This window comes from Salvia splendens, chromosome 8 (genome assembly GCF_004379255.2).
Source record: "Salvia splendens isolate huo1 chromosome 8, SspV2, whole genome shotgun sequence".
NCBI classification, from domain to species: domain Eukaryota; kingdom Viridiplantae; phylum Streptophyta; class Magnoliopsida; order Lamiales; family Lamiaceae; genus Salvia; species Salvia splendens.
Window position 1 is genome coordinate 30227906 of NC_056039.1, and position 70522 is coordinate 30298427.

Sequence of the window (70522 nt, forward strand, 5' to 3'; positions counted from 1 at the left end):
CCATCTCTTTGAGATCCTTAAGAACCATTAAAAGTCATAGACTTAGCCTTTACCACGAGGCAAGTTCTCCAACACTCTATTGCTCTCTAGGGAATAGATATAGTTTGAGTGTTTTTCCATGAACTCTCATAGCTTAGTTGTCCCTTTGAACCAAGTTCTTGGGATCTCCAGTCATCATGGTTGGGTTACCACTATGACAATTCTTTAGTTTGTGGATTTCAAACCCATTCCCTCTAGCAACTTATTCATTTGATCACGGTTTAACCCTTTGGTTAGCGGATCCGCTAGATTATCTATTGACTTCACATAGTCAATTGTAATCACCCCTGTTGTGATCAAATGTCTCACGGTGTTATGTCGTCGACGTATATGTCGAGACTTACCGTTATAGAAACCATTGTTTGCCCTTCCAATAGCCGCTTGGCTATCGCAGTGAATCAGCACTGGTGGCACTGGCTTAGACCAACATGGAATGTCTTCAAGGAAGTTCTTAAGCCACTCGGCTTCCTCACCAGCCTTATCCAAGGCAATGAACTCCGATTCCATTGTTGATCGGGCTATACAGGTCTGTTTTGTGGATTTCCACGATACAGCACCACCCCCAATAGTAAAGACATATCCACTTGTTGAAAGTGAGTCTCTATTATCGGATATCCAATTGGCATCACAGTACCCTTCAAGTACCGGGGGGTATCTCGAGAAGTGTAGCCCAAGATTTTGAGTGTGTTTTAAATATCTCAAAACCCTCACAAGAGCTCTCCAATGCTCTTTGCTTGGATTGCTCGTGTAACGACTTAACTTGTTCACGGCACAAGCAATGTCAGGTCGAGTGCAATTAGTCAAGTACATAATGCACCCGATGACCCGTGCATACTCTTCTTGTGTAACGGGCTCGCCTTTGTTTTTGCTCAAGTGAACGTCGAGTTCAATTGGAGTCTTAACCGGCGCGCCATCATAGGCTTTGAATTTATTCAATATCTTCTCAACATAATGTGATTGTGTTAAGATGATTCCATCATTCGTTCTTAGAATCTTCATTCCAAGAATTACATCGGCTAGACCCATGTCTTTCATGTCAAAGTTTCTCTTTAACATGGCCTTTGTATCGTTAATTACTTGAGTGTTGCTACCTAAGATTAACATATCATCAACGTAGAGACACACTATAACATGACCGTTATTAGTGCTCTTGATGTAGACACATTTATCGCACTCGTTGATTTTAAACCCATTTGATAACATCACATTATCAAACTTCAAGTGCCATTGCAATGGCGCTTGTTTCAATCCATATAGGGATTTCACGAGCTTGCATACCTTTTTCTCTTGTCCAGGTACTACAAACCCTTCGGGTTGTTCCATATAGATTTCATCTTCTAGTTCACCATTTAGAAACGCGGTCTTTACATCCATTTGATGAATCTCAAGATTGTGCAATGCAGCAATAGCGAGAAGCACTCGTATAGATGTAATCCTTGTTACAGGTGAATAGGTATCGAAGAAGTCATGTCCTTCTTTTTGTTTAACCCTTTACTACTAATCGGGCTTTATACTTATCAACTGTTCCATCGGCCTTAAACTTTCTTTTAAGAACCCATTTGCATCCTAAAGGTTTAGCACCTTCGGGCAAATCAACCAACACCCATGTGTGGTTTAGCAAAATTGAATCAATTTCGCTTTGAACAGCTTCTCTCCAATGCAGCCCGTCTGGGCCAGCAAAGGCTACTTTTATCGATGTTGGTTCTTCATCCAACATGAAAGCAATGTAGTCAGGACCAAAAGTTTTTGGTGTTCTGACTCTATTACCACGTCTTAGTACTGTATCTTTTGGATCGGGCCTTGCACGCTTGCGCGATTCAGGTTCCGCATCTGTTGATTTAGAACTAGTGGCTTCTTCTTCCACTTGTTTAGAACTAGTGGCTTCTTCAATTCTTGTCTCAGAATTGGTTGATACTTTTTCCTTATCTTTGCAAGGAAAGGTATTTTCGAGAAATACAGCATTCCTCGACTCAATTGTTGTTCCTACTGTGATAGTCGATATTTCAGACTTGTGAACAACAAATCGATATGCACTACTGTTAAGTGCATATCCAATGAAGATGCAATCAACCGTCTTAGGTCCGATTGTAACTTCTTTGGGCGGAGGAACCATCACCTTTGCCAAACACCCCCACACTTTGAGGTATTTGTAGGATGGCTTCCTTCCCTTCCACAACTCATATGGAGTAACATCTTTTCCTTTGAGAGGGATTTTATTCAAGATATAGTTTGCTGTCAAAACAGCTTCCCCCCACATGTTATGTGGTAATCCTGAACTGAGTAGCAGTGCATTCATCATCTCTTTTAGAGTTCGATTCTTGCGTTCTGCAACACCATTAGATTGTGGTGAATATGGAGCAGTTGTTTGATGAATTATACCACTTGCGTTGCATAACTCCTCAAACGGGGCTACATATTCGCCTCCTCTATCGCTTCGAATCATTTTGATTTTACAACCAAGTTGATTCTCAACTTCGTTCTTATAATTTTTGAACGCCTCTATTGCTTCATCTTTGCTTCTTAAAAGATAAATGTAGCAATATCTTGTGCAATCATCTATGAAAGTGATAAAGTACTTTTTACCACCTCTAGTTTGCAACATCTTTAAATCACATACATCCGTGTGAATTAATTCAAGGGGTTTTGTGCTTCGTTCAACCGAGTGAAACGGCAACTTAGTCATTTTTGCTTCAAGACAAATTTCACATTTATCTTGGATATCCAATTCATTAGCCTTTAGTAAATCTAAATTTACTAATCTTTTAATGGCTTTTGAATTTACATGTCCCAATCTACAATGCCACAAATTTGAAGACTCAATCAAATAAGAGGAAGTAGATGCTTTATTCTTATTGGCCAATGGCTTCGCAACACTTCGAGTTGCTACACTAAGCTTGAAAAGCCCATCGGTTACATAACCTTTTCCGATGGATTTTCCAAACTTATACAAGACAAACCTATCGGACTCAAATACAAGTTTAAACCCTTTATTAACTAGTATTGATCCTGACACTAGGTTCTTGCGGATGTCCGGGACATGCAGCACATCCTTCAAAGTGATAGTTAGGCCAGACGTCATCATGAGAATCACGTTGCCAACGCCGAGGACTTCGGACGATGCTTGATTCCCCATGTTGATCTTCCTCCCTTCAACAGCAGTGTAGGAGGCAAACTTGCTCCTGTCGGAGCAAACATGAGCAGTAGCGCCGGTGTCGATGTACCAGCCTCCCTTGTTATCAACAAGGTTAACCTCTTCAGTGACTACTGCAATGAGGTCGTTCTCATCCCAGTCCTTGAACTCCTTCTCAACGACGTGGGCTGCCGGCTTCTTCTTCTTGCTGCGGCAGTCTTTGGCAAAGTGGCCCGGTTTGCCACATTTGTAGCAGTCGCCTTCAAACTTCTTTGAAGGCTGCTTTCCCTTCCCTTTGTCGTTTGGACGGTTTGGGCGAGGGCGTTTGTTGGAGGGACCGGCCCGCTCCAATAGGTTGGCTTTGGCTTCATTTGGGGTGAAGCCCTTAGCCTTTTGATCACTTTTGCGCACGTCGGCTTCAATGCGCAACTTCACGATCAAGTCTTCAAGGGTCATCTGCTTTCGCTTGTGCTTGAGATAACTCTTGAAGTCCTTCCAACTTGGAGGGAGCTTGTCAATGATCGTGCACCTTAGGAATTTATCGGGCAAGGTCATCCCTTCAGCCACTAATGAGTGGATGATCATTTGGAGCTCTTGGACTTGCTCCATGACGGGTCGAGAGTCGACCATTTTGTAGTCCATAAACTTGGATGCTACAACTTGTTCCGTCCCAGCAGCATTATCTATGCTATACTTCTTTTCTAGGTTTTCCCACATTTGTTTAGATGTGGTTACATTGGAGTATACATTGTACAAACTATCATCTAAAGCACTTAGAATGAAATTTTTACAAAGGTAATCTCCTTTCCTCCAAGCTTCATAATCTGCCATGACTTCGAGCCTAGTCTCTTGGTCGCTTGGTGCGGGCGGCTCGTTCTCCGTGAGGAAGTTGGCGACGCCCAATGTTGTCAAGTAGAACAACATCTTCTGGTACCACCGCTTGAAGTCAGATCCTCCAAACTTTGGTGGCTTCTCGGCAGGTGGCATCATTCTTGGTGCCAAAGGTGCCGCGCTTGGTCCTTGGAAGGAACCAATTCCGTTGCCCCCGAAGGAGCCAACAACATGGTTGGGCATAGAGCCCCCACCATTCATGTTCGTGTTGGGCATAGTGCCCCCCACATTCGTGTTGGGCATAGTGCCCCCCACATTCGTGTTGATCCCGGAAGATCCAACACCAGTATTGAGCCCGAAGGCACCAACACTCGATCCATTAAAGGATCCGAAGGAACCACTAAAAGTGGAACCAACCGAACCACCAAAGGTGGAACCAGTGGACGCCCCGAAGGGGTTGTCCCAAACCCAAGGGACAGAGGATGAAGCGGCTGGGAAGCCGGGAGTTGGCATCATCGAGGGAATCGATGAAGTGTTGACCGATCCAGTGGTCGCCATGGTGGAGGGAATGGCGGCGGTGGAGTTGGCAGCAGCAGTGTTGGATTCCGTCGACATCTCCAGCAAAAGGTGTTAATGTTTCGGAAGTTTTAGTTCAGTTTAGAAGTTCAAATTCCTTCAAAGGCAAGTTATCTCGTCTTGCGATTGTTGGTTTCTGGGATTACAAGATAACAAAACCGGGCGTAATACAACCCAAAAGAAAGAAAAGGAGAAACTGAACTAAAGAAATTACAACGTATAATCGGAACTACTAAACCAGTGTGATTAGCCGAGTCGAGGAGGCCTCTTCCCGCAAGACGAGATACGCCCCGGTAGTGCTCTTCGGTTTGGCGTGTCGTCCCCAAAGGTAAAACGGCTACGTCTCTATTGATGCAGCACCGCAATCAGCAGAGCTCCGGCGAACTGGATGGAGGAGAGGGCAGAGCTTCGACAGAAAAACTATGCAGGGAGAGGGAGAGAGCTTATGATGCAGAATGCTTTTTGAATTGTGTAGTGATGCATGGAATGGCTGGCCTATTTATAGGCTCAGTCCACTGCAGGGGGTCAACAGCCATGATGGCTGTCATCATGGCAATTCGTAACCGACGTCGGTTACAGACGTGTGGCAGGAGTGTGCCATCCGTGTGTGGAGCGTGTGGATTTCTCACGTGGCACCCGTGACTGTGCCTCGCTTGACGACGTGTCAAGCCACTTGGATTGGTCCAAAAAGAATAGTTTGGGCCAAGCACCAAGCCCAAAGACCAATTGCCAAGATCCAAGTCCAAGTCCAAGTCCAAGTCCAAGATCGGGATCGGGCTCGGGCCCGGGCCCGCGAGCACGGGCTCGGGCGGGCGGCGGCGCGCGCGTGTGCGCGCGTGTGGGCTCTTTCACCCATCTTGGTCCACTATAATTATTAAGTAACATAAAGTCACTTAATTTATACACATTAAAGATGTGTTAATCCTCCAATGTGGGATAATTAACACTTAGTTAATTATTCCCTAAGCTCCAACTCTAAGCTTTAATTAAAAGCTAATTATGCCCAACTTTAATCCACTATTTCTCACTCACCGGAAATCGGATTTGAGAAAGTGAATATACTACATTTACCTACGTAAAATGTAGAACGACGCTATGTCATTTAATTTCACAAAATTAAATGTCTCGTCACATTTATTATTTGGTCAAAATCCATTGACCGGGCATATTTAATCCATGATTTTTACACATCATCTTGATCTTGATTCAGTGTTTGTCTGTCTTAGAATGTTGGCAGTTTTTGAGAAATCAGTTTCCAAGCCAGCCAAAGAGCTGAGCCTTCCAGTTGGTGGGGGGAACAGATCGGAAGAAATCATAGAAGTCTTCCGGTCATGGAGATCCGACGGCACCTTTTACCACCTCTCCAGCGGCAACTTCCTCGCTTTGTCCCATCAAGGTGAAAATCCAGCAATTCCAAGGTAACACACTCCATCACACTTATATACTACTTACACTTCTTTCTTTACATTGACGTGAGATATTTGTTTCTTTTTTTTTTATTTGGCTACTCGATCAGGTCTGTTGTAGTGATAGATGATATCTTCTGCATATTCTCGGGGGCATTGCACAACACTTGTGAGATGAGACGACACTACGGGCTGTCAAGGCAGGCCACGGAAGCCATGATCATAGTCGAGGCCTACAAAGTTCTACGTGATCGTGCACCCTACCCTCCCGACCAAGTCGTCAAGGACCTCCAAGGAAAATTTGCTTTCATACTCTTCGACTCCAAAGCCCCAACCCTTTTTCTAGCAAGGGTGCTTCCATCTTCACCCTCATCCTATCTCTCGAGTAAAATTTTAGTAGTCCGGACATATTGTCCAACCGATCATAATTGCAGAAAAGTCTGGACCACTGAAATTTTATTCCTAACATAACATGTAACTGTCTATTTAAATTTGCTGTCTAGGATCGTGATGGCGGCGTCCAACTATACTGGGGAACAGCCGGAGACGGCTCTCTGGTGTGCAGCGACGATCCAAATGTCATATCCGCGGCTTGTGACAAACACTACACACCCTTTCCTCCCGGTGAGTTTGAAACTAGAAGTGTTGGTTTTTTTCTTTATTTAGAGAGCAATGTTATGTTAATGTGTGTGTTAGCTATTAATTGCAGGGTGCATATTCATAAATAGGAGAGGTCTGATGAGTTTTGATCACCCTCTGAATAAGGTGAGAGGGTTTATGAAAGAGGATGATGGCAGAGTAATATTCAAAGTGGATCCATACACTAGAATTCCCACCATCCCTCGCACCGGCAGCGCCGTCAATTTGGCCAACGCCGTCTAGTTCAACCACCAACTTGAATACTTGATTTGCTCTGTCTTTTCCAAAAATAATTAAGTGGCAATCAACTTTATCTTTTGTGCTAAAACTCTTACAACTTTAGTGGATGAGATTGGAAATTTGTGTATTACTTCAAATATAATCCAACTCTGTCCAAGTGAATTTTTCTAATAGCACTAAAAATTGGCTAAGAATGACACCCACCCTTATAAATTGGCTAAATTGCTTCACCTAACCAAATTAATAGTACTTTTACTTTTGAAAGGGAAAATGTTGGATTATTTCTATGATCTGTATAATAGTTATTGATAATTAATTAATTATACTCATTGCGACCGACAGCCAGAAACTTTTATCCGTCTAATAATGTAGCTTGACTAATAACGTAGCATTTTAGTCTAATAATGTAGCTTATTACAACCATTCAATCTAAGGATCCAAGAACAGTGAGTTGTATTGTTTTTTTATATTAAAGAGGTGTGAGGACCCTAATACACTCATATATATATATATATATAGGGTTGTGATCAATTGAGATTTTTTAGCCTAATTGAGAATTGAGATGCATTATTAGCCACTCATTTTTATTAAATGAGTGGTCCAGAATTTACCACATGGAAAATATTTTTACATTAATTAATTGTGAAAGGGCAGAATGGTAATTTCATCATACATTTTATTTAATAAATATTTTTTTATTTTTTTAAAAAAAATTAAATTTTTTTTTCAATTTTTTATTATTTTATTATTTTTATTTTTTTTGTCAACTACATATACAATTCATGTCAACTACACATATAATGTCAACTACATATACAATTCATGTCAACTGCACATATATAATGTCAACTACATATATGATTCATATCACCTATACACATATAATGTCAACTATAAGCTGTTGACATTTGATGTGCAGGCTATTGACATTTGATTTGCAGGGCTATTGACATTTGATGTGCAGGCTACACATCGTAGTTGACATCGCGTGAAAATTAAAAAAATTAAAAAAAAATTTAAAAATTTTTTTAAAATTTTTTTAAAAAAATAAAAAAATAAATTTTTTTTTAGTTGTTGACATTTTAATACGAGTTGTTGACATTTGATATTCTGACTATTGAAATGAAATGACGATAATACCCTTAGTTGATATAATCTACTTGTAGTTGACATTTCAAAATGAGTGGCTGAAAATGCATCTCAATTCTCAATTAAGCTAAAAAATCTCAACCTAACAAGACCCTATATATATATATATATATATATATATAGGCATGCACATAATAACAACGAAAGGAAGCTTCTAGGTTTTGCATGTGACTGTGGATTTTTTCTCCCTTTTGATTGTCGTTGTAGTTGTGTGGAAGATGTTCAGGTGAAAGCACGATTGTTGAGTAGATGTTTTTTTTCTTTTCATCGTCGGTGATCTACCACTCGTTTTGAATGAATGTGAAGGGGATGACATATATTATGAGAGCCGATTGGTAGCTTGTTGTTGTTGGATAATTTTTCTCAGAAGTTTGCTCTATTGTACACCTATAATACTGCAAACGATTCATTTTTTGTTTCTGTGGTGTAGATATTGCTTGCATTTTATAAACTTAGATTAATATAGAGCAAAATGAAGATTATACTCCCTTCGTTCCTTTATAGTTGAGTCAGTTTTCCATTTCAGGAAGTTCCCTCATGCTGAGTCATTTCCATATATAGTAATATTTTTTCTCTTTCTTACTTTACTCTCTTTATTTTATTCACTTTTTACTTTTTTCCCTCTCTTATTTTTTTTATCTATTTATTTAACACACTCAACATTCATTTCTTAAACTCTGTGCCGAAAAGTTTCACTTCAACTATGAGGGAACGGATGAAGTACTAGTTTATATTAAAGGCTACTAAATACATTAAGTTAAATATCAAAATGACCTATTTCTGTTTAATAGAGTTAATTAGGTTAAAAAAATAATACTCTCTCCGTCTTCAAAGAGTATGAACTTTGTATTCGGCACAGGTTTTAATGAATTATTGGTAAAGTAAGAGAGAGATAGAGAAAGTTTTTAAGTATTGTTAGTGGAGAATAAGTCTGATCTCATTAGAGAGAATATATTTTCAAAATTGGAATGTTCATACTCTTTGGAGACGGACGAAAAAAGGAAATATTGCATATTCTTTAGGGACGGAGGGAGTAGTTACTATCTTCTTCACGCTTGTGACGCCTCCTTCTTCAAGTTTTGTAACTCTTCCATCATTTTCTAAATCCTTTTTCTGCAATTTTCGGTAACTGCTCTATCTTCTTCAGCGTAGTACAGATGTGTTGCCCAATCTTTAGTATCTCTTCAATGTGAAGCCTTTGCCGGATATTCGCCATCAAATTTCGAGCAGTTTGTTCCATGGCTGTAATAGCGTGCAATGGAAAGGAATGAAGAGGTAACAGTTAGACATATATCTTCGAATCTCTAATATGTGTGTGTTAGAGGGAGATATAGATAGTACGTGTGAAAAAGTTCTTGAGTTTGACATGAAGGGTGACATTTTTGCTTTTGCCCAAGAGATCATCAATCGCCCATTTCTAGATCTACTGCAATCGCCTCTTGGCTATGGCTACCGTGCAATCGTCTCTTAGTTCTTCTCTCCATTCCCTCTTTGGAGAAAATCGGGTTTCTGGGGCAGTTTACATTAAAGATTACGTAAATGTACCCATTTTGTTATCTATTCCACATATGGGAAAAACGCCAATGAAATTGGCGTGTCTTTAAGTAAAAACGCCAATGTTAATGGCGTGTTTATAAGTAAAGACGCCAACGTACGTGGCGTTTTATAAGTGTGTCGTATTTTGGGCGTATTCTCTCCAATTGCAAATACGTTTAAAAATACCAACTTGGTTGACGTGTTTAGTAGCAAAAAACGCCAACCTGAGTGGCGTGTTTACTTGTTTTTGCAAAAAACGCCAACCTGAGTGGCGTGATTACCTAGTCACGAAAAACGCCAACCTGAGTGGCGTGTTTTCACAGGCTGATATACCAGCCGTGCCTCCCCCAAATCGCGAAAATCTCACAATACACACACTTCGCGATTTCTCCAAGCTGCGCGCCTTCTCTCCGCGAAATCGCCCCCCTCTCGGTGATTTCGGCCTACATTCATCAATCGGTACTATTCTTCCCCAAATTCATCTATTTTCTTCGGTTAGTATGCTTACCTTTTACATTATTAGAGTAAGTGGTGGATAGTTAGCTAGGGTTTGTAATGGGTTGTGAATTGAATAGAAATATTATGCATTTTGGATTGGTTGAATGACATTATTGTTGATTATTATGTTGGATTGTTTGGGTTTAAGTGAATTTGTGTATAAATTTGATTATAAACCTAAACCCTAGGGTTGTTATAGCTAAAAAATTGGGCAAATTGTTTTGGTTTATGTGGGTTTTGGTTGATGTATGTTGATTAGTTTGAATTGTTAAATTTGTTTATATTGTTAGGTTTGTCAAATTGAAATTGGACAAATTGAAATTTTTAGGTTAGGCAAAATTGAAATTGGGCAAATTGAAATTGTTAGGTTGGACGAATTGTTAATTTAAATTGTTAATTTTGTGTAGGTGAATTGGATTATGATTTTGAATGTGCAATGTTGTGTAGGTGAATTATATGATGTTGGTGTTCAATTTTGTGATATTGGATTAAATTGTATCTAATTATTGAAATGGTTTATGGTTGGTTATTGTTGAATTTGGATTATGAATGTTGTGTAGGTAAATTATGGCCAGATTTTTCACGACGCATTCTGAACAAAAACGCCAGTCCCGTTGGCGTGTTTTAAGAATTAGGTAACACGCTAATGAAGATGGCGTGTTTTATTAAAAACGCCAATGTAATTGGCGTGTCTAAGTTGGAAGAAATTTTGGCCAGATTTTTCACGACGCATTCTGAACAAAAACGCCAGTCCCGTTGGCGTGTCTATTAAAACACGCCACTCCCATTGGCGTGTTTTAAATAAAGGTACTGCAAAGCCTCGGCGTTGACGTTTCGAAGTAAACGACGTCTGATCTTAAACTTGCGCTTCTTGGTAGCAATACCAATTTTTCAAACAAGTATTTTGACCATGATACCTTTGTGATTCTGCAAAACATTCTTTCTAACATGTACCAAGCAAAATCTGTGATGGCCCACATTGGGTTCTTCTTTCCATATGGGAGAATTCATTGCATCTATGATTCCCACATGTCTATCAGATATGACACATATTTCATGTGTTTGCTACATGAAGTCTAATGCGTTCCATAAACCAATTCCAACTTTCTTTGGTTTCCTCATCAACAATGGCATATGCAACAGGCAAACATTTCTTATTAGCATCAAATCCAACGGCAATAAGAATTTTACCTCGACATCGTCCACGTAGATGAGTCCCATCAACCGTTAAAACTGGTTTGCATAGTTGAAAAGCCTCCACAGCTGGTCCAAAAGCCCAGAATACGTACTTGAATACCTTGTTCATACCATTGCTTAATATGTCATCGTGCAACCATTCCACAATTGTGCCAGGATTTTGTCTTTGCAATTCATTCAAATAAACTGGTAACACTTTGAACGACCACTCCCATCCACCGTATACAAGCTCAATCGCTGTCCTCCGAGCATACCATGCTTTCTTGTAACTAACTTTGACATGAAATCTATTTTCAATATCCGTCACAATTGCTTTTACCTTGTAGCAAGGATCGTTTTCTATCTGATGTCGAACACTCAACGCTATCATACCCGACGAAAGATTAGCGTGCCCATTATAGTTACGATCCCCCATGCGAGTATGAGCAGTGCTAAACACTCTAATTTGTCAGTGTTCATCATGCTTTCTCAGTGTTGCTCGGCACTCCCACAAACATTTCGGTAATGAGGTATCCTTCGGATTTCCTTGTGGCCACTTACAAACTGCATGCCATCTCTTACCTTTACTTTCAGCAACTGTATATTGTCGGATTTTTTCCAAATGCCAATGAGTCACAGCTGCCTTCAATTCCAACTTCGTTCTAAATTTAGTATGCAAACCGACATTGCTAGGATCTTTTTCACTCCAATAATGCACACTGGGATCATCACGTTCAAAGTTTTTGTGATCAAAACTATCATATGGACCTGGTAAGGTGTGAAAATAGTTGATTCCACACTGTCGGAACTGTGGAACTACTCTTCCTCCAACTGCCCTTCCACCAACTGATGTTTCTCCAACTGTTGTTTCTCCAAGTGGAATGGATGGTCTTGAAGCAACAAATTGTTCATCATCCGACGGATCATCATCTGAGTCTGTACTAACCTGGTCGGAATCTTCAGAATAATAAGGTGATTGTGGATCAAGAAAGTCGGCTTTATCAGGACCTATTACGTCCTCAACCGCATCACAATTGTCACTTTCCCCTAAATGCACGCCTCCAGCTTCAAAATCTTGTGTTGCAGCAAAATATGGTTCTTGAGCTCTTGTAGACGTACCAACATCAAAATCTTGTGTTGCAGCAAAATATGGTTTTTGGGCTCTCGTAGACGTACCAACATCATAACTTATGACATGATGACTATGATGTTCAGTAATTGCCGAATACTCAACATATAATTCAATTAGACCTCCAATAACCATACTCTCACTAAACATTAGTTGCATGCATACTTCGTATAGTAGAACACCTACAAACGTGACTCCGGCTCCAAAGCATATTGTACGTTTCCATATTATTTGAATGTTGTTTTCAGATATGATTATCCCCATCCTTTCACAAATTTTTTCCACAAGCTCATCGTACGAAATTGTTTCATCCAACATAATGAATCCTTTAGCAAAAGGAGGATCATACGAAATAACTGCTCCGGGAATTATCTTTCCACCCCAATATAAATTGACACACCACGTCATACTATCTACAATAATGTAAAACACAAATAAATATGTATTATTTTTACATTCATCATTATGTAGAGTGAGCCAAATATGCTAAATAATAATTCTACACAATAATAATTCAGCACAATAATAATTCTACACAATAATAATTCTGCACAATATTTCAACTCAATTCACAACCAATTACAAACCCTAGCTAACTATCCAACAATTACTCAAATAATGTAAAAGATAAGCATACTAACCGAAAATAATATACAAATTTGGGGGAAAATAGCATCGATAGATGGATGGAGGGCGAATTCGCGTGGAACAGTCTACCTTGGATAAGAGTGTGTGGGCTTAGTTTTTCGCGATTTGAGGGAGGAGAAGGGGATATATCAGATCTGTATAAAGCCGCCAATTGCAGTGGCGTTTTCTTTGAAACACGCCGACCACGTTGGCGTATTTTATCAAAACGACATTCTACCCGGCGTTTTTACTTGAATAAACACGCCAACGAAAAAGGCGTTTTATATTATACACGCCAATGCGAATGGCGTTTTATACTCAATACTGTATTTATAAAAAATACGACTAAAATACGTTGCAATTAAAACACGCCAACGTAGTTGGCGTTTTAAATTAAAACCCGCCATTGTTGTTGGTGTTTTTACTTATAAAAACGCCAATGCGGTTGGCGTTTTTCCCATATATGGAACAGATAACAAAACGGGTACATTTCCGTTATTTCTGAGGCCAACTGGCCTAGAAATGCGTTTTTCCCCCCTCTTTGCTCTTACACTTAGAGCAAATCGGGTTTATAGGGTACTTTACGTTTAAAATAACGTAAATGTACCCATTTTGTTATCTCTTCCATATATGGGAAAAACGCCACCCACATTGGCGTTTTTATTAGTGAAGACGCCACGCACATTGGCGTTTTACAATTTAGAACCGTATGTCGTCGTATTTTATGTATGTATAGGTAAGTTAAAAAACGCCGACGGGGTTGGCGTTTTAGCTTTTAATTTGGCAATTTAAAAAAATACGGTATCATTGAAACCCTCCAATACGGAGGGCGTGTGATGCATTGGCGTAAAAGACGCCAATGCGGAGGGCGTGTTTAATGAAGCAGAAACGCCTATGATATTGGCGTGTTTAATGAAGCAAAAACACCAATAATGTTGGCATGTTTAATGAAATGAAGCAGAAACGCCTATAATATTGGCGTGTTTATACTTGACGTGATTTCTGTGATTTCTTTAGCAAAATTAGGATTCTTGTGCAAAAGGGGCAAATGGGATTTGAGCTCCCGTGGGAAAGGCGGCTGCTTTGCGGAGAAGGAGATGGAGAAGAACCTTCTTGATTTAGCGGCGACATTTTCCGACAAGAAGAGAGCGGGCTCCGGTGAGGTTTTGGGCGGGAAGGGGACTTTGCCGCAGAAAACGGAGGCGCTGTTGTAGGCTAAGAGGCAGAGAGAGAGAAGAGACACCAAAGCGTAGAAAGATTTCTTGGCTCTCTGCAAGTGGGAAAGAAGCTCAGACAAGAAAGTATCAGTGGTTTTCTCAATTGTCATTTCTGAACAAGATATAGTTGCGGCTGCTATTATGAGCTCAAGAAGTAGAGAGAGAGGGAGTGGTTTTGAGGTGCAGAAGAATTCAAAGTGTGGTTGTTTGGTTTTTGGTGGTGATGAAGCTTTTTGGGAAGTGAAACACGCCAATAACATAGGCGTTTCTGCTTCATTAAACACGCCCTCCACATTGGCGGGTTTCAATAATACCGTATTTTTTTAAATTGCCAAATTAAAAGCTAAAACGCCAACCCCGTCGGCGTTTTTACCTTACCTATACATACATAAAATACGACGACATACGTTGTTCTAAATTGTAAAACGCCAATGTGGGTGGCGTCTTCACTAATAAAAACGCCAATGTGGATGGCGTGTTTCCCATATATGGAAGAGATAACAAAATAGGTACATTTACGTTATTTTAAACGTAAAGTACCCTATAAACCCGATTTTCTCCCGACACTTAGGCACTATTTGGTAGCTATGTTACAGCTAGATAAGATGACTTATCCGAGTTTAGTTGTGTGTTTGGTAGCTATGTGCATGACCCGTGTTTTGTATCCGTCCCAGACAAAGTCCACTTAAAAGCCTATGTTTCAAGCAACAATGTAATTACTCATTTGCCTAAGTTACATATCTAGTTTAACTAGTTAGTTTTAGGAAAATACAATTTTACCCATCGATTTTATATAGCCTTATATATACATACACTATATTTTATACACGTACATACTTTAATTATATTTCAATATAACAAATAATAATTAATATAATCAATACTTATGTGCAATAATATAATAAAACAAGAACTAGACTATATAATTATTCATATAATGAATGTACGATGAGAAATGCTAAGTTATGGTATGCTTAGGTATTTTTAATATACATTAATAAAAATAAAAGTAACAAATACAGTTATGATCATGTTTATTTAATTTATCATTTTTATTATTTTTATATAATAAGAAATGGTATGCTTAGATATTTTTCATATAAATAAAATTATATAATAAAAAATAAAATTAATAAATTGAAGTTATGATCATATTTATTATGTAAGCCATTTTTAGCATTTTATAATAAAAATTGGTATGCTTGGGTATTTTTCATCGTCAACAAATTGTCAAAACCACCCAAAATCAAGGCAACATGAGGATAGTTTTAATCATTAAGTTAAATTAATGAGGATAGTTTTGACAATACTAATTTTTATATTTAGTTATAACTTATTGTACCAAACATCTAAATAGGATAACTCACAATTATCCTTAGCTACCAAACACTCAATCAAGATAAATTAACTAATCAAAACTATGATAACTATCATTAATTGTATCATGTCTAGTCGAAACATAACATAGCTACCAAACGACGCCTTAGGGAGGTGTGGATCGGTACGGTACACCCCACCAATCATACCATACCGCAAATTGCGGTATGCGAAAATGACATACATATATCTTACCGAATGTTTCAGTATAGATATATTTTCGATACCATTATTGTATCGTTACTACGGTTTGCCGCACTTTTACGGTATAGTGCATTTTTATGGTATATCATATTTTTACGGTATATCAAATAAGATACAATATACCGTTATATCGGTGTTCGTACCGCATTTTTTAAAATCATTGTTAATTAGTTTTATGTTTTCTTTATTAAATATTTTAATATATAATTGAAATATATGAATATATATGATCGGTATATACCTCACTTTCGGTATATAATGTATGTTCGGTATAAATTGATAATGGTATGATACCACATAGTCGGTATATGCATATGTGAGGTATACCGCGGTATACGAAAATCTATACCTTTACTGTACTGAAATTTGTCGGTAAGGTATCATAACGTATCACAAATTCGGTATTTGTTCGGTACGGTTAATACGGTATTTCGGTATATTTACAAAAAGTAAAAGAGCCTACAAATGAGAATTAAAAGTGTAATGATGACAACCACAACTATTCCCAAGTATTTTGATTTGCTTCCTGCACATTGAAGGACAAAACACAATGTAAGATTTAGAAAAAAAAATCATGAAATAAGTGAAATAACATAAACGATTCATAGAGATTAAAATACATTAATAAGCATCATTGTTGCTTATTGTCCACATTTATATGACACAATTATTATAAAGCTGAGTAATATCAGATAAATCCAAATAATCAAGATTGAGATTTTGACCTTCATCAAGATCAGTCAGAGTCACATTAGTAAGATTAGCATCATGTTGAAACCCAGTTGAAACAATGAGACCAAGATGAGCAAAATCAATATCAAAATTATCAATATTGAGATTTTGACATTGATCAAGATCAATTTGTGTCACAATAATACAATTAGCCTCATGTTGAACACTTGAAACAATTAGACAAAGAGAAGTAAAATCAATATCACAGTCAAAATCATCAATATTGATATTTTGACCTTGATCAAGATCAGTCTGTGTCACCGTAGTAAGAATAGCTTCAGTGGGAAATTGTTGAAAACCCGTTGGATCACTACGACCACGAAGTGTAAAGGATATTGATTTTTATCTTGATCAAGATTATGTAGAAGACCAATTGAAACAATTAGACTAAGAGAGATTGAAGCATTAAGATTGGGAGAGTTTGAAGCATTGAGATAAGAAGAGATTGATGCACAGAGAGTAGGAGAGATTGAAGCATTGAGACCACGAGTTAGACCAGGAGAGACATTGAGACCACGCGTTAGACCAGGAGAGATTGAAGTATTGAGAGTATGATAGATTGGAGTTGATGTACGGATAAGAAGATTGTAATGAGCTGTAGTCATTGAAATGAAGAATCTTCGGCTTGCACATTCCAACATACGAGGGAAGCTGAACCAAAACGGAGCTTCAAAGCATTGGAGGCCGTCCATGTTCAGTTTCGAAAACCAGGCCGAGTCTTATGGTTTGAATAGAGAGTTGTGGTTGATGAACTTGAATTCTTTAAACAGTGGTTGCATACTATGTGATTTGGAATGGATTTGTAGGGTGCTTTGTCTAGATATATAATGATGTCAAAGTAGTAGGGATGATTTGAATGTTTTATTTTTGAATGGTGGGTTCTTGGTAAGTGTATGATCATTTTTATAATGAACATTCAACGCATAATAATGTAACCTAAAAATAGTAAATAATGTATAATTAAAATCTACAATCATATAAGTAACTCTTTATATTGTTAGAGTAGTATTACATTATCTATGTTGATGCTTTTTACAATGAACATTCAACACATTAATATAAAATAAAATAAGAAAATAGCTTCAATTGTATACTAAAAAAATTATCCCATTTTGGGTTTTCGAATAAGATACACTCATTTTTGGGTTTACGCCAAAATAAACTAAATTTTTTTAGATTTTGTAAATATTAAAACTGAGTGAATACAAAATAATCTTTTAAATTTAATTTTGATGCAAATATACTAAAATAAATTTAAATTTAATGTAAATTATTGAAAATGTTCTAACACTTACCAAAAAGTAGTTAAGATAGATGGGTCTGATTTAAATAATAGCCTTTTAAAATCACTCTAAAGTACTACCATTTTGCTCACTAAATTTTTGGTTGCAAAAGTTTGAGATATCTAAGGCACAAAGCAATATAGATGGGAAAATATACTAGTTGTATAAATTATAATTAATTCATGGCCATGAATTGTGCAATGGTAATTTATTGTATTTATAGTTGATTGGCAGCTCAGCAAAATTTTAAATAAGGAAAACAGAAATTAGTTTCTTACTATATCTGGAATAAAAATAGAAGTTTTAGAAAATAACGAATAAAAAAACCTAGTGAATATAATGTTTAATTAATTAAATATAAATAGTAGTAGCTGCGAGGATAGGAGAGGGCAAGAGCGATATACAAATCGAATCAATCAGTCTTTTTACCGGTGAAAGTCTGTGCAACATATATCATGGCGGCGGCTGGCGGAGGAACGGTGAAGGAGGTCAAATCGAAGACGGAACTCGACAATATCGTCGCTGAGGGCGCTCCCGCAGTTCTTCACTTCTGGGCGACGTGGTGTGAGGCATCCAAGCACATGGATCAAGTCTTCTCGCATCTCTCCACCGATTTCCCTCTCGCTCGCTTCCTAAGAGTATACATTATCTCACTTTTTTTCTCTATCTAATACTTCAATTTCCCCTCCCCTTACATGTGATTGTGCACTCCTTTTTCGTTTAATTAGGTTATCGGCGATGTACAGGGATGATGATATATTGCTGATTTTTTTGCTGTGAGATTTAATTTTGTCTTTTGCTATTTTTATGTTGTATGCGGAGTGTGTAGAGAGTTTCATCTTCTAGATAGAGGAACACTAGAGAAATCACCTCTGCTTGGAGAAATTGGACTTCTCTTTTGTATTTTTTATTCAGTTTATACGTTTAAGTGAGAACAGCACACAATTTGAAAGAACTACTGATGCTTTTGTTTACAATTTCATGTGAAAACAATTTATTCAACCCGAGAAAGAAATTGGATGATTAAAAAGGAAGAAGGAATTGCTAGGGTTTTAAAAGTGAGGGTTGAGGATAGAAGGCTGCTGTCTAGAGCTGCTTGTTTGCTTTAATGGGAGGATTTCATTCTTTATAACCTTGTCCCAGTAGAGTATTGTTCATATTTTTTGCGGTATTCTGATGATTAACACACCAAAATGGAAGCTGAAAAGAAGTGCTTGGCAGAGCCTTTGTTGTTAGATCAGGCTTCAACCTAGAAATAGGGATTCTGATCTCATATTTATTAGTTACAAGAACCGTTTGGATTAGAAACCGGAAGATACAGTGTAGATGGCCTTGGTAGTAGTGGTGAAAAGAAGGTTGACACTGTCATTATGTAATTATCATGATAATGTGTTTATTTATTTATTGTCTTTTTCACCTTGGTGTGTATAGTCTTATTTAAAATTTGGTAGCAAAATACTGTTGGGAAGCCTTACAAGTATTTCTTGCCTGACACTATTTTCTGTTATTGTTATAGGTGGAAGCTGAAGAACAACCTGAGATTTCTGAAGCATACTCTGTTTCTGCTGTCCCGTTCTTTGTATTTTTAAAGGTACTGTAATGCATATATCATTATTATTGTCTTTATTTAACCGATGAATGTAGTTGTTTAAGGTATTTAATTGTCCCTTTCAAAACATCCTGATTGTGTGTCTTGAATTTGTGAGAAGACTTCCCCTGAAACAAGATTAACTGTTTTAAGAATTTTTTGCATTTCAAAAAGCAAAAGCTTTGCAAATTGTGAGAACATAAGTTAATAGTGCTTCTGGACCATGACAAATTCTAAACAATTTGGACACCTTACAGTTTTTATGGATCCCCCCTTCTTAGGCATATGGAGAAAAGAATTGTTTTTACTTGTGTCAGCTATCTTATTTGGATCATGTTTGATTCTTTTAGGATGGCAAGGCGGTTGATAAATTGGAAGGTGCTGATCCATCTAGTCTGGCCAACAAGGTTGCCAAAGTTGCAGGATCTATCAGACCTGGGGATTCTGCAGCTCCTGCTAGCCTTGGGATGGCTGCAGGGCCCACTATACTTGAAACTGTAAAGGAGCTTGCCAAAGAAAATGGTGCATCACACCATATTAAACAACCGTCTCCTGGTATGGACGACAATCTGAAGAAAAGGCTCCAACAGCTTATTACTTCTAACCCAGTCATGCTCTTCATGAAAGGGAATCCAGAGTCCCCCAAGTGTGGATTTAGTCAAAAACTAGTTAATATCTTGAAGAAAGAAAATGTCAAATTTGGAAGCTTTGATATTTTAACAGATAATGAAGTCCGTGAGGGATTGAAGAAATTTTCAAACTGGCCAACGTATCCCCAGCTTTATTGCAAGGGAGAACTGCTTGGCGGTTCTGACATTGCAATTGCTATGCATGAAAATGGAGAACTTGGTCAGGTATTCAAAGATCACGATATTGAAATAATTGATTCAGCTACTGGAAAAGCAGAACCAAATGGAGGAAAGGGAGGCATTTCTGGTTCCTCAGGATTGAATACTGCTACTAGCGATCGTTTGAGAGGCATCATTAATTCAAGTCCTGTTGTGTTGTTTATGAAGGGAACACCTGATGAGCCACGATGTGGTTTCAGCCGCAAAGTTGTTGATATCCTCAGACAGGAGAATGTCAAATTTGCGAGTTTTGACATTCTTACAGATGATGAAGTTCGTCAAGGGCTGAAGGTGTATTCAAATTGGTCGAGCTATCCTCAGCTCTACATAAAAGAAGAGCTTATCGGTGGATCGGATATCGTGCTGGAAATGCAAAAGAGTGGAGAGCTCAAGAAGGTTCTAGCTGAGAAAGGAATTGCATCTGGTGCAACTCTTGAGGATCGCTTAAAACAGTTGATAAACTCTTCTCCTGCGATGCTTTTCATGAAGGGCACGCCAGATGCTCCCAAATGTGGTTTCAGCTCTAAGGTTGTTAATGCCTTGAAGGAAGAGGGTCTGGAATTTGGTTCTTTCGACATTCTGAGTGACGAGGAGGTGAGGCAAGGACTGAAGACATTCTCAAACTGGCCAACTTTTCCACAGTTGTATCACAAAGGAGAACTAGTCGGAGGCTGTGATATCGTGCTGGAGCTCCACAATAATGGCGAACTTAAGAGTACCCTGTCTGAGTAAATTCTTGACCGATTTGCATATCGACTTTACATATTGTCCTTGCTCTAAATTGCAGTACTTGTGTGATGTTTTAAGAAATGGTCATGTTCTGGACCTGTAGTTTCTTCTATTTCCTACTCTCTTGAGTATTTTATATACATTAAAATGGTTACTGCCTCAGTTTTATCGAGATATAATTGATGTTTGTGTAAATTGTTAAGCAATCAGTTCTCTCCTGCAATTACCTTATTGTTAAGCCTGTGCTCTTTGCGTGGATCATGTAAAGCGATAACCTTTCTGGGGGATTTCAAGCCATTTCAAGGAAATGTGGGCATCATTTTCCATTTCGTTCAGAAAAATCTCTGCCCTAATCTTGATTTGTCACATGCCATACAAAGCTCTGTCTCTAATGTATGGAGTTCACATCGTTTGCAATTTCTTGAGGTTTCAGTGCTAACTTTGAAAATACATAAATGCATGAGTTGGAAAAACAGAAGATGACATTGTTGAAACTTTGTGTTTGTTGTACGTCCAAGCTGATTGACAGCTGAGTAAAGCTTCAAACTGATTGAGTTTGTTGTTGGTGAGAAAGGCATTGGAGCAACCTGAGTTGGAGTGCTTTGAAATGAGCTATCTGCATTTCCAACTCTCTTTTCTCCTTATTGAGGTGGTTGTTCTCCTCCCTCAGCTCCCTCAGAGTCTGAGCTTCAACACCTTTTTCGTCGGGTCGATGCCGCGATTTGAGATAAGGAGGAAAGGCGGTGGGCTCACATTTCTTGCGGCAGATTTTGAGAAGAAGGTGCCTTTTTCCTCGTTGGAATTTTTGTGCTGGAATTCCCATCGTCTCGATGCTGTCTTCTTGAAACCCTATGCCCATCAATCATATATTATTAAGTAAATATATAGATCGAATAGCGAATTTGAAATACTATAAATAGACTGGAAACGAATTATCTAGAAAGTGTTACTAGGTGTACACTAACATTTGTAACATGCATAAATACCCATCACATTACTTAATCATCATCACAGACAATTAAATTTTCAAAAGCCTTGGACTGGTACACACTATAAAAATAAGAACGAGTTTAGTATTGAATAATTTGATTTAGCTTTGGTACTTTATGATACTATTAAAAACCATTTAATTAATTAAGTGTAGCTCTAAATCATGATTCATGACAAATAAGTCCGTCAAATTAAGTATCCTTTTTTATATCCAATACGTCCAATTTTAAATACTACGTAATGTTACTAATTCAAGTGACAATAAAATCAGTAAAATTTTCTGCCTCGGTTAGCAAGACTAGATTATGCAGATACTCTGTAGTTGTTACTAGATTTTTGTATTTCGTAGTATTATCCATTTGATTGTATAGTGTAATTAAAACCGTGACACAGAGAGAAAAAGCTGTAACTGTATATATATGAATTGGTGCAAATGAATGAATATTGTGGGGTCAAGATCTGACATCAACCATGTTAGGGAGATATTATCAAACATCAACGATTTGGATATCCTGAAAGGCGTGAAAACACTTTCAGATCAAATTATTTTGGCAGTTCTATCAATATTTGATCGGATACAATTCAGATTTGTAGAAGATTCGTCTGTCTATTTCTCGATAAGATCTTAGAACCGAAAATGATCAATTATAGGATGCAAAAAACGAAGCATCGCGTCTCTTCACGGAACATTGCGTCTCTTCTTCAGTTAACCGATTTTAACTGATTTTGGCGAGTTTCTGAAATTATAAATTAGTCCTTCAATTATCAGAAATTACATTTCCGGATGAAGATTTCTGTATAGTAACTTTAATGGAAATAAAAAATTTCCTGATGAAGATTTCCGGATGAAGATTTCTGTATAGCTCGACCCCCGCTCTTGGGGGCGCTGCCCCCGAACCCCCGTCTAATCATAACGAATTCAAACAAGTGTACACCCTGCACTTCCAACTTATTTGATGTCTCATTATGATCATATTGATCAATCAAATTAATCCAATTACATTAAAATATCCAACAAACCACGATCTTGTTGGATGCCCGCGAAGTCTGACTCGTGCGTTTGGAAGAACAAACTCGCGAATTGGCCCCATAATTATCTTATTTTGTTTTTATTTTCTTTTATTTTATTGCATGTCTTTATGCAATAAATTGCTATCTATCATCAAACTAGCTACGCCTCTATTTTACCACTGGTCATGTCTCAGCTGAACAACCAAATATTGTGCTGGTCTTTTCATGTTTTTGTGTTTTTCGTAATAATATAATCCTACTTTTTCGGGAAATAAATATTTGGCCGAATTAAAACAAATGTTGCCTAATGGCATAGCGTAATACGAATAATAAAACTAGGGATATCAATTGGGCTAATCCGTTTAGTTTCGGGCCAATCCATTCGAAATGTCGGGCTATTTGGGTGCGGTCTATTCAGGTTATGAACTTTTGGGTTATAAATTTTCAACTGTAACCCTAATCCACCGTGTTTCGGGCTATTCAGGCCAAAAAAAAATTTCAAAAACAAACTCATGTAATCAAAATTTTCCTCTGCAAATTGATTCTAAATTTTAGATATTTTACTCTTCTTGGCTAGTTTTAGAATTACATAATATCTTCAAATTTTCATGACTTTCTTCAATAATAGTTAGAGATGTCTTTTATCTTGATAAACTATAACATGAATAAAGATAAATTAGATTTAGAGCAATCAATTTAAATTAAATCTTGTGTTCTTGTCATTATTTTGGCATTGTTCACAATCGTTATAACGATAAATATATTGTGATTATGATGGGTTCTATTTTGCCTTTGTTGGATTTGGCAGTTGTAAGCCGATAGTGGCGGATGATAGAATGCCAAAAGAATGGGTTGAAGTGCATCGTGGAAGTTGGTACTATGGAATCAGTGCAAAGGTGTAGAATGAAGATTGTAGAAGACTAGTGAAATTCGGCACATGAAATTGAAAAATACAAAAAAAAAAGTATGTTTAATTAAAAACTACAACCCGTCGGGCCAACCCGTTTAACCTGCCAACCCAAATTTCCTAACATGTTTAGCCCGTTTTTGTATTTGCGTTGCGAAGTGCCAGTCCTAACTTACTAATTTTATTGGGCTATTCGAACCGATTCACAAATTTCGGATTGGATTGACATCTCTAAATAAAAGATAACTCGTTTGCACCGAATATTTAAGATTTTGGCATGATAATTTAGGAAATGTATAATATTTAGAGAAATTGGTGATGCATTATTTGTTCAATGGGCAAGAAATATACTGCAGGTCAATAGAGAGATTAGGATTAGGAAAGCTTAGGGGAAAGAATTTTGTAAAGCATCGCACGTGACAAATGGATTTGATGAATATATATTATTAATGATTCATGTGGAACATACAAGTCATAAAGATTAGTCGGCAGCAAACTTAATTTGACTATTAGCTGCTGTTCCAACAACCGCATAGATCATTAGATATTTAGATGGTATCGACTACTATTTTGTATTGGTAAGCATCATGTATAATGATTTTCTATTTATGTTTATGGCACTTTTAGTTATATAGTAGTAGTGCTAGGGGCAATTTTGAATTTGGGCCTGGCCAAAAGCCCAATGGGTCGAGCTCAAATTCATAGCTCAATCCTATTCCACCTGACAAAAACACCTATTTTCAGATAATTTATTTAAAATACAAATTTAGCAATGTTGTAGATTGACTTGGATGGCTTTTTGGATGAAGATGTTTATGATTAGGAATGAAACACTGGACCCATTTGATCAAACAGAGGGGAGAAAAAAGGGCAAAATTTTCATGTACTTTCTATAAATACTGTATACTCTCATCTGCCCACAGGCATAATTTTGTACAATGTATACAAACTCTATATAGAAGGTAAATGAAATCAGAATACAAGGAGGCACAAAAGGAAAAAACAGAACAAAAAAATTGTGACTCTGTTGAGAGATTTATCAGCCTGCAACTCCAGCCTTCTCAACCTCGGCGACCTACTTACTACGGTGTGGTATGAATTCGGGTATGTGTACAAGCTTTGTGAGTTACCGAAGACTCTTGCATAAACCATCTCCCCGAACATTCCTATGGTCGGCACTCCTGCTGTACCACCAAGATTGAACAGCTGAGGCGACGAATCTACACCATAGCTAGCATGAGGATTTGGGAAATCATGCCGGTTCTGATAAGAATCGCGAGAGGGGGATGGAAGCTGATGTTCCGGACTAAACAAGTCAGCAAGGCCCCTGATACCACAGGCCGGTGGCCTAGGAGGTATAACTTTGCCTTCAGATCCTGCTTCAGAGAGGGACTTCCCTCGGCCGTATAGAGGGACCATGGTCTTCTCAGATATCTCGGCCTTGCAAACGGGGCACTGAGGATGCTCATCTGGACCAAGGGATGAGCTTTGGGAATCAAACCACTTGTATATGCAGGGCCAACAGTAGAGATGGCCGCAGAGGGTGACCACTGGATCTTGGGCAAAGTCTAAACATATGCTGCAATCGAAGCAAGCAGAAGGCGGCTTCTCAGATTCAGTGGATGCCTGAGGAATAGATTCCCATCCCTGCATAAAGTACTGCTGAAATGCCATTTCTCCGTTCCTGAATTCGAGCTGCTTGATCTGTGAAATGAAACGAAACTTCGTTATTGAATGATCATATGTTACTTTAGACATGTTTCTCAAGATCAAAACTCCTAAGAGGTAGTTGGTAAAAGCATAATCAGACGAAATTCGAATACGATCATGTTTCCTACTTGATGAAAACTATAACCCTTTCAGCATAAAACAAGGAACACCTGTAGAAACTCCACCCACCAACCAACCTACAAATCTACAACCTCCCAAAATTATTGTAAGGTTTAATACTCGCAAAAACCTACTGCTGAAATTGGCAAGGATCCTCAAAATCCAGATTGAATAAGAGAAATCCAAACAGATCCAACTCATCGAAATCCTAGCATATTTCCACTTGATAGGTTGAAGCCCTAACCTATCTTCTAGTTAAAATTTGGTAATTGATCACTCACCAAGCTCCAGATTGAAATCGTGAAGAAAATGAAGTATTTCCAGAAAATTGCTAACCACGATCGTGGTTAAAACGGCACAAATTCAGAAGAAAAGAGGGAGATTTTCTTAATTTTATACTTTCGTTTTGGGGAAAATATATCAGGAATTTAAAAGCTTATTCTTCTTCTTCTTTACATCTAACACAGTTTAAAATCGTCCACATATTCCAACCATTGCTTGCTTTTTATGAGAATTAAGAGCAGAAATGAGGTCTGCCAGAGTCAGAAATACGTACCAGATGGATGAATAATAGGTGCTCCGACGAAGTTTTCTGAGATAACAAAGCTTAGAGAGAGATAATTAGGTAAACAAAGAGAGGGGAAATTGATGTGAAACACTGAAATGAGGCAGTGGGTTTTTATAAATGGGGTGAGATTTAAGAATAACTCTGAAAACAACAAATTGCTGACGCGGCTGTCTCGATTAAAGAAAAATAAGTGCACCCCTCGATTATATTTTTAATCTTAAGTTAAACTATTTAATTCTGTCTGTTTCAGTTAATAATTTAATTATGTTAAAAATAATTTCGTGATAATTGATGGCTGCTCCAGACCCCACCACGTGAATTGGCAAGGAAGCTTCTGATCGTCGTTACATCAACGTGGCATTTTGCCTCTATCTAATTTCGGGCAATCAACTTTATTACATGTCACAAAATTAGTATACTCATGATTGATTTCTAACTTCTATTAATTTTTCAAAAATATATTCCAAATATTCATAAATAGAATTATACTCTACTGATTCATGAATGCATGTAACTAGAAGTAGTACTACTATTTGTTTTGTGTAACACACGCACAAACTCTTTAATTAAAATCGAATATGTTAATTGAAATAAAATATGTAAGTACTAATTGAATTGTGGTTCATTTGTATATGAATATGTTACAGAATTTTATAATATAACGCCAATAACTAAATATAATGCAAGTATCATACAATATAAGGTTTGAGGATGGTTATACAAGTTGCATAAAATAGAGACAAGTGATTCAAAAACTAATTGTTGTGTTCATCCTAGCAGCAAAGAACTTAGATATTATTGTATGAATGGTCGAGTTTAAGCGCTCTTGATATTAGTTATAATTCCTTCTTTCTATAGGAATTTATTTATAATTTCCTAGCCAGATCTCTTCATATAATACTACTACTATTGATTTATTTTAGGTGAAAATCAAAACATAAAGATCTCTTCACTTCAGTTGGGGAGCAGCAAAATCAGCATGGGCTGGGTGTTTGATTTGTCAATATTCGTCTCTTCTAGAATGTCATAATTTTTGTTTGACCTAAATTCCCTAATCCCAAATTTTATACGATGATCTTCTAGAAAGGGAGTAAATGCAATGCCAGATCACATGCCCCAAGATGTACCAAAGTCAAAACAAAAGATCAGAAAAAATAAATAATGGACCCAACATATTTAAAAATTAATGGATGCAAAAGGAGGCATCATCAAATGCATATTTAAGTTATCCAAATAAGCATGTTAATGTCATACGTGTTGGGAGCTTTCTGATTATTTTCATTTTGTGGGGGAGAGTTTTATTTTACTTATTTTAGTATATTTTTGTATTTTTTTACTCGTGAATTAATAATAAAATTGATTTATCTAATTAGAATGATTCATTCTTTCTTAAACTCACTTACTATTGCCGCCGATTTATTTCTTGTGCATATACATAATTAGAAAATAAAAAAAACACCTCTAAAACATAAATTATCGACGCTCCTGAAAGTTAATTTAATTTCCTGAGATTGGCAATAAATGTATTAATATGTGCGCACTAATCTCTTGATGTGTTGTAAACTTGTAATGGCTAGTTACGATGTAAATGCACTCGTTTCTTTTCTTATTTTGTTATATTATAACAGAAGATTTCATTTCATAAACATATTTTGTGCATATTAATTAATAAAATACCTAGGAAATTAGTTAATACGTATATATAGTAGTAGTGACTAATTTGTAGTCCTCGATCAATATCAAATTGAAAATAACACACATACACACATAACACATTCATAAAAAATTCGAATCAAAATGTGAAGACCTCAATTGATTAGCCAAAACCTAATATATATATATATACGCAATTACGCATAGACTCGTTTCTATTCTTGGTTGGGACTCCAGACTATATTGATTTCCGTTCTAGGAACAAATTACAGAAAATAAATAAACAAAAGTGAGAATTGACTAGAGGTAGTATTAAAGACTATTTAAATTAAATAAATTAAATTAAATTAAATTAAATTTGTTAGTAGGTAGTTCATAAAAGTTGATTGCAGCCTCTCTGACTCGGACATTAGGATATAATAATACATCAATCTTCTTCTAGAAGGCCGCCTAAATGTTAATTAGAAATTAACAATAAAATTGAGCACGATGTAAGTCAATCAATTGTAATTAGTGTTGGTGCTAACTCAAGCTTTGTATTTAAAAAAAGTTTAATGATATATCAATGTTACTTAATTGAAATTTAGGCTCAGATCCACATCCCAAAACATAAAATTGATTATTGACAATGTCAATTTTATTAACCGGGCATCGGCATCGAGCGATATTGATCGATGATTCATACTTGCGACAACCTTGACATAAGATGAATCACTCAATAATTTCAGCGATGCGTTGTCCACAATGGAACTACCCAAACCAATCTGGACTTGGGGAATCTTGAATCGAGAAGCATTCAATTGTCGCGCGCACTGAATCTCGATGCAACCGTGAACCGGTTTCTCTTTACGTGCGGAATCCGGACTGGACTTCTCTATCTTCTCAACCTTCTCAACTACACCAAAACAAGAAGAAGAATGTAGAATCTTCTCCGAAGAATCATCAAATCCTTCCTCGACTCGATCACAGTCAAGAATCACAATCTCTTTCTTATTGCACTCTAAAACATTCCCAACTAAAGTCTTGGACAGAGCATACGGCGGCTCGAGGGCGGTATCGGGAAGCAGCGCAAAGGGTGGTGGTGTTGTACTCGACTGCTGCGGTGGAGCCAATGAGTCGTAGGGGACTAAATCCGACGGCCCCGGTGAAGCCTTGTTATTTCCTGATGGAGGAAGGTGCTTAACGAGGTCCCCAAACCCAAAAATTTGAGAGCCGTAGGGCTGCGCAGGTTCAGGCAGCTCGGGAGGAATCATGTTGTCGATGCTTCGGTCGGCTGCAACAAGGTGAGACTCCATCCTGTAGCAAGCTTCCAACAATTGTTGAAGTTGTGCGAGAGTCGGATGTGCCGTGGTGGTGGTTGGACAAGGTGGCTGCGGCGCGGGTTGATTCCATCCTGAGTTATGGTTGGGGGCAGCGGATGATCGTATGCCGAGACCTCGTGGAAGGGGCGTTGTCCCGTTGTCTCCCAGTAGGCAGGTGGATCCCAACTAGTGGGTTGTCTGAGCGCGGTGTGGTGTGGCTGCTGAGGCGGTTGATAAGGTTGAGAGTATCCCTGCTGCATGCACAACCTTGGCGGGTCCCAACAAGAGGGCGGTGGTGGCGAGTACAAATCTGTCTCGTAGGACGATGGTTGCTGACACGCAGTTTCCTGGCGCAGCCATGGCGGATCCCAAGAAGTGGGTTGACGGGCTTGGTAGGGATGGTGTTGTGGGTGGAGTCTCCCATCCTGTGGATATGGATATGATGGTTGTTGATCTAACGCTCTGATCGGATGGAGCAGGGGTTGAGGTACGGGCTGTCATGGGTGGTAATCCGACTGCCGGAGTTGATATCCGGTGTAGCCGTACGACATGTAGACAACGATTCGGAGGAAGATCTCTCAATGAAAGCACCAATTGTTAAGGATGAAGTTCCTTAACTCGTAGATTTTGCGTCGAACGTCGCAGGAGCTTTTGCCCGTCGACCAATCCGGCGTCAAAATTAGGGTTTTGTGCGTTTTGCATGTTTGAAAGGAAAGAGAGTAAGAGAAAATAAAATAGAAAGATAATTGATATTTCTTGAATGAATAATATGAATAACAATGTCCACTATTTATAATAGTGGATACTAACTTAATGAGCAAGACAAAAGATATGGAAAAAATATGCAAATCTATAATTAACTTACTAACTAAATAATAATAATAATCATCATCATCATATCAAGGGCATTGTCTCACAAGTCAACAACAATGCCTTTAAATTCCAAATGTTACAAATTATAACCATTAAAATAATATAAAAAATAATTATAAATATAATCATGAAGTGATTTTTCGTCGAATTTCAAGAGTTACACGCTTGGTGTTATAACGATTAGGAATGTGATTACTCGTATATTCGGCTATTCGCTATATATGGTACTACTTGTGTATTGTTTATATATAGTTGTCCATTTTCATGTTAGTTTTCTACTAATAGGATATCCTCGTTCCATTCTCTACTACTCCTTTCGTCCCTCAAATTTTATCATAATTTGACTGGCACGAGTTTTAAGAAATGTAATAAAAAGTAGGTTGAAAAAGTTGATAGGATGTGGGTCCTACTTTTAAAGTATTAGTTTTATAATAAAATGTGAGTAGAAATAAGTTAGTGAAATGTATGGTTCATTACCAAAAATGGTAAAAAATTAAATGTGACAAATTTTATGGGACGGACGGAAAATGAAAAATGTGACAAAATTTCAGGGAGAGAGTAATTTTCGCATTGTGATATTTGTCACGTTAGACCCACAAAATAATATTTTTATAGTATATGTTAAATTTCAGCCAAGCACGTGTAGGGTCATAGAGAAGTAAGAGAAATGACTTGGAAATTTCGGTAGGAAGCATACTTGACATTGAGAATGTGCAGTTTTCTTGAATTTGAGAAAAAAGATAGCCGCCCCCCATGAAACTAGTTTCTTGTTAAGAATACAACGAGCTAATTTCAACTAGCTCGATTCGTGTGGCACCAAAAAAGTTGTTTTTTGTTTTTTGTTTTTTGTTTTTTTTAAGTATAAATCAAGAATTGACGATGAATTAATGTGCCCAAGGTTTTGGAAAATTATAGTCCTACACTATTATAGGTCATGTGCACGCGTTCACCAGACTTGATGCACACGGTAACCTTCCATCTAGAAGATCATATTATTTATTTGCACAATTTGATGTTACCAATATTCAACAAGAATTAAATAAAATTATTATTGAATCTTTTACATAGGAATACAATAAATGGTACAGAATAAATTAATGGCTCCAAAATCTCGATTTATATCTTGCCTTTAGTTCTATGTAAGATCATTGATTTTATTTTGTCTATTATTTATAATAACAATTGAGAATTGTTAGGGAGTTTAAACAAAATCTGAACAAATCGGATGTCTTAAAAGGTGTGAAACGCTTTCAGATCAAATCAATTTGGCGGTTCTACCCATATTTGATCGGATATAATTCAGGTTTCGAAGATATTCGTATGTTGATTCTATCCAACTTTGAAACTAGAAATTGATCATAAGAAGAGGCTGAAAACGAAGAGTCGCGTCTCTTCGTTTCACAACTGTTTTTAACAGTTTTTTGCGGGAATAGGAAATTGCAAAATAGTCCTTCAACTTTCGGAAATTACGTTTCCGGATGAAATTTCTGTACAACTCAACCCCAGCCAGGGGCTCTTCCCCTTGGACACCGCCAGGGGCTGCCGCCCCTGAACCCCCGTCTAATCATAAGGAATTCAAATAAGTGTATACTCCGCACTTCCAACTTATTTGATGTCTCATTATGATCACGTTGATCAATCAAGTTAATCCAATTACACTAAAATATCCAATAAGAATTAAATCAAATTCCGTAGGCTAGTAAATGGGCGGAACTAGGGCTGGGGAAAAATAGCGAAATACCGGTCTTATCGTACCGAAAAAATATCGAAAATACCGAACTTTTGGTATACCATGATTTTCGGTACGATATAATACCTTACCAAAATCTTTCGGTAAGTTAACGGTATGAATTTTCATATACCGCGGTATACCGCCTCATACTGAAGTTCGGTATGTACCGTAAATTAAGGTATATACCGTAAAATATAAATTTAATAGTATAAAATATATTTTATAGTATATTTTTAAAATTATAAAATTTAGTGTGAAATATTAATATAATTATGAATAAAATATATGTAATATATATTTTTAAAAATAAAATATAAATAATATTCTAAAAACTCAAATTATCTCTTTTCATTGATGTTGAAAGTAAGGTATACCGCAAAAGTACGGTATACCGAACTTTGGTACGGTATACCAAAAATGAGGTACTGCATCGGTATGGAAATTGGTCATACCGAAAATAAGGTATACCGAAGTTCGGTATACCGAAAATTTTGGTTAAGTAAATGTATGATTTGTTTACATACCGAATTTGCGGTAAGGTATACGGTATGGTGGTTTCGGTAAGGTATACCGTACCTACCCACCACTTGGGGGAACTGTCATTTATTTACATTTTCTATTACCGGGGCATTGGGGCAGTTGTTTTTACATTTGTTTACATTTTCTATTATGTTTTAACATCAAGCATTGTTTTTCCTTTTAGGTGGTCAAATTATTTAGCAGCAATTCAACCATTGGACTTGAGCGTTCTGGACTTTGAAAACTGAATCCATTAGTATTGGACTAATAGTCTTATTTTAGATTTTAAAAAAAACAGTGATGATTTAAAATAAAAATAATACTTAATGATACCAGTTAAATATTTTGACTGATGTATGAAAATGAAAACTCGTTTTGATTCAACGACATATTCAAACTATCAGACTAAAAATTCAAAACAGAAACTATCACTCATGTATACAAAACTAAAAAATTTAAGCTTCTAGTAGATAGTGATATGACTAAAATTATTAAGTACTACTAGTATTAGTAGTACTACATAAAATGAGGCATTAGTAAAATGAGGCAACTTTAGTACTCCGTATAAATAAAAAATATATAAGTGACGATGGAAAATCTAATTTATCTACCAACTGTTACAGCGAATATTATCAAGTGCTCAAATATTAAGCTTTTTATGTTAGGATATGGTGATATCAAATACTACTACCAAAATCAAATATTTTTTCATCAAAATCAAACCCAATAGATCTAGATATAAAATAAAATGACAATATATGTTTCCCGCCCTAATAAGAGAGCTATTTGCGCAATCCCAATTCCAAGCTGCTTCACTATTTCATCTCTCTCTCTCTGATAGTATAAGCACAAAATCTGAGTGCTGCGTAGGTGACGTTCATAATGTCAGCGGCAAAAGCGAGCGCGAAGCGAGTTTCCGAGTCGGAGAATTCGAAGGATCGGCGAAAGAGAGTCGTTGTTGAAGATGATTTTGATGCTGCAATTTCTGAGTAAGCATTTCGCGAGGAAGTCTTCTTCTTAGCTGATTTACTGTAGTTTTGTTATCACCAAACATTTTGTCAAAAGTATTGCTGAAGTTCTCTTCTAAGTGCAGTGATATTAAAGGTATTATGAGCGCTCTTCAGCAGATCAAGGCGAAGGCGCAGAAAGATGATCAGAAGAAGAACGAAGAGACAATTTCTAGGTGAAAAACTCCGGAACTTTATTGGCGATCTAGGTTGAGTTTTGATGTGCGTTAATTTGATCATACAGAAAATAGTTTCAAATTATGTTACGCTTAGCTCTGATTGGTGTTAATTTTATAGAATTTGCAAATGATTGGGGATTTACCTTATGATCTAAAGCTGATGGCCTGACTTTTGCTGAATTTGAAATTAGTAATAACAATTATGTGAAACATTATGCATTGAACGACTATGAAACATGTGGATTTGCTACCAAGTACTTTACCTCGTTTCAATCGGACGTATGTGTAAACAAACTACATAGGCTGGAAACAGTTTTCATTTATTTGTTCAATTTCATTATACTAGTGAGTTCATGTATGTTTGTTACCTAAGATACTTCCCCATATAGCTCACAAACGGATAGTTGGTGGTAATCTTTGGAAATGTGGATCGACTGTCAGTAGAAAGAATGAAACTCATCTCATACATAGTCACCTCATTTCTTTTAAATGAAGATAAGTGGACTCATTTTCTGTTAATTGGTAGTAAGGAGATAAGCATGAAATAAGACTTCTGCAAGTGCTATTTTCCTTTAGAATTAGGTATGACATGTGGCTGATAATGTTAATGAGGCCAGGAGTAATAAGTAGCTCAATCAACTTCTGATGTTCTGGTTTCAGTGTGTCTGCAGAGATCAAAGCTAGTTTGGATGAGTTGAAATCAAAACTTGAGAAAGACAGGTGACATGAATATTATTTGGACAATTACACTATCATCATAATATTCTGGATATTGTCATTGCTCGGTTAAGCTCAAGAATACTTCCTCATAATGTTTGACAGGCAAAGCTTTGCTAAGGGTCTCATGAAGAGCTCAAAAGAGGTCCTGACGTGGAGTATACAAAAGAGAACTAGTTGGATCTTGTCAATACCTTACCACTTCCATCATTGAGACTTTAACTGGATGTATTTGCATCTGTGTAGTGTGAAAATTTACTGAAGAGTAAGGCTGCCAAGTTCCAAGAAGTTTATGAAACACTCTGCAAGGAAAAATCTTCATATGTGCAAGGTTTGAAAGGTAATCTTCCTACATCTTCTGTCTTCAGTTTATGCCTTCTCTGCTGCTTGATTAGTAACTTCTAAGTTCAGATTTTAGATGATTGGAACAACTGGATGTAGGGTGTTGGTAATTGAAAGGAGATTTAAGTATCAGCTTTCTACAATGTACGAGATTGAATGTTTGTCTGAAGCCAGGTCTTTTACTGTCTTTCCTATTTGGTACTCTATGTAAGGCTAAGGAAAAACGATTTAAATAGTTAAAGGTTCTGTTATATAGACTTGTAACCCCTGGTTAACATATTCATTTTAATCTGATGTTGTGATAACATTGGTCTAATCCGATAACCTGAATTATTAATGATATTATTAGAGTGACTTCTCACACTGTTCATGAGAGCTACACAAGCTACGTTAACATATAGTAGTGCCTATTTGTCTGCATTGGCTCTGTTCTGCAATAATTGTCTCAGTAAAATAAACTTTGGAACCATATAGCATTACCTGAAACATTGATTGATATTAATATGTTATCTCCAACTTGGGTATTGACAGAAGTAATTTCCAAATATGAAGAGGACAAGGAGAAGTTATTTCTGCGATACGAGCAAATGAGTGAGCGAAGGAAACTCTGTCACATTCCCCATTCTACATACTCCTATAAGATAGCATGTTAGAATAATTGCTAAAAACTGGTTATAGGGAAGAAAGAGAAGAATATGATATCTGAAGTGGAGAAAGCAAATGCAGCAAGAATAGCTCAACTAGAGGAATCCCTCAAGAAGAAGAAACAGGTGAAATAATTGGTGTTGCCTTCTTCTGTGCTCATTGATATCTTGGATTATAGAATGAAGTATCAATGGAATGTTCTTTTGTGAGCAGGATGATAAGACCTTCAGCATTTTGAGAAAGACACTGGGCTCATTTCTTGGAAATGCTTCAGATGAGGACTTCCCTCCCGATGACTGAGTAATATCACTTCCATTGGTAAACTTTTTATGTATGGCAACTGTGAATCTTCTGAAAACTCCTCTCATGAACGACTACCTCTCAGTTTACTATCTTCTTCTGCTCTTGTGCAAGCCTGTTCTTGAGAAATATTTGACCTTTTGCAAATGTCATGCATATTCATAGATTTTGAGCATTACATCTTTATATGGCTGTGTTTTCTTGGAAAGAAAATGGGCTAGTTTTACGATGGGTTGATGTAGCCCAAGTGATATTTTAAGTATTTGTTGACAATTCTATTTTACAATTGCTTCGGTCCATAAACAATTCACGGTAACTATTTGTATGATGCACACAAAGTAATTTTGTAAAGTCTGTAACCTCGTGTGCATCAACGAATGATGATTGTCAACTGTCAAGTTACTTAAAAAGTTGGCTCTTAAATTATGTGATAGATTGTACCACCTTTAATCATTTAAATATACATAATTAAATTATAAATTACGGGTGGACTGAATTTTGTGTCATGTAATCATGAAGTCCGTAATTTGATAGTAAGGTGTGTAGTGAGACATAATGAACTAAAGAATGTGATACTGTGTTGGTCTAGTAGTAAAGTTATTCAAGTCTATTGCTTTGCAATATTTAAAATTTTATGAGTAAGAAATCATTTGCGTTATGTTAAGCCTATGCTAAATGCGTATTGTATATTAAGCCCATTAGTTCATATGAAGATGTGGCACCCTCTTTAGTTTGCTAGAAAGAAAATGCAACTAAGATAAGACGAGTCAAATTTGGAAGCTTTGATACAAAAACATTACATAATTAATGAAGACTAAGGGCCCGTTTGGTAGCTATGTCATGTTTCGACTAGGCATTATACAATTCATCATACTTATCATAGTTTCAAGTAGTTAAGAAATATATATTGGGTGTTTGGTAGATTAAGATAATTGTGAGTTATCTTATTTAAGTGTTTGGTTCAACAAGTCACAAATAAGGATTAAAATTGTAATGGTCAAAATTATCCTCATTAATTTTATTTAATTACTTAATTATCCTTATGTTGCCCTAATAATTCCAAATGCACAAAAATGAAATCCATAACCAAATTAGGCCTGGGATTATGCGTCATCTTCGGCAGCCTCCCCCTCGCCGTCGCCGCCGAGCTCTACTACCTCCTATGGCGAAAGAAGAATCAGCAACAAACCCAAACCCACAAAAAAAGATCCAATTTTTCACACATTCTCCAATTCTGCAGGGGGCCCACCTCCTCCTCCGCCGTACACGAGCCGCAGTCCAAAGACCTCTGGCTGAAGAAGCCGTTTGCGGAGGAGAACATGGGGAGCTTCCCGCGATTTCTGTTCACGATCGCGGAGGAGACTAGGGAGGATTTGGAATCGGAAGATGGGGGCTTCAATTTGGGCGATTTGCTGCATATTTTGGAGACGCCGTTTCTGACACCGGCGGCTTCGCCGGCGTTTGGCGGGGAGTGGAAGGGGGGTGAGAGAATTGTGGAAGAACTTCTTGTTCACAATTATAATTTTTATCCTTATTTGTGAAGTGAGGATTAGGAAGAGACGTTAGTTTTGGAGTAGGGCTCGAAAATTTTAAATTATGGGTAAAAATGTATTTTGCAAAATTAACTAGGTATCCTTGATATGTAACATGTCAAAATGGGTGGTTACATATGTGACTGAAACATAGATTTTTTAATGGGCTTTGTGCGGGCCGGATACAGAACACGGGCTATTAAGTTTATTAACATAGCTACCAAATGCACAAATAAACCCGGATTAATCCTCTTATCTAATCGTAACATAGCTACCAAACGGGGCCTAAGTATCTCTGAATATAATTATCAATACTAGATCGCAAATAAACAACATACGGTAGTTGATATTGTAGGTAAAGCGCCGTACAGTCTCAACCTATGGCCAGGTAGTTGAACCGACAATTGCGACACAAAAAATGATTCAACTCAATTTAAAAATCATTTGTACATCAAGCTCCATGTCGTCATACAAATCTGTGCACAATTTAAAAACTTTCATGACACAACCCTTCAATAATTCAAACAACACACAATTAAATTTTAAATATACCAGGGGGGTAATGACTAATAAGTAACAAGCTACGGTAATAATTAAGAAAAGGGGAAATATTGGAGAGTTCAGGAAAATGCCACAATTGGCGAAACATATGGGGTGGCTACCATTAGGTTACCTAGAGATTGACCCTCCATTACAAAATATAACCCCCCATTCATCTGCCTTTCCTAACTCATCTTCTACTTCTTTAATATCCACTCAAATCTTACAAAAGAAACCATTAAATTTTTTGTTGCAACAATAATATTTCAGAGAAAGCTATGGCCTTTTCCAAGAACATCCCAATCTTGGTGTTGAGGCTGGTGGCCTTGGCCGCCACCGTCTCAGCAACGGCAGTGATGGTCACCAGCAGTGACTCGGCCACCGTCTTCAACATGAAATTTGAAGCCAAATACTCCAACACTCCCACCTTCAAGTCAGTTATTATTAGTTCATTTTGTCACATAACATAACATAATATAATATACTCTTTACTTTCATTAATTAATCTATGATATGATATTTGTTGCATGCATGCAGGTACTTTGTACTGATGAATGCAATTGCAGCTGGCTACACTCTTATATTACTCTTCTTCCCTTCCAAGAGCTCATACGGCCACTTCATCTTGGTGCTTGATTTGGTAAGTATGAGATTTTGCAATTTGGATTATACTATATACATATAGATGAAGAAATTAATGAATTGATGTGGGTTGAAGCAGCTGATTTTGGTGCTTCTGGATTCGAGCATATCGGCATGTTTGGCGATAGGGCAGGTGGGGAAGAAAGGAAACAGCCATGCCGGTTGGCTGCCAATATGCGACCAAGTGCCTAAGTTTTGTGATCGCGTGACCGGAGCTATGATTGCTGGCTTTGCGGCTCTGCTTGCTTATTTCCTCATACTTCTCTACTCCATTCATAATGTTATGAATCTTTTCACTCTCACCAACACTTAAATGTGTCCTTTTCATGTCACTCTCTCTTCACCTTATTTCCATCCCTTGTATTATTTGGTAAATTTGGGACCATGCTGGTTGTGTTTTTGTTGGCTTTCATCATTCAGAATGATCATGTATGGATGGCAATATAATATTACTACAGGTGTGTGTTGTGGCTATTTCTATTTATTCGAAGAATATTTATCTATTGTTTACAAAATAACAAACAAATGTTTTCTTCCTCAATGGATTTTTTAAAAAAATCGTTATTTCTCCAAGTCAATGCGAAAATAAAAATCTCGCAGAGTAGCATCATTTTTATTTTGAAGAAGCTAATGTTATACTATGTGTAACGATGAAACAATTAATAATCTTTTAGTAGATTTATTGGGAAATGAGAGAAAGAAAACACGGAAAAAAAACCCAGTATTAAAAAATATCGAAGATTAGAAATAATCGAACTTAGCTAATTAAATTCAACAAATCCACACCATACAATAAAAAAAGGAAAAAAGAAAATTGAAGAAGAGAGAGAGAGTCTTAACAGAAGATTATAACCATGCACACAAGATGAACGAATGGTCAGCCTTCCCAAGTTGAGATAGCTGAAACGGTTTGAGTTGAGATTATCAGCCTCAAATGAATATCGCACAACATTCATTCTTGCACAAAGGGAGCATCTCAATTGTGTTGTGACTTGTGAAGCGCAAGAAAAAAATATACGTGGTGAATTTTGAGTTACAGAAACAGGTTTCCGCAATGAGTTCCAATCTTGTGTTGAACCCCTTCTTGTCCAACTCCGCCATTGGAGAATCAACAAAACCTCCAAAAATTCTTTCTTGCGTGGGCCCATCTCTTCGAATTCGGTGCTCATCAGAATACTCCGTCGCCACTGGTATTCACTATAACTTGCCTTTCTTTATTTGATGAGCCAACAACTCGGATATTTCTGGCTGGATTTACATGCTCTGTTAGACAAGGGCAATTTACTGTACTGTCTTAGCTGATTTCAATTTTGGCAAATTAGTTATGGTTTCTCCAAGAGATGAATCTATGACCAAAAATGGATTGGTAGGGTGGTTCTCAATAACCCAATTTTGGTCTATATTTTCTGGTGATAACTGATTTCATGTGTTCCGTTGCAAGAGTTAAAAATATAAAGAAATTCCTATTTTGGTATATTATCTCCAACTTTGGTTGTATAAAACTTTTGCATGACTCCTTGAATCATTTCACTACAGAGGTATCTGGAAAGAGTGCTTCACTGACTGGTGGAGCATATGATTTTGGTAGAGCTACTACTTCACTTACTCAAAAATTGTTGTCTTCTCCAAAGAAGGTTACTTTGGTTCGGCATGGTTATAGCACTTGGAATAAAGAAGGTAGAGTTCAGGTTTGTTCCCAACTACTGTCATATATTACTATGACAACTATGAGTCTATGTTTATTTCTGAATTTGGGTTCCCTTTTGTCTTCAAACTCTGCTTGTCAAGTTTCTTAGTGTCAGTAATTTTTTTAATAAAACATTACATTTGTTGGAGTTAGTTCTTTGTTGTGCAACCAGCTTGATTTACTTGTTTTAGTAATACATGACCATAATCTTGGAAAAGTATCCAGTGATGAACTTATACATCTATGCACTTCTGTTTGTTAATAGCCTCTTGAGTGCTTATTATGTTGTCATCCCTGTAGGGCAGCTCAAACCTGTCAGTCCTAACCGAAGAAGGCATTGAACAAGCCAGAAAATGTCGGACAGCTCTGTCTGAGATGCACTTCGACCAGTGCTTCTCAAGTCCAATATCCCGTGCCAAGGTTTGTTTTCGCTTGATTTTCCTCCAACTGGTTTATAATGCCTGAGCCTCTCAAGCTGTGAGTTTGCTATGCAGTCTACTGCTGAAATCTTATGGCAAGGGAAAGAGCAGCCTTTGATTTATCTCGATTCGCTGAAGGAGGCTCATCTGTATTTTCTGGAAGGCCTTACAAATGGTCTGTCTCATATAGCCTCCTTTGATCTTCCATGAGTATGTACATATGTCAAATGAGAAAGTAGTATAACGATTCAACGTTAGTATATCACGTTACTTATAGTTTGGAGGCAGTGGATGCCAGGAAACTATATCCCAAGGAGTTTGTACAATGGAGAGAAGATCCCTCCAATTTATGCATCAATGGAGTTTATCCACTAGAGAAGCTGTGGGAGAGAGCTCTTGAAGCTTGGTCGGAAATCTTACTTACACCGGTATATTATAATGTTTGTGCCGGATGAATTAAAATCTTCCATGCATATAATTATATTACATGTGTTTGATGGCCAGGGAGAAAGTTCATTGGTTGTTACTCATAAATCAATCTTGAGGGCAATGATCTGCACAGCCCTTGGGCTTGGCCCAGAGAGGTATACAAGTTTGGAAGAGATGTTGGTTTGTTTGTTTGATATATTGAGTTCGAAAAGAAATGTTGAGGAAAATGTTGTTGTTGTTGTTGTTGAGGTTCCGAGCAATGGATGTCAACAACGGTGGATTGTGTGTTTTTAGCTTTAACAAGAACGGGGAACCGATGCTTAAAGCCTTGAATATGACTGCCCATATGTACACCGATCACGTCTATCATTACTAGGTACTTCTTGATACTACTTTACAAAAATCGACTTTGATAACGGTAAATGTATTGCGAACTCTAACGTCCCCACATCGGTTGCATAAGACATCTAATGCCCAGAGTATTTGTGTAAATCAAGGTGCTATAGTGATGATGAAGATGATGGTTCCTATTGACATTATGCAGAAAATTGAAGGCAGCAGATTATAACAGGATGAAGGGAATCTATTATGAAATTCGGCTCTCCAACAAAATAGCTTCATGACAGTAGGTTATTGTTGTTGTAATATCTATTTTTGTTTATGGGACTGTACATGCTCAATCTGTCTTTATCTATTCATTTGTTAACAGGCACCATTTTGTAACTTTTTGCATTTGCACACTGAAAAACACACATCCATACTCTATGTTTAAAACCATAATTTACCATAACCTGTTTATACAGTTTAGTTAAATGCAGAGATGGCTTAAGTGAAAATCTCAGCAAGTTCTTGCAAGAATCCAACTACATTTCTACACTCAATAACCTTTCAATCTTATATATCTGAGTTCCATATCACACCAATAGAAAAGAGCAGACTATATACTATCATAATTTATGAAAAAAGATGATGTACGTAAGTACGTTGTTAAAAGAGATTCATAACATCACATTTATAATCTTAAAGAATACGTGTGTATTAAATATGAGTAACGAGTTTAGAGCAAGCTACGAGCTGCACCCAATTCTACGACAGCCAACAAAGTATATGATAACAGTAGCTGTACAGTATATGATACTTTCCCAAACTAAAACACCAAAATCGAAAGGGTGAGCATGCAAGCACCAATACAAAAAAAGAAGAAATGTGTTTGGAATCATTTAATTACCAAATAATTTATGCAGAAACCACAGGGATTTTCTGATATGTGGATCGATTTGGTACAAGGCATTGGCCGCCATAGCGCTGCTGCAAGTAGATTATAACAGCAAATACAAGACCACCAACCGATATGACAATATCCCAGGCAGTCGAGTAGTAGTCCATTCTTGGATTTGCGTATATGTAACTCAACGACCAATTAGAGCTACGGGACCTGTAGAGATCATACGCATGTGGCAGTAAGCGAACAAATGTAGTTCCTACGTAGAAAGATGGGGCAAGAGCCTTCTCCTTAGAATCAGAGAATACATTGAACAGAATCTGAGGGAGCAGGAAGCCATCCAACATCAAACCAGCATATGATTTGAGGTCGCCCCAAGCAGATTGTCTTCCCAAAACCGACTTTCTTATAGGTGGACGAACCAAGCAACTAAAGCACCAGCAATATACAATGGCAAACACAGATAAACAACTTTCTTGTCAGTTATCCATTGGTCTTTTTGGCTTCCATCACCAGATCTTGAAGAAGACCAGGTCATTTGGAGGAGACGAAATTCGAGTAGGAAAGCTATCATCGTTATTACCCTCACCAACACCTCGTGGACTTCCACCCATCCATCACTACCAAAGTAAACATTCTTATTGTTGCGGCTCGTTGTGAAGAGAGCTTCAAAATTCAAGAGCAATGGGATCAAATGCCCTAAGGTGAGCACAATAAGCATTACCACAGAAATGAAGGGCAGGACATCAGCATGCCTCTTAACATGCAATAGTTGCAGACCAATGAAGATGCATGAAAGCGTGTTGGAAATCAAAACCATTGTGATCTCCAGATCCATTCTCCATATGGATTCTTTCGCTTGGCCATCATAAACTGAATGTGAAAATATTTCAAATGTTTCAAAGTAAAGTTGGTCAGACTTTTCTCGCGTGCTTTCAATGGTTCCCCTCACAACACCTGCAGCTCTTGCATTAAGCGTAGCATACTGTATGTCGACCAGAATCTCACAATCCAATGATGAATTTCTCCCTACTCTTGCTTTAGGTGGCCCGACATGCATGCATCCAGTCATGCAAAGGTGCCCCCTTTTGGAGTCATATGTCCCTTCAGCAGAAATATCAAATGATTTTATTTGCATATGTTCATTGCTGAGCTTGAAATAGCGAGAAGATACAACAGTCAGTACATAGCTGACGTTAGTAATTGCATCACTAATGTTTTGCTTTTCTTGTTGGGATCCTCTTCCAAAGGCCGAAGATAACTGATAGGGTGTATTAGCTACATAAAGTGGAGAAGAGTAACCCCATAGATCATTCACTCTCCGATTTCTGGCAACCATGTCAAATCTCATATCAGATGATAATGCATTAGGGTACTTCCTCCCCAGCTCTTTATGCATCATTGTCTTATTTGCACAACATCTCCTCGTCTTCTCAATCTCTGTATACTCATATCTCAGACGTGCCACCCTGATATGCCTATTCTTTATACTTGACAAGGTAACTCTGCCAAAATAACCCGACTCATTGGCACTCCTAGTACTCCACAGCTCACCAACAACAGGGCTCCGCTCCCTCAAAGTCCACCGAGCTGGAAATCTCAAACTTACCCTGATCAAACATTCCCCAACAAAGCCCTCGTCCCCATCACTAAAAATACGGCAACCAACCATGTTAAGCCTCTTTCTCTTCCAATCCCATCTCCCCTCCGTAACCAAAGTCACATTTGGTTCAAAGGGCAGCCCATTTCCATTATGCCCCATATCCCCAAACCCCAACAAGAACCTCACTCTACCATCCCCCAAACACTCTATTTCGTTGAAGTACATAACACTCGGCAGGAGACCACCATTTGCTCTTCCAAGAAAATTGCAATTCCCAGTTTTGCAGTCCTTTTCATACTCCAGCTCAACAAATCCAGCAGACACAACATAGGCACACACCTTCTGCCCCAAATCCTTCACTGCTAAAGAAACATTTGCCAAATTATCCAACTTCGAAAACACATTTCTTTGGCTCTGTGTATCAATCAACTCGTACTTATAATTCCTCAAATTGACACCCAATATCGAAACGGGCTTGAGGTTAAAACCACTTGTGTCGTTCACATTCACACTCTCCAAAGTTCCGTTAACCAAACTAGTGAAAATACTGGAGGAATTCAAGTAATCAAGCTTCAAAACGACATGGTTGTACCTCAGCTTTCCGAAACCAGAGCCGACCATACAGAGCTTCCCCGATACCGAATCCCAAAACCCTTTCAATGAAAAAGTGACGGAATTCCAGGAATTACCCGGAGGCAACGGAATCCGCGGCGGGCGGAAATGCACAAGGCGCAGCCCGCGGCGGGTGAAATTGAGGGAGCGGCCGACGCCGTTGAGGCTCAATACAGCTTCAATTTGGAAGACAGCTTCGTTGGCGGTGCGGTACGCCTTGTGGGAGGAGAAGGTTAGGGAGGCGGGGACTCCCCTCCTGCAGTCAGTTGTTTTGCAATCGAGATGGACGTGGCGGAGAGAGAGGAAGCTAGGGTTGAGGAGCGGGGCATTGTCGGCCGGAAGCAGGGGCTGATCCGGTAGGACGTCGCCGCAGCGGTCGGAGTAGGATATATCGGCAGAGGCGGGGGTGAGGAGGAAGAGAAGGGTGGTGGCCGCAAAGTGGAAAGCGATGAATCGCGATATGCATTGGGAAATTGAGGAGAAGTGGAATCGTGTAGAAGCATTTGGAATCTGTGACGGTGGAATCATGGATGAACAACAATGGGAAACCAAGGAAAAGGGCATCAATTTTGACTTTTATCACTTACCAAAATAAAAAAAAAATATGGAATCCAAATTCCAATTGGTTAATTTAATTATGTCTATTCAGTTGCTGAACTGAACTTACTCGAGATTACCCCCGAAATAGTCTATGCTGGGAAACCAACACTCAAAAACTCATAAGTCAAGACTCAAAAGTCATATCTACTCAACCAATCAATATTATAAATTCAATTTTATCTAATTTATGAGGTTGTAAATTACATAATCCTTAAAATCCATGAAAGATTTAGGCCGTAGCACTCTTTCATAACCAACCAGTTTGTTGGGCTTTAAATTTTTCAAGGCCCATTACTATCAAGTCCTTAGAGGACTGCGCTCGTATAACTTTTTTCCAAAACCAAGTGGGCAGACCAGCTAGGAAACAGCATCACTGCAGGAGGCGGCAGCCGCATCCATTTTAATTCTTATAATTAATTTTTACTTATTAAAATTATTTTATTTTCGAAAACTATTTTAAAAATATGTAGTGAGGGGAGTGTTATATTGCTAACTATAATTAAATAATAGTCATTAGATATTCAAATCAAAGGCCTAGATCATGAGCCTTGAAATGTCAATACGATCAACAAAAAACGACAATAAGAGTATTAAGGTCAATTTACAATAAATTAATTGTAACTAACTTTTGAAAAATATCACATAACTTTAGAACGCATATAACTTTCTCGATTTAAATTATTTTTTTGCGTAAAATATATCAAATTAACGATAATTTCATAAGGATTCTAACGAGATCTCACTTGCATATGTTCCGATGTCAGAATTTGAAAAAAAATTCAAAAATTTTCAATTTTTTCGTACAGCTACAAATGTCAATATAGTATATAAAATATGTCAAAATAATACATGTAAAATGTCATTCTTAAAACAATGTGTTGACATTCTCAAAGCATTTTGTTGAGGGCACCCGCAACGCGTCTCGCGGGTGTCCCTTATCTAGTCCCTCTGAGACGAGACGGGCGTGGGACGCGTTGCAGCGTCCCGTCTCGTCCCCAGCCCGCCGAGACACCAGTCCTGCCGAGACGGCGCGCGAGACAACTCGCCACGCGCCTGCGCGACGTGGCACGCGTTGGAGCCACGCGTGACGCCCACTCGCCGGTCCGCGAGTGGGCGTCGTCACGCAGACGCAATAAATCATTTTTTAAAATCGAATTTAATAAAAAAAATTAAAAATAAATAACGGTCATATGACCGTTCAACGGTCATTTTTTTTAAAAAAATATTTTTTTTTCTTTTTTTTATTCTATAAATACTCCTCTTTCACACACACACAAACACACATCTATTCTTCTCAAATCATCTCTCTTTCCACTCCAATTTTCATCTCAAATCATCTCTTTTATTCTTTTCTCAAATTTAAGTCATTCATGGATCCATTTGAGCAAATGCGTCGAATAATGGAAGAATCGCTTGAAGAAGATCGACGTAGGGAGGCGGAGGAAGCCGCGCTGCCCCAAAGACGATCCCGGACTTACATCCATCGTAACCGGGAGGAAGCCGCCGCAAGGTTAGTACATGACTACTTTTGTGATAACCCGGTATGGGGAGATACCTACTTACGTCGCCGTTTCTGCATGCGGAAACCGCTATTTCTCCGCATCGCAAATACATTGGCAGCCCGGGAAGAGTTCTTCCAAGAAAGGTTCGACGCCGTTGGCTGTCCCAACCACACGACGCTGCAGAAATGTACTGCAGCAATCCGTCAGCTTGCTACTGGACAAACGGCGGATTTGTTCGACGAATACCTCCACATTGGAGAAAGCAATGGGAGAATGTGCTTGATGCAATTCTGCAAAGGCGTCCGGGCAGCCTTCACCGACGAATTTCTCTGGAAGCCAAGCACGGCAGATTGTCACTTTCTGCTCCACCTTCACGAAGAAGTGCACGGATTCCCCGGGATGCTTGGCAGCGTCGATTGCATGCATTGGCAATAGAAGAATTGCCCTGTGGCGTGGAGGGAGTCATACACGAGCGGCCACAAAGGCACCCACCCCACTGTTATACTCGAGGCCGTTGCCGACTACCGGCTATGGATTTGGCATGCGTACTTCAGGGTCCCCGGATCGAACAACGACATCAACGTGCTCAACCAATCCGACATATTTGCCGAAGTTTTGGATGGTAAAGCGTTGGCCATTAACTTCATCGCTAACAACCGACGGTATAAAATGGGGTACTATCTTGCCGACAGCATCTACCCGAAGTGGCCAACCTTCGTGAAGACGTTCAACAGGCTGGTGAACGAAAAACATGCTCTTTTTACCCAGAAGCAGGAGGCTGCTCGCAAGGATGTGGAGAGGTCGTTCGGGGTTCTCCAAGCGCGCTTCAACATTATCAAAGTCCCGGCTCGTACGTGGTTCGTGGAGAGTATGGTTGACATCATGTATACGTGCATAATCTTGCACAACATGATTGTCGCCGACGAAGGACCTGAGGCGGGAAATTGGTTCGACCCTGAAACCCCCGAAAGCTCTACCGCAAGTAGTCCGCCTCGCAGTGGAGTGCATCCGTCTTTGCAAGATCGGTTGTCTATTCGGGCAAGGATACGTGATTCTACCGCCCACGCCCAACTCTAAGAAGATCTAATGGAGCACATTTGGGAAAAATTTGGCAACCGGTAGAGAGAGTGAGCGGAAGAAATTAAATTATGTATTTTTCATTTTTTAAGGATATTTAATTATGTTTTTTTTTAATTTTTTAAGAATTTTAAGTTGTAATTTTATTTTATTTAATGAAATTTGTTTTTATTAATTGAATTTGTTGTAAATAAAAATAAAAAATGAAATTGAATGAATAGTTAATGGATGAGATGGTTAAGAGACGGATAAGAGATGGAGGGTTGCAGGTTCTATCTCTTAGTTAAGAGATGGAGTGAAAAGTACAGTAGGACCCATGAATAGTTAAGGGATGAGTCGGTTAAGAGACGGATAAGAGACAGCGTTGCAGATGGCCTGATATTTTCAAAACACTATATTGACATTTTTATCCAAAACCCTAATTTGGTAGTTTTTTTATCTATTTCAATTTAATTAATTAAAACGAAAATTACACGTGGTAAATTTTAGACCACTAGATTTCTAAATTTTATGGTTTTAAATTAGTTATAGTTAGCAACTAGAGAATGAGTTAGCAATTGATCACTAATACTCCATCTGTCCCATTAAAAATGAAACATTTTCCTTTTTTGGTTGTCCCATTAAAAATGAAACGTTTCCTAAAATAGACATAACTCTATCTCTACTTTCCCCTCTCTCTTACTTTACTCTCTCTTCTTTAACTCACAAAACAACACTACATAAAATCTCATGACGGAAAGCAAACGTTTCATATTTATTGAGACGGAGGAAGTATATATGTAATCATGATGGCACATACTTAAATTTGGATTAATAGTATATTTATGAGTGTGTTAATTAAGTACTTGTAACATCACGAAGTTTGACTAAATTCTTATTTAACCCGCACTTTTTAAAATTTGAATGATAAATATGAAAACTTATTCACATTTTACTAATTTTTCCACTACTTTCCTTCATATTTTTTAAAACTTGCACCAAATTATATAGAGGGAGTATTAATTATGTTTCGACTTCATATATATTATGGTTACATGATAGGGAATAATATAACCATTTTTTCCATAATATATAGGAAGATGTTGGACCATGGTTTGGGAAAAATAGTACTCCCTCTGTCCCATTTAAGATGACCCCTTTCATTTTTCACACATATTTTGAAAAAAATCATAATAAATAGTTAAAGTGGAGTAAAAATAAAGTAAGAGAGAAAATAATGTAGAAGGAAGTCTCTTCCATATTATTCTCTCTTAATTTACTTTCCATTCAATTTAACTATTTATTATAATTTTTACAAAACACATGCTAAAAATGAAACGGGTCATCTTAACTAAGACGGATGGAGTAATTGGTAAGATTTTTGTGCAACAACTATGAACGGTTGGGTCTTCAAACTAAAATAAATGTTTTTCCATATACTCTTAACATGAACCATGTGACAAAAAAAGTATACACGGAGAATATACTTGTAGTACTACAATAAATTTAAATAAGGCCGACTGAAACGATTAATAGCATATGATTAGTCATCATAATTCACATGTAGATTCATATATTTGGAAAACTCAGATTGGCCGATACAACTTTATCGCTTGCTTCTGGTTTTATATCTAGGCGGACTTGACCGTATATCCCTACCAAGATTTTTAGGGAGTAAATAATTTACAATTATTGAAATTTTTACCAGAAAAGAAATATTTTTATTACTGTATAGTTGGATACAATTCTCATTTTTTTACAAATTAATCCGCAAGAGCCTTTCTATACATGGATTGCAAATACAAAACCAGTCTAGATACAGCAGGACCTTTGTGATCCTCACTCAACTATTGATTTATATATATCCAGTGAAAGGGATACGCACAGTAAAAAAAAAACACTGAGAATTTCATACGACTGCAACAACCGGTCTCTGCAGATTCTCCATCATCAAGTCAACGGTGAGCAACGATCTCCCGGGCCGGGCCGGGCGGCCGGAGTAGCCCGAGGAGAAAGTTTGTTCGGACGCCAAGCGCTCGCAAGTCCTGAGCCACTTGGCTTGCATATATCGGTGCTTTCTCCACGGAGCCAAGTGCATCTTCTTCTCCTTCATGCACCTTTTCGCTGCCCCGCACACGATCTTAAGCACCGCCATCAGCCTCTCCATCTTCCCCACGAATATCTCCGGAAGCTTCTTCACCATTTTGTTGTACTCCTCGTTTGCTCGGGCCATCTCGAATTGCCCTCTGAAATTCAACTCGATTATCACCCTCACTTCCTTCTTCGAATTCGACCCCTCTATTACATCCAAAAACGCGTGCTCCCCTGCATCAACCAAAACCCCCAAATGTTACTACTACTCTACTTCTTTTGTTCAATTTCATACGAACACCAAATAATTTTAAAATTGAAGTACCTGAAGGAATTTCGGGTGAGCTCTTCCATTTAGACTTGCAAATTGCACTATTGTACCCCGAATTCTGGAGGCGGCGGCATATCTCCGCCATTAGACATTTCCGGCAACCATCGGCAGCTCTGCCGCATTCGCAAACCCCGCAAGCTTCTTTCACTGCTTCTTTGGTGATATTTCGGATTTTGGATTCCAAAGAGCTCGTTCTGCATATGGTAGACTGCAGGATCCAAAATATCTAATTAATCAACGGTAGCTCTAAGCTTTGCCTAATTCAGAGATTTTACACAGAAACGAAACCACATTCCTATCTTCTTCACAACGACGGACGAACTTGCACTTTATTGAATCAAAAGATTAGGCAAAAAAAGAGAAAATTTCCAAAACAAAAAACTTACTTGCAATAATTGATGTTGAGTTTCCCAAAAATTGTCGTCTTCCGCCCCTGGATCTTCATTTTCGTTTTCGTTTTGATTTTCTTTCTCATCGTCTGCATAATCATCAAAAATGTTACTCAGCCCCTCGCATTCTTCACTCAGGAACTGGAAAACGGTGTCGTCGGACAAATTAATGGTGGTTTCGCCGGAAAACACAGATTCCCGGCCGTCGCAGGTCAAAATCCTGTGGTTTATAGGAACTCTCGACATTTGGATATCCACCACCCAAACCCTACAAAATTTATTTACTCCTAAAGATTTGTGATAATTCAACGAACCTTGGAGGTGATTTATATATACCCCAGATCTGGGCCCAATCAGCTGACGTGGAAATAGAAGCGGAGGGGAGGTGCACATGGATATCATGGAACCCTCCACAGGTTAGAGCATCTCCAATGGTCGGCGTCACCACCGGAGCGCCGATTTTTCGCCCACGCCGGTTTGACGCCGAACCATTGGAACCGGCGTGGGCGAAATCGGCGTCAAAATCGGCGTCGCCATGCCGATTCCCGCGCTGACGCCGGTTCCCACGCCGATCCTCACGGGCGCCATTGTGGCTCCCGGATCGGCGCCAAACCGGCGTCGGATTTAAATATTTTTTTTTTTTTTCGCAAAACACAATATATACGCGCGTTGAACCTCATTTTCATTCGCACCACTTGTTTTAACGAGTACTCTCTCTCTACCTTACTTTCTGTACAAGATCAATAACGAGCAATGGAGAACAACTACGAAGGTACTCCAGTTAATCCCGGGGGATGGTCTCAGACTCCCCCGGCTCCCGGTGTAGGGTCTCAGACGCCCCCGACTCCCGGGGCAGGGAGTGCTGGGACCGAATCAGGGCTGGCGTCTCTCGATTTTCGGGTTTGTACGCCAACGCCCTCCGCATGCAGACCAGTGGCCAAACAGAGGAAGACTGCAGGAGGATTGCGGAAAGAGCCTACCCCGATCCGGATAAGAAGTACTATGAGTTCACCTACTGGAACTGCTACGTTGTGCTCAACGAGTCGGAGAAATTCCGGGCAGGCGTCGACGCTGGCTGGCCGAAGAGGCAGAGACTGAACTATACCGGAGATTATAGCGGCAGCAGCGGTGGTTCGTCAGACCTCCCCGAGACGGCCCAGGAGGTCCCGACTCCTCGGTCGTTCGGTCGCCGACCTCGCCCGGTTGGGCAAAGGCGGGCGCAGCAGGTTGCGAGGGGGGGCACACCGAGTTCCCAGGATGTCCATTCGGCATCCCCCCTCGGCAGGTCTACCGAGGAGCTCAAATTCTTCGCGCGCCAACAAACGCGCGCTCAAATGGTGAAGACCTTAGCCGACTTCCAAGCGGCGGTGGACCCCGAGGTGAAGGATTTTCTTCGCGTATTGCTCCAGAGCCAGCGTGAAGAACTGGAGGCGATGAGGAGGGACACCGGCGGGAATAGCCGCGGCGTAGGTGGCGACGGAGGCGGCGGCGACGGCAGTGAAGAAGCGTTGGGCGACGACGGAGACGAGGACGGCGGCGATGAGTGATTTTGTTTTACTTTTTTAAATTAATGTACTTTTTACTTTTTGTAATTTTTTTAAATTGTTGTACTTTTTTTTAAAAGTAATGTACTTTTTAAATTTTAATATTATTATTCGAATTTTCCGTATTTGTCTCGTAAATTAAATTATGTATGTTGATACAATTGTAAATTAAATTATATAATTGTTATTAGTGATGTGGATAGGTAGTGTGAAGGCTATTTGATGGCTATTTGATGTCCAGTTGATGTGGCAAGCTGATGTGGCAGGAGAATTGTAGTGCTGATGATGTGGCAGTGTGAAGGCTATTTGACGGCTATTTGACGTCCGCCAGCATTGGAGATGCTCTTAATGTTGCCTCGCCTCGAATGGTCCAATTTGATAGACCAAACATAGAGGATCCACGTCACTCAGGGGTAATAAATGCGATCGGTTCGGAAGCTACTGGATATACTTGCATATTCTTAATTTAAATTTTTATTCGATATTTGTTTCTATTCTATCCTATTCCAGTAGGACCCGGCCCACCACTTTGACGTGGCGCAATCTAGGACGTCGGTTTCTTGGGTTTATCTCATTAGGTGGAGCCAGCACCTAGAATCATTGTCACTACTTACGCGGCGCCAGGTTCATGGTTTTTTGCGTCTACCTTCTTGCTTACGGGATTACCCCTCAGTTGCCGCATATCTGGCTACGTGACAAGGGGTATACAAGTCATTCATGCATCAATCATTTTTTTCAGATTGAGAGAGTATACGGTTGTTGGAAATAATTGATTTTCGGCTTCGAGTTTCGCTTTTGTTAGTGAAATTATAGATAATGATTTAGAGGATTATAGGCTATAGCCTTATGCTAATCCAAATTACGAATTTCTCCCTTTTTGTCTAAAAAATTATCTATACTGTCAAATTAATAAACATAGTAAGATATAAATAACATAAAAGTAGTTGAAATGTACTACATGTCCTATAGAAATAAGTTAATTGAGGTGATACGGATTCTAATGTATAATTGATAAAATAAGAGAAATACATAAAAATAAGCTAATTGAAATGTCACGAGTTTTAATGTATAATTGATAAAATAAGAAAAATATAAAATATTAAAGAAGCAATTGGCATGTTGTTTCAATTTAGTTAATAATTTGTTTAACGAATATGTAGCATTTATATATTGACAGAATTGATGGTCTGATGACTAGACTTAATTAAAGGGAAATTACTGTACTAATGGTCAAGGAAATTAGGCTGAAGGCTTATCAATCCCATGTACTCCGTTAATAAATTAATAACGATAGTATTCTTATATTTACTCCGTCTGCCATTAAGAGTCTCATTTTTTGGCGGTATGAACATTAAGAAGTGTTAAAAAAAATGAATAGAAAAAAAGTTAGTGAAATATGAGTCTCACTTTTATATATGGAGTATTAGTTTTAAATGAAATGTGGGTGGAATGAATTAATGATATGTGGGACCTTATTACTCCCTCCGTCCAGCAATAGCAGTCTCGTTTTTCCATTTTGGGACGTCCGGGAATAGGAGTCCTGGTTCTACTTATCATATTTGGACAATTTAAATACCCTCCCCTTCTCACTAATTTACTCAATTGCCATTAACCCCTCCCCCCCCCCCACCCAGCAAGAATTTCACTCTCTCACTCTCTCGGTCTCACTATCTCACCCTTATTCCCTCTCACTCTCCTCTTCCTCCGTGGAAACCCTAATTCACGCATCCTCCTCTTCCTCATCCCAATCATCGTCTCCTCCTCTTTCCCACTCTACCCTAAATGGATGATGTACCCTTTGAAACCCTATCCCACATCTATGGGTTAGATTCAGCAGGAAATCGTATTGAACTTCCACGTTGGCCTCGTCTGAATCCGACGCCGGAGTGGACCTTCGACACGTCAAAGGGGTCGATCCCGACTCCTATTGTAACCCACATTTCTCCTATCCTCACATACTCGTGGGAGGCAGGTGATTCGATGTCCACCGTAGTTCCTGAAACTTTGATGGTCGAAGTCCCTCCCTGGACCGATTCCCAGCTCTCTATGTTCCTTGAAACCCTAGATCTGGAAGCTATGCCGTGGAAGGTGTCTAATTCCACCATAGTTTCAGACACGCCGGAGACCATGCTCGATTCTGAGCTTATTGTCCCTGATACGCCGGGTTATGAAAGTCCTGACTCCACTATGGTCCATGAAACTCTGCGGGTGAAGAGGCGGAGGCGTCCTTTTGAGAAAGATGAGTGGTTCAAGGAGTTCCTCTTGATTCTCTTGCCCGGCATGAAAGATCTCCTCTAATATTGTGAGTTGTGTAAGAATCACCCCCTATCTAGGGTTTGGAGATTCTGGCTTGGTCTGTACTTAGGGGTTTTCATAGGGTTATTTTGTTATGTTGATTTAGCCACCCCCATTTTTGATTAGGATGTTTAATCTTTCCCTATATGATGAAATTAGTGATGGTTGACCGATTATGTTGATGGAATTTGTTGTTGGTTGCTGGAATTTGTGCATTCTAATGTACTGTGGTGATTGTGTTTTGATTAAGCCATCCCCAATTTGGGTTAGGAGGTTTAAACTACTGCTATATGATGAAATTTGTAATGTTTGGCCGATTAATCTATTGTTATATGGTGAATTGTTGCTATACTTGATGGAATTTGTTGTTGGTTGTTGGAATTTGTGCATTCTAATGTACTGTGGTGATTGTGCTTTGATTAAGCCACCCCCAATTTGGGTTAGGAGGTTTAAACTACTGTTATATGATGAAATTTGTGATGTTTGGCCAATTAATCTACTGCTATATGGTGAATTGTTACTATACTTGGTGGAATTTGTTGGTGGTTGCTGCTGTTCTGATGGGGTATATTTGTGGTACTTATTTTATGTGAAATAGCCACCCCTTGATCTGGTTTGGAGGTTTTTCAAACTATCCTATGATGAAATCTTTCTGAGGTGCTTTCATGATGGTCAATTGTTGCTATACTTGCTGTAATTTGTTGTTGGTTGCTGTTGTGCTGATGGTGTATGTTTGTGGTGCTTATTTTATGTGAAATAGCCACCCTTGATCTGGTTTGGAGGCTTTTCACACTGCCCTATGATGAAATTTTTCTGAGGTGCTTTCATGATTGTGAATTGTTGCTATACTTGCTGGAATTTGTTGGTTGGTTGCTGCTGTGCTGATGGGGTATGTTTGTGGTGCTTATTTTATGTGAAATAGTCACCCCTTGATCTGGTTTGGAGGCTTGTGTCCATGCCCTATGATGAAATTTTTATGAGGGTATTATATCATTATCCTGAATATGTGCATTACATTAGGTTTGCACTATGTCTATACACCAGAAAAACAAAAACATCAGACCCTAACCCAAAAAATAATAGGGGCTGACCAACACACCAAAAAAATCAGACTACCATATGCCATAAACATTATGGCCTGACCAACACACTAAAAAGATCAGACCACCCTATTCCATAAACATCACTTTGGCTGACTTAGAAGCCAAATGCATTTGACAGAGGGCCAATATCATACATTGACCCATCATTGTTCTCTAGCATTTGTAAGTAGTGCAGCACATCTCTCACAATATTCTCCTCCATTTCCAGCACATTGGGGAGTCCCAAAGTTCTTTGTAGTCTATCCATGTTGATGTGTGGAACTTTGTAGACATTTCCACCTCTGCACTGTAGGATTTCAGTGAGGCAAGCCTGCAAGCTTAGGAAAACTTTGCTGAGAGTTTGTGGTAGGGCTGGCAATTTTCGACACGACACGATAATCCGACACGAATCCGCACGAAATTATTGGGTTTGGGTCAAGTCTTATTGGATCCGTGTCCTTATCGGGTTGACCCATTAAGAACCCGATAATTTCGGGTTGGGTTCGGGTCGGATGCGGGTCGGATACGGGTAACCCATTAAGAAATAATATTATTATTTTTATTATTATTTAAAAAAATATATATTACTTTAATTTTTTAATTTCTTACAAATTAGGTTTAAATAGTATAAAATGAATTTTAATTGTGTAAATTAGGTTAAAAATTAAGGTTTAATCGTGTAATATTAGGTTTTAATCGTGTAATATCAGGTTCGGGTTGTTATCGTGTCGTGTCAACCCATATTATATCGTGTCGATAACGGGTTCGTGTCGGGTGCGGGTCGTGTTCGGATTTGAAGGTAACAGGTCGGGTTCGTGTTCGGATTTACAGTTTCCTTAACAGGTCGGGTTCAGGTTTGGCCTTATTGGGTTGGGTCATTATCAGGTTGACCCGATAACGACCCAATCCGCACGATTTGCCAGCCCTAGTTTGTGGAGATAGCTCTGCAAAAGAGCTACACACATTCCCCACAAGTTCATCCACAGTCTTGCATGGTTTCTCATGCTGCAGTGATTGTATTGCTCTAAAAAGCCCAGGTCTAAGATGTTAGTGTCAGTGGAATTAGTTGGTTGACAAATCAGTTGGATTTTAAATCTATCTGAATTGGCAACAGCCTGAAAATCTGGATCCATGGCAGTTATGTGTGGGGTTGCATTATCTTGCTGAATGTAAATGTCTTTACTTGCCCAAACAGGCCACTTGGCCTTAATTGCAGGTATAATCTGGCATAAAGAAGAATAACATAGCTACATGATGATTTTTATTGAGTTATTAAGATCTGATAGAATGAAAAAAGTTGCATACCTTGTTGATAAGGCAGTCTCTCATCACTGCCTTTGTGACTAAATTGATTGCTTTGGTTTCCATGGTCCCTCTAGGCCTGTTCTTTGACTTCCTTTGTGCTGGCAGTACTTCAGTGAAGGGAATATTCCCACTTTACCATCATAAGTTGCCTGCCCATCCATACCAAACTGTGGTCTACTAACAGCACACATAAACATCACTTTGGTGATGTATCTCTTGGATTTGCATTATCTATATGGCTCATCCTCATCCTGCAAAAGGTAGTACCTGTCTCATGCCTTGGTCATATAGAACCCTTTTTCATCTATATGCACTACATTGTGCATGCTTTGATATTGAACTCTACCTTGAGCAATTTGTGGCTGAAGTTGATTAAGACTCCTCTAACTCTTGCTAGCTTATTTATATTGGTGAGGGAAGGTTTGATTGCATTTGTATGTGGCCGTAGTTTACCTTGCTTCACCCACTGGCCTAATGTGCTCTTGCTCACATTCAATTTTACTGCCATTTTTCTCAAGGAAGATCTTTCAAAAGAGTAGATAAGTTTCTAACCTTTTCTTCATCAAGATCTAATCTGTCAACATGATGGTAGCCTCTAATCTTTCCTTCCATGATTGCAGGTTCTCCCCTTTGCATCTGCTCCTTGGCTGCCTTCCATAGCATGTACACTGTCTTCCTACTGATGCTAAATGTGTCTGCTGCCTCCATTAGAGCCCCTCTTGCGAGCACTCCATCATGATTGTGCTTGAGTAGAAACTGCAACACATTGTTCTTGATGTTGCTGTTCAAGTGTAGGGTCTGCCTCTGCCCATTATCCATCCCTATGATGAATTTTTTTTAGGGATTTAAATTTACACAAGTGTTGGGAGTTTTTTGGGAGATTTTCAGATTTGGGGTTGGTAGGAGATGTCTGAAATGAGTGTAGGTGATGTATTTATAGCAGATTTAGAGTTGTACTTTTAGGAGTTCAAATTTCCCTCAAACTCTTTGTAGAGAGAAATTTGAATTTTTCAGTTCCCCCTTGTATTTTGAGCAGATTTGAACTTAATGTGCTGAATTAATAATTGAAGGCATTCTGTTTATGTTGAGTGTTCTTTTTAAATTAAGTTTTAAATTTATGTCCATGCATATATTGGAAACATGAAATTAAAAATGTCGTTCTTATTAATGACATTGAAACGTCCAGCAATAAATGTGAATGAAAAAAATTTGGCAGCTTCTTCTCTATGTAATGCAACGTCCAGCAATGAAGCAAAAAGTTAAACACAATTTAGGTGGATCCCAAATTCCACTATCACACACTATTTATTACACACTCCAAAACTTTCTTAAAACCCGTGCCCTTTAGAAATGGGACTGTTATTGCTAGACGGAAGGAGTATCATTTATGATAAAAGTGAATCGGAACTGCTATTTGCAAACTGAGTAAAATGAAAAAAAAAAGATGCTCCTATTTACAGACAGAGTGAGTATTATAGTTATGTGAATTAACTAAGCTTGCAAAGTGCAGGTATAACTCTGTACTCTACTACTCCATTATTTATCTCCAGGCACATGCAGTGGATTAGAGTAACCTTGCGTCATCAACAGTGGCCAATTAAAAATTAAATTGAATATATAGTTGGTAATTTGTTCTCTTATGGAGTAAATGAATTCTTTACTCCTTTTTCGGAGAATATAAACGTGCCTCATTGTGTTTAGGGGAATATTAATAAACGTAGAGGGTAAACGAGCCAACCAATTTTGCTATTTTTTCTTGTTAACTCTCACACTTTTTACATTAAAATATTATTTCACGGTTATATATATAGACTATAGTACTCTAGTCTCCAATAATATGCATAGTTGCATGGTCAGCTTCACGAGTAATGTGATAAAAAAAAAGCATATTCGAATAACTCAAAATAAGATCAGACAACCTGTGTTTACCTTTTTAGTGCGGATGGCTTATTACAAAACTAAGCGTGTATTTTTAAATTGGACTATTGTCCCCTGAAATTACAAAACTAGGCTTAAATTTGTTATTTTTCACAAATTTAAATTTTGATTGCAAAAATCACGAAGTTATGTAGTGTAGTTAATTTTCCACGATTTGAAATTAATTTTGACAATATTTAATTATTATAATAATATTATTGTTATAATAGTAAAAACTAGTAGAAATTTATAAATAATTATTATTTTATAGTATTAAATTAATAACTAATCAATATAGTCTTAATCAAAATTTTAAATTGTGAATTGTAATCATAATGATAAAGAGTTGAATATTTTTAGTTAGGTGTTTCAACCCTAAAATGAGTATAAATAATTTAATTAAAAATATTCAATTGATTTAATTACTTTAAATAATTAATTTAAATTAGGTGTTTTGTTATTGATTTATATTATGAATGCAAATAGATGTATTTATAAAACACTAAAAAGAAAGAAGAAAAAGAAGAGAAAAGAAAAAAATAGGAAACATAAACTAAGGAGAAAAAAGAAAGAAAAGAAGATAAAATACTAAAAAGAAAGAAGAAAATGAAGAAAAAAGAAAGAATAATAAACTAAAGAAGATAAAAAGAAATAAGAAAGGAAGAAAAAAAATAACATATTTGGTTCTATTTAATTGAAATTTCCAAAAATGTCCTCCATAATAAAAAAAATCACATGTTTAGTACCTATGGTTATTTTTGTCGTGAGGTACCAAAAACGATATAAAATAAAGATCAGGTATCATTTATGTGCGAAAGTGAAAGATCAGGTACCATTTATATAGTTCACTCTATTAAAAAAGCATCAAGAGACAAAGAGAATTAATACAATGGATGAAGGACCAAAAACAAAAGTGAACTTAATCCTTAAAGACTAGGGCGGAGCTATCGCACCGTGAAGCCGGCCTCTGATCCCACCTTGATCTGCCAGTGACTCGGTCCCTGATTCTCTATGGCTCCTAAATCATCTCTAAGTCTTCTTTTAAATTACTATCGAGTCTAGATGATTCTCTTATATTGAATCGATCTACCTTATCAAACGGAGCCTCATAATTATTCTTTTTGTCAATGTAACCAAAACGGTTGTTTCCAATTTCTTTGAATGTATATAAAATGTATTTTATGAAAACGTAAAAATGTAAGTTTGTTTGGTTTTCTTTTCCTTAGACAGTGACATTTTAGAAAAGGTAAAAAAAATTATTGCCCTCTTGGTTGTAAAATAAAATACTAACAAATGATTTTACGCCTTATACAGACAAACACCATGCATCACATATTAGTTTACTAGTAACTACGAATAAATTTGATTGGAACTATCATGATGCAGTTCTAGAATATAAAATCTGAAGGTTAACTAAATTATATTTTTGATTTTATTTATTTTCTAGTTAGTTGAGTTAGTAGATGAAAAATTTCCTTATACCAAATTAGATTTCTTTTTTTTTAAGATTTTATTTTTCCATAAATTTTAGATTTTTCATTTTCTATATAAAGGTTGTTGTTGGACTAATAAGATAAACTTTGAATATTAATTTTTACTTTCAGTTTTTATACTTTGGAATTCTCAATAAGTTTATTTTTTTACTACACATCAATCATTCTTCTTACTTCTCCCTTTTCACTAAAATTAAACATGGGATTAAATTTCATGCATAGTTAATTCTTTTGATCATTTGCATAGCTATTATTAATATATCAGAAGCGTTTGGTTTTAAGGGCACCCGCAACGCGTCACGCGGGTATCCCGCGTTCCATCATGGAGGAACGGGACGGCGGCGAGACGCATTGCAGCGCTCCGTCCTGTCCCCAGCCCGTCGCCATCCCGTCCCGCGTTCCGTCCCTCTGAGACGCGTAACGCGACGTCTCGCCACGCGCCGAGACGACGTGGCGAGCTCCCAGGCCATGCGTGACGCCCACTCGCTGGCCCGCGAGTGGGATTCGTCACGCTGATGCAATAATTCATTTTTTTCTAAATTCGAATTTAAATATAAAAAAATAATTTAAATATAACCTATTTCATACTCATTTCACACACAAACACACATATATTCCTCTCAAATCCTCTCTATTTCCTTTCCAATTTTCATCTCAAACCAACTTTGTTTTTCTTCTCCCAAATTTAATCAAACTAATGGATCCTTTTGAGCAAATGCGTCAAGAACAATCACTTGAAGAAGATCGACGTCGGGAGGCGGAGGAAGCCGCGCCGCCCCAACGACGCTCCCGCACGTACATCCATCGTAACCGGGAGGAAGCCGTCGCAAGGTTAGTACGCGACTACTTCTGCGATAACCCGGTTTGGGGAGATACCTACTTTCGTCGCCGTTTCCGCATGGGGAAAACCGCTATTTCTCCACATCGTGAATACTTTGGCAGCTCGGGAAGAGTTCTTCCGGGAAGGGTTCGACACGGTCGGTCGTCCCAGCCACACGACGCTGCAGAAATGTACTGCACAATCCGTCAGCTTGCGACTGGACAAACGACCGACATGTTCGACGAATACCTCCACATTGGAGACAGCACTGAGCGAATGTGCTTGCTCCAATTCTGCAAAGGCGTCCGGGCGGTCTTCACCGACGAATTTCTCCGGAAGGCAAGCACGACAGATTGTCAGTTCCTGCTCGACCTGCACGAACAAGTGCACGGGTTCCCCGGGATGCTTGGCAGCGTCGATTGCATGCACTAGCAATAGAAGAATTGTCTGGTGGCGTGGAGGGGGTCCTACATGAGGCCACAAAGGCACCCACCCAACCGTTATACTCGAGGCCGTTGCCGACTACCGGCTATGGATCTGGCACGCGTACTTCGGGGTCCCTGGGTTGAACAACGATGTAAACGTGCTCCACCAACCCGACCTCTTCACTGAAGTTTTGGATGGTAAAGCGCCGACCATCAACTTCGTCGCCAACAACCGCCTTTACAAAATGAGGTACTATCTCGCCGACGGCATCTACCCGAAGTGGCCAACCTTCGTGAAGACGTGCAACAGGCCTGTGAACCCAAAGCAGGCTCTTTTTGCGCAGAAGCAGGAGGTTGCTCGCAAAGATGTGGAGAGGGCGTTCGGGGTTCTCCAAGCACGCTTCAACATCATCAAAGCCCCGGCTCGTACGTGGTTCATGGAGAGCATTGTCGACATCATGTATACGTGCATAATCTTGCACAACATGATTATCCAAGACGAAGGACCCGAGACGGGAAATTGGTTCGACCCCGAATCCCCCGGAAGCTCAACTGCATGTAGTCCGCCGCGAAGTGGAGTGCATCCGTCTATACAAGAACAGTTGTCTATTCGGCCAAGGAAACACGACTCTAGCGCCCACGCCCAACTCCAAAAGGATCTAATTGAGCACATTTGGGAAAACTTTGGCGGAGGAAATTAAATTATGTTGTTTTAATTTTTTAGGATTTTTATTTATATTTTTTAATTTTTTACGAATTTTCTGTTGTAATGTTATTTTATTGTTAATGAAGTGTGTTTTTTATTAATTGAATTTGTTGGAAAAAAAAAATGAAATTGAATGAATAGTAATTTAAGGGACGGAGGGTTGCAGGTTCCGTCCCTTAGTTAAAGGATGGAGTAAAAAAGTACAGTGAGACCCGCAAATAGTATTTTAAGGGACGGTATAGTGACAGCGTGGTGGATAGCCTTATAACATCTTATAAATAGGGGATTTCTAATGAACCCCATCTTATTTTTCTTTCCATGAACCAAGTCGTATTAATAATTGATCACAAACAATTATGCTAAAGTCAACTATAATATTAATTGCAACCGTTGCAATATATATATATATATATATATATAGGGATGTATTCATTTCCTTTTCCTATATTTCCTCCTTTTTCCTTCTTAATATCAGTCATTAGATTAGAGAAATGGACGGTCCAGATCAACATTGGGTAATTAATCCCGTGTTGCATTATTTGTCCTATTTTGTGCATTATGAGGGTACAATAGTAATATAATAATGGCTGGAAACCGCTACGAATAATGCACCACATGGTCACGAGTAATGCATATAATTGCCTATATAATGCACAATATGTGAACTGCAATGCATACGACAAGATGCGCTGTGTTATGATGTTTGACACACGTTTCTTGTTTCCCCTAAGGGTTTAATAAGCTTAGGGGCTAGGGTATAGTACGTAGACATGTATGTAATCTTCACATGGTAACGAGTAATGCATATAATTGACTACATAATGCACAATTTGTGAACTACAATGCATACGAACAAGATGTGCTGTGTTATTATGTTTGACACACGTTTCTTGTTTCCCCTAAGGGTTTAATAAGCTTAGGGGCTAGGGTATAGTACGTACGCATTAATAACAAATTATAAAACGATACAAATAATTCACCAAATTGTCACGAGTAATGGATGTTATTAACTATATAATGCACAATATGTGAACTGCAATGCATACGAATAAGATGTACCATGTTATGATGTTTGACACACGTTTCTTGTTTCTTAAGCTTAGGGGCTAGGGTATAGTACGTAGACATTACTAAATGCACGTATGTAATCTTCAATCCGTTGATTAACACATATACACAATACCTCTAATAATGCATAATATACTGAGATAATGACAATTAACAGCTGCATAATGCACTACCTAAACCAAATAATGCACATACGTATATTCCAATAACAACAATTTGTTAGTAATGTCTACGTACTATACCCTAGCCCCTAAACTTATTAAACCCTTAGGGAAACAAGAAACGTGTGTCAAACATCATAACATGGTACATCTTATTCGTATGCATTGCAGTTCACATATTGTGCATTATATAGTTAATAACATCCATTACTCGTGACAATTTGGTGAATTATTCGTATCATTTTATAATTTGTTATTAATGCGTACATACTATACCCTAGTCCCTAAGCTTATTAAACCCTTAGGGGAAACAAGAAACGTGTGTCAAACATCATAACACAGCACATCTTGTTCGTATGCATTGCAGTTCACAAATTGTGCATTATATAGTCAATTATATCCATTTCTCGTTACCATGTGAAGATTACATACGTGTCTACGTACTATACCCTAGCCCATAAGCTTATTAAACCCTTAGGGGAAACAAGAAACGTGTGTCCAAACATCATAACATGGTACATCTTATTTGTATGCATTGCAGTTCACATATTGTGCATTATATAGTCAATTATATGCATTACTCGTGACCATGTGGTGCATTATTCGCAGATACCAAAATGTGGCAGTTACTTTTCCGTCAAATGTCAATAATAACCCTGTAATGCATACAACCACCTTCTATAATGCAACACGGAACCAGTTTTATAGAATCAATCTGATCCGTTGATGCCTTAGATCTAACGCGTAATATTAAGAAGGAAAAATGATTTAAGATGTGAAAAGGAGAATAACGCTCCCCTATATATATATATATATATATAGGGGAGCGTTATTCTCCTTTTCACATCTTAGATCCTTTTTCCTTCTTAATATTACCCGTTAGATCCAATTCATCAACGGACCACCTTGATTTTTAAATTATAGTTCCGTGTTGCATTATAGGTCCTTTCTTTATGCATTATGGGGGTAATATAGGAATTGGGTGAAAATTGAACCGCCATATTTTTGGCAATCGCGAATTTTGAGGGATATGAAATCATCCGTCTCTTCAACCTCCCCCATTCATCACTCTCTCATCAGATTCCACTCGCCCCACTCCCTCCACTCTCTAAAACCCTAGTCGTTCTTCAAGCGTGAAGAATTGACAGCAGCCAACCCAGATTTCGGCGATTCAAGTCTACCGGTGATTTCGTCTAACCCAAATCGACCATCGTTGACTCGTTTCGTGTTATTTTCAACAAATCGATTAGGTTTGTTTGACCTGCGATTTTGGGTCTTTTTTGTTTTGATTTTGTAGTACCGGAAAATAAAAAATGTAGCTTCGCTTTTACCTTGTTTGTTTAAATTCACAATTTCCTACTTATTCGTCTACGGTTGCCTATGATTATCACGGGTAGTCAATGAGATGTGTTGAACAGGCATGGATTTAGGTCTCTTATATTTTTGTTGTTTGGCAGATCCAAAATGTCGAAAAGAGGACGTCCACGCTCGCAAGCATCACAGGGTTCATGTATATTGGCGTCGCTACTTGTGCTTTTCAATATCCTATTTGTTACAGAGGATTCAGTTTGATGATTGCATATAAAATGTTTAAATGTGAATTTACAGTGATAATCATTTGATTTATCTTATGCATTATGTGCTTGGTTTGTACGCATCAGTCGTTGTTATTGCAGTTTTTGTTGCATTTTAGAGGTGTATTTAGTGGAATGAGTGATGTACCGACTAATAGCAAGAATTTTTTTTTTCATTATATGACTTAAATTGTGCATTATGTACCATGATATATGCATTACTGAAAGTATATTAAGCATTATTAACCGTATAAGCTGTGGCAGTGTAATATGAAAATGTGATTGTGTATTTGATGTGGTTTATTGTACTTGTGGACTGATTCATAGTAGTAAATAAGCTATATATTTTCTGTATCTTATGCATTATGTGTAGATAAGGAGGTGTATTTGATGATTTGATGTGCGATAATTATTTGCTTTATCTTATGCATTATGTGTTTGGTTTGTATGCATTAATCTTTCCTATTGCAGTTTTTTTTGCTTTTGAAAGGTGTATTTACTGGAATGAGTGATGTACAGACTAATAGCAAGAAAATTTTTTTTGTTCATTATATAACTTAAATTGTGCATTACATACATTTTTTGTGCATTTTCTGTGTAACACATGTGCATTTTTGTGTTTAGACAATGCATTATTAGTAATTTTTAATGCATTATGAGGTTGTGTTATGCATTATTTCATATGATATATGCATTAATCTGTAAAATGCTAGCAGCATTATGTATTCTGATTTATTGATAATGTTTTGATGTATTACTTTGTTTGTTCCATATCAGAGAAGCGGCTAAGATCAGACATTGACAATGCAGTTGACGATGTTATTCCAGTTGACGAGAATTATGGTTTGGAGTGAGTCTTGGTTCGGCTATAGGGAGATCTTGGTTAATGGGTTAACTGATATTCGAATAGATGTTTCAATTTAAAACTGTACTTTTTCGCAACTTAATAAGTGCGTTTGGATATTAGCTAATGATTTTGAGACTGCGTAAATTGTTCGTATTCAGCATTAAAGAGTGTGCATTGTGTTTTACAATCTGTGCATTACTCCTTTATCAACTGTCATTATTTGCAATATAGTGTTCGTTACGATAATAATTGTGTATATGCAAAGTCTGAGCATTATGTGTAATTATATTGTCATTATTTACAGTTAATTATGCATTATAAGAAGTATGCATGGTAAATTTAAAGTGGATATAAACGTTGCGACAGAATTCAGGGGTGCATGGTTTATTTCAACTGGATATAAATTCAACATTAGATAAATTAGTGCATTATTTGATTAAAACGTTGCATTATTTACCAAGAAATTATCATTATTTAAAATTTTGTATTGAATAAGACATATCAACGGGCTGCATTATTTATTCCAATAAGTGAATTTTTTAATTTAATCATTTCGCCAGAATTCAGGGGTCCATGGAATATTAAAATCGGATATCAATTCTGCAATAGACATTTTAATGCATTATTTTACTAAAACATTGCATTATGACCTAGAAAAAATAAAAATTGGGAACAACAAAATAATTCATCAGAACACAACTGATACAAAGTTGACTTCTTTAAATAAAAACCAAACGTTACATTATGACAGATATAAAGTTCCAATAACAAAACAAAAACATGACCTAGTGCAAGACACAAGAAGTTGCTATATGTACGTACTATACCCTAGCCCCTAGTCTTATTGAACCGTGGGGGGAAACAAGAAACGTGTGCCAAACATCGTATCACGGCACATCTTATTCGTATGCATTGCAGTTCACATAATTTGCATTATACAGTCAATAATATGCATTACTCGCTACAATTTGGTGCATTATTCGAATTGTTTTACAATTTGTAATTAATGTGTACGTACTATACCCTAGCCCCTAATCTTATTAAACCCTTGGGGGGAACAAGAAACGTGTGCCAACATCGTAACACGGTACATCTTGTTCGTATGCAATGCATATCACATATCAATTATATCCATAACGGGTTTCAATGTGGTGCATTATTAGTAGCTGTTTACGATTCGTTATTAATGTGTACGTACTAAACCCTAGCCCATAACCTTATTAAACCCTTAGGATAAACAAGAACCGTGTGCCAAACAACGAAACACGGTAAATCTTATTCGTATGCATTGTTCGTGTGCCAAACAACGAAACACGGTAAATCACATTCATTACATATCACAAATAATGCATTATAGAAACTAAACTACGCATTATACTATACAAAATATACATTATGTGCAACACAGACGAATTAATGCAGCTCGTGTATTTGGACAATGTTTTTTAGACTATGAACATACTACACCCTAGCCCCTAGGCTTGTTAAACCCTTAGGGAAAACAACAAACGTGCGCCAAACATCGAAACACGACACAACTTAAATTAAACGGTTCTGGGATAAATGTTCATTACATATCACAAATAATGCATTACAGAAACAAAACTACGCATTATACTATACAATATGTACATTATGTGTATCAGTAAAAAAACTACCTACGCGCTATTCTCTGCAGACAGTGCATGTGACTTCGTGAGTTCACTGCATTCAATAATAGATTGTCTCTTTGGCACTGGAGAAACTAAGCAATTGGGAAGAGAAGTCCAGTCCCAACAAAGACTTTCCCAGGACTTAGCACTTAGCAGTAAGACCAATTTGCAGATAAAAAACAAACCTGCTTACTAGATATTGTAAAAACACAACCACTTGCATAGAGATAGGAAAAGCTAATCAGAAAATGGTATCCATTTACAACCTTGGTATCCTTTATAAACAACCAAATGTTGGATACGCTTGGAGTATGCCAATGCAGCATCGTATAAACTGTAAAAGATCCAAAAACCTAGTTATTGTGTAATGATATCCAATAGCATAGAAATTATAGTAGAAATAACATAAAACAACAGCAGGTAATAGATCCCAGGAAAGATTGCAATTACCTTGAGGAGTCTGCGAAGCAAGTTGCAAAAGTCAGTGCATTTATTCGAGCTAGAGGAACACTGATATAAAATGGAAAATGTTGAGAAAATTACAAAGGAGAAAATGAATACTCCGTATGTCTCATGCAACACAATCAGATAATCAAACGACATCATTTTTTCGCTCGACGACGATCAGACGATCGACGACGATTTCCTCGGCACGAGAGTCTCGTGGCTGAATCGAGTGGAGAGAGACAGCGGAAGCCGGAGCTTCGTGTTGAGGATTAGGAAGAAGGATAAGCGGAGGATTCTGAAACCGAATCTCCAGCACATCCACGCGGTTTCCGATGAAATTGAGGATAGATGGAACGAATTGAGGATTTACAACCACATGGAAGAGAACCACAAATTGAACGTGATCTGCAATCAAAATAACTGCTGAGTTTGGAAGAGAAAATTATGGGATTTTCCATAACAACCGCCAACGTTAATTCCCTAAACTAGCCTTTTCACAATTTTTAATGAATTAATTTAATATAATCTGGGATTAATTTGGGCGGTTAGATCCTTATAATGAATGGCCGAGATTAAGAAGGAAATAGGAGAAAAGATGCAAAAAGGAAATGAATACATCCCTATATATATATATATATATATATATATATATATATATATATATAAACCCTATATATATATATATATATATATATATATATATATATATATATATGGTCATGTTAAAGTCCTTTTCTATGCTTAGATTTAAGTTCCAATTTGATTTGGATCGTTGGATCTGCTAGATGAACGACGCTGATTTAAGTCCTACTTAAACATTCCGTAGTTCATTATTTCGTTTATTTCGTGCATTATGAGGGTGAATTAGTAATTTTACGTTCTAAAATCTGAAGAAAATGAGGAGCCGCGATTTTAGCGGGATACCCCCACTACTTTCCATCTACCGCCTCATTCATCAGAAACCGTATTTACTCCCGCTTCTCTCTCCAAAACGTCTTCTCAAATTCCATTCAACTAGCAAACCCTAGCCGCCACCGCCATTGTATTCGCCGGTTAAACTGAAATTCAAGCCGTTTTACAGTCGATTTGCAGGCTTCGGTTCTGTTCTAACAATACTCCACCGAGTTTTAAGAAGAGGTAGGGTTTTCCGATTGTTAATTTCGTGTTTCAATAACCCTTTCTTCAAGATTCGCTAGTAACACAACACCCACACCACCATTCAGCCGATTAACACCAATCCGACGTATTTGTTAATAAAATCAATCTCCGTTTTTGTTTGGTTGGATTCCTTCGCAGATCTTAAAATGACAAAAAGAGGACGACCAACCAATTCACAGCAATCCCAGCAAGAGGGTGAGCTTTTGTCTGTAGGTTCAATTCGAATTACTTTGTATCTTTGGTTTGTAATCCCACATGGAAAAACATAATTTGTACATTATTTGCATAATTGTGTGCATTAATGTAACTACTGTATCCATTAGTCGTATGCTGGTTGATTGTATTTGTATAAAATTATTCAATGTTGGCGTGTTCATTACTGTGATGGATATGGACATTATATGTGTATTTTGATGGTTTGAAGTTGTCGCGGAGTTGGTGTAATCTGTATATGTGCATTCCCTGTTATGATAAATGGTTTATAAAATCTGTTTGTTCATTACTTGATATAAACTGTACATTATTTGTCAATGTGACTACATTATTTTAACATGTAAATGCAGTTTGCTCATATCTTTTTTAATTTGTCAGATAATAAGTGTAATATTTGTGTTTTTAGAATCTCAATCCATTATTGTTAATGTGTGAGTACATTGTGAATGTTGTTGGTTGGATTTTAGATTGTGAAAGAGTAAATTCAGAAACTGTTTGTTCGTTACGTTATTTAAACGCTTCATTATTTGCCAATGAGACAACATTATTTCAGATTCTGAATGAATTATGGTCGTTTCTGTTTTAAATTTGCAGATGACAAATGTGATATTTGTATATTCATTAATTCATATATACTCTACATTATTTTTATATGTCAATGCATTATTTTCCTATATCCTTGAATTACCTGTATGAGTACATTGTGAATGTTGGTGGTGGGGATTCTGATTTTGAAAAAAGTAAATAGAAAATACGTTTGTTCATTACTTGATGTGATGTCTTCATTATTTGCCAATGTGACAACATTATTTTAATCTGTGAATGCATTATGGTCATTTCTGTTTTAAATTGCCAGTTAACAAATGTAATATTCGCATATTCATTAATTCATATAAACTCTGCATTATTTTTATATGTCAATTCATTATTTTCATATATCCTTGAATTACCTGAATGAGTACATTGTGAATGTTGGTGGTGGGGTTTTAGATTTTGGAAAAAGTAAATCGAAAATCTGTTTGTGCATTACTTGAGGTGATGTCTGCATTATTTGCCAATGTGACAACATTATTTTAATCTTTGAATGCAATATGGTCATTTCTGTTTTAAATTGACAGATAACAAATGAAATATTTGTACATTCATTAATTCATATAAACTCTGCATTATTTTTATATGTCAATTCATTATTTTCATATATCCTTGAATTACCTGAATGAGTACATTGTGAATGTTGGTGGTGGGGTTTTAGATTTTGGAAAAAGTAAATAGAAAATCTGTTTGTTCATTACTTGATGTAAAGTCTTCATTATTTGCCAATGTGACAACATTATTTTAATTTGTGATTGCATTATGGTCATTTCTGTTTCAAATTGACAGATAACAAATGAGATATTTGTATATTCATTAATTCATATAAAGTCTGCATTATTTTTATATGTCAATGCATTATTTTCCTGTATCCTTGAATTACCCGTATGAGTACATTATGAATGTTGTTTGTTCATTACTGGATGTAATGTCTTCATTAATTGCCAATGTGACAACATTATTTTAATATGTGAAACCATTATGGTCATTTCTATTATAAATTGGCAGATAACAAATGTGATATTTGTATATTCAATAATT

General features: G+C 37.6%; 9 protein-coding genes across 10 annotated transcripts; 6 read left to right on the forward strand and 3 right to left on the reverse strand.

Moving 5' to 3' along the window:
• Positions 1 to 5803: 5803 nt before the first annotated feature.
• Positions 5804 to 6864, forward strand: LOC121746055 (stem-specific protein TSJT1-like). The gene is made up of 4 exons (XM_042139985.1): positions 5804 to 5994; positions 6093 to 6333; positions 6486 to 6606; positions 6692 to 6864. Exons 1-4 carry the CDS (start codon positions 5804 to 5806, stop codon positions 6862 to 6864), a joined length of 726 nt encoding a protein of 241 aa, XP_041995919.1.
• Positions 6865 to 18169: 11305 nt separating this feature from the next.
• Positions 18170 to 21160, forward strand: LOC121743264 (monothiol glutaredoxin-S17-like). Its single transcript, XM_042136510.1, has 3 exons — positions 18170 to 18427; positions 19306 to 19380; positions 19728 to 21160. The coding sequence occupies exons 1-3, from the start codon at positions 18245 to 18247 to the stop codon at positions 20955 to 20957; spliced, it is 1488 nt and encodes a 495-aa protein (XP_041992444.1). The 5' UTR covers positions 18170 to 18244; the 3' UTR covers positions 20958 to 21160.
• A 3560-nt stretch (positions 21161 to 24720) lies between these two features.
• Positions 24721 to 26386, reverse strand: LOC121745462 (E3 ubiquitin-protein ligase RMA1H1-like). The gene is made up of 2 exons (XM_042139380.1): positions 26249 to 26386; positions 24721 to 25566 (listed from the first exon to the last, which is right to left on the reverse strand). The coding sequence occupies exon 2, from the start codon at positions 25534 to 25536 to the stop codon at positions 24835 to 24837; it is 702 nt and encodes a 233-aa protein (XP_041995314.1). The 5' UTR covers positions 25537 to 25566; positions 26249 to 26386; the 3' UTR covers positions 24721 to 24834.
• Positions 26387 to 33057: 6671 nt separating this feature from the next.
• LOC121743931 lies at positions 33058 to 35714 on the forward strand. The gene is made up of 8 exons (XM_042137338.1): positions 33058 to 33327; positions 33432 to 33521; positions 34185 to 34244; positions 34347 to 34386; positions 34488 to 34581; positions 35115 to 35174; positions 35262 to 35353; positions 35442 to 35714. The coding sequence occupies exons 1-8, from the start codon at positions 33221 to 33223 to the stop codon at positions 35526 to 35528; spliced, it is 630 nt and encodes a 209-aa protein (XP_041993272.1). The 5' UTR covers positions 33058 to 33220; the 3' UTR covers positions 35529 to 35714.
• Positions 35715 to 36601: 887 nt separating this feature from the next.
• LOC121746056 lies at positions 36602 to 37069 on the forward strand. The gene has a single exon (XM_042139987.1). The coding sequence runs from the start codon at positions 36602 to 36604 to the stop codon at positions 37067 to 37069; it is 468 nt and encodes a 155-aa protein (XP_041995921.1).
• A 765-nt stretch (positions 37070 to 37834) lies between these two features.
• LOC121744178 (CASP-like protein 1C1) lies at positions 37835 to 38745 on the forward strand. Its single transcript, XM_042137625.1, has 3 exons — positions 37835 to 38033; positions 38138 to 38240; positions 38322 to 38745. The coding sequence occupies exons 1-3, from the start codon at positions 37879 to 37881 to the stop codon at positions 38553 to 38555; spliced, it is 492 nt and encodes a 163-aa protein (XP_041993559.1). The 5' UTR covers positions 37835 to 37878; the 3' UTR covers positions 38556 to 38745.
• A 406-nt stretch (positions 38746 to 39151) lies between these two features.
• LOC121744347 (probable 2-carboxy-D-arabinitol-1-phosphatase) lies at positions 39152 to 41153 on the forward strand. 2 transcript variants are annotated; one of them, XM_042137867.1, is made up of 7 exons: positions 39152 to 39432; positions 39779 to 39930; positions 40230 to 40349; positions 40424 to 40523; positions 40637 to 40776; positions 40853 to 40932; positions 41027 to 41153. In XM_042137867.1, the coding sequence occupies exons 1-7, from the start codon at positions 39297 to 39299 to the stop codon at positions 41151 to 41153; spliced, it is 855 nt and encodes a 284-aa protein (XP_041993801.1). In that variant the 5' UTR covers positions 39152 to 39296. The 2 variants fall into 2 exon arrangements, with proteins under 2 accessions (XP_041993801.1, XP_041993802.1); XM_042137868.1 differs by lacking the exon at positions 41027 to 41153 and having other exon boundaries at positions 40637 to 40754; positions 40853 to 40906.
• Positions 41154 to 42013: 860 nt separating this feature from the next.
• Positions 42014 to 44742, reverse strand: LOC121746057. Its single transcript, XM_042139988.1, has 2 exons — positions 42530 to 44742; positions 42014 to 42428 (listed from the first exon to the last, which is right to left on the reverse strand). Exons 1-2 carry the CDS (start codon positions 44740 to 44742, stop codon positions 42014 to 42016), a joined length of 2628 nt encoding a protein of 875 aa, XP_041995922.1.
• A 4328-nt stretch (positions 44743 to 49070) lies between these two features.
• On the reverse strand, positions 49071 to 50465 carry LOC121743275. The gene is made up of 3 exons (XM_042136530.1): positions 50181 to 50465; positions 49789 to 50002; positions 49071 to 49697 (listed from the first exon to the last, which is right to left on the reverse strand). The coding sequence occupies exons 1-3, from the start codon at positions 50427 to 50429 to the stop codon at positions 49282 to 49284; spliced, it is 879 nt and encodes a 292-aa protein (XP_041992464.1). The 5' UTR covers positions 50430 to 50465; the 3' UTR covers positions 49071 to 49281.
• Between the last annotated feature and the right edge of the window lie 20057 nt (positions 50466 to 70522).

Bases quoted from the DNA above. Each gene is read 5' to 3' on its own strand.
- LOC121743931 (XM_042137338.1), top strand. From the start codon at position 33,221: ATGTCAGCGGCAAAAGCGAGCGCGAAGCGAGTTTCCGAGTCGGAGAAT. The intron at 34,245-34,346 runs GTGACATGAATA...AATGTTTGACAG, and splicing joins TCAAAACTTGAGAAAGACAG to GCAAAGCTTTGCTAAGGGTC. The intron at 35,354-35,441 runs GTGAAATAATTG...TTTTGTGAGCAG, and splicing joins CCCTCAAGAAGAAGAAACAG to GATGATAAGACCTTCAGCAT.
- LOC121744178 (XM_042137625.1), top strand. From the start codon at position 37,879: ATGGCCTTTTCCAAGAACATCCCAATCTTGGTGTTGAGGCTGGTGGCC. The intron at 38,034-38,137 runs GTCAGTTATTAT...GCATGCATGCAG, and splicing joins TCCAACACTCCCACCTTCAA to GTACTTTGTACTGATGAATG. The intron at 38,241-38,321 runs GTAAGTATGAGA...GGGTTGAAGCAG, and splicing joins TCATCTTGGTGCTTGATTTG to CTGATTTTGGTGCTTCTGGA.
- LOC121744347 (XM_042137867.1), top strand. From the start codon at position 39,297: ATGAGTTCCAATCTTGTGTTGAACCCCTTCTTGTCCAACTCCGCCATT. The intron at 39,433-39,778 runs GTATTCACTATA...ATTTCACTACAG, and splicing joins AGAATACTCCGTCGCCACTG to AGGTATCTGGAAAGAGTGCT. The intron at 40,524-40,636 runs GTCTGTCTCATA...GTTTGGAGGCAG, and splicing joins TCTGGAAGGCCTTACAAATG to TGGATGCCAGGAAACTATAT.
- LOC121743275 (XM_042136530.1), bottom strand. From the start codon at position 50,429: ATGTCGAGAGTTCCTATAAACCACAGGATTTTGACCTGCGACGGCCGG. The intron at 50,003-50,180 runs GTAAGTTTTTTG...TGGATCCTGCAG, and splicing joins CTCAACATCAATTATTGCAA to TCTACCATATGCAGAACGAG. The intron at 49,698-49,788 runs GTACTTCAATTT...TGGTTGATGCAG, and splicing joins CTCACCCGAAATTCCTTCAG to GGGAGCACGCGTTTTTGGAT.
- LOC121746055 (XM_042139985.1), top strand. From the start codon at position 5,804: ATGTTGGCAGTTTTTGAGAAATCAGTTTCCAAGCCAGCCAAAGAGCTG. The intron at 5,995-6,092 runs GTAACACACTCC...CTACTCGATCAG, and splicing joins GAAAATCCAGCAATTCCAAG to GTCTGTTGTAGTGATAGATG. The intron at 6,334-6,485 runs GTGCTTCCATCT...TTTGCTGTCTAG, and splicing joins CAACCCTTTTTCTAGCAAGG to GATCGTGATGGCGGCGTCCA.
- LOC121745462 (XM_042139380.1), bottom strand. From the start codon at position 25,536: ATGGCATTTCAGCAGTACTTTATGCAGGGATGGGAATCTATTCCTCAG.
- LOC121746056 (XM_042139987.1), top strand. From the start codon at position 36,602: ATGAAATCCATAACCAAATTAGGCCTGGGATTATGCGTCATCTTCGGC.
- LOC121746057 (XM_042139988.1), bottom strand. From the start codon at position 44,742: ATGATTCCACCGTCACAGATTCCAAATGCTTCTACACGATTCCACTTC. The intron at 42,429-42,529 runs GTCTTCTTCAAG...CTGGTGCTTTAG, and splicing joins CGTCTCCTCCAAATGACCTG to TTGCTTGGTTCGTCCACCTA.
- LOC121743264 (XM_042136510.1), top strand. From the start codon at position 18,245: ATGGCGGCGGCTGGCGGAGGAACGGTGAAGGAGGTCAAATCGAAGACG. The intron at 18,428-19,305 runs GTATACATTATC...TTATTGTTATAG, and splicing joins CTCTCGCTCGCTTCCTAAGA to GTGGAAGCTGAAGAACAACC. The intron at 19,381-19,727 runs GTACTGTAATGC...TGATTCTTTTAG, and splicing joins CGTTCTTTGTATTTTTAAAG to GATGGCAAGGCGGTTGATAA.